The 72,089-nt window shown below is 34.6% G+C and overlaps 1 protein-coding gene and 1 long non-coding RNA gene across 3 annotated transcripts; one reads left to right on the top strand and one right to left on the bottom strand.

Annotated features, from left to right (window-relative positions):
• Positions 1 to 32,146: 32,146 nt before the first annotated feature.
• Positions 32,147 to 56,345, bottom strand: LOC128205295 (monocarboxylate transporter 3-like). Its single transcript, XM_052906827.1, has 7 exons — positions 56,206 to 56,345; positions 45,920 to 46,107; positions 45,463 to 45,606; positions 44,816 to 45,169; positions 44,008 to 44,149; positions 43,608 to 43,861; positions 32,147 to 32,496 (listed from the first exon to the last, which is right to left on the bottom strand). The coding sequence occupies exons 1-7, from the start codon at positions 56,292 to 56,294 to the stop codon at positions 32,321 to 32,323; spliced, it is 1,347 nt and encodes a 448-aa protein (XP_052762787.1). The 5' UTR covers positions 56,295 to 56,345; the 3' UTR covers positions 32,147 to 32,320.
• Positions 56,346 to 63,858: 7,513 nt separating this feature from the next.
• Positions 63,859 to 71,183, top strand: LOC128205298 (uncharacterized). Of its 2 annotated transcripts, none has more exons than XR_008256211.1 (3): positions 63,859 to 63,995; positions 69,696 to 69,898; positions 71,051 to 71,183. It is a non-coding gene; the product is annotated as an uncharacterized LOC128205298 (long non-coding RNA). The 2 variants fall into 2 exon arrangements; XR_008256212.1 differs by having other exon boundaries at positions 71,118 to 71,158.
• Positions 71,184 to 72,089: the final 906 nt, after the last annotated feature.

The following is a 72,089-nucleotide window of genomic DNA, read 5'->3' as shown; positions in this document are numbered from 1 at the left end:
TAATGTAACTATGTACGGTTATATACTTGGAAAATATAAAATTATAGTGTCAATAGAATTATTATCTTCGGATACTTAGTGACTGGTAAATTGAGCTAGAGCAGATATGTTGACACTTTTAAGGATTGTTATTATATGTTAGTAGTTTTTGAACTGGTTTAGCCTTTTAACTCAGCTATATCGGATACATATAATATGTAATCAGTTTTTTTAAAACTGTTTTTGACACCATTTGAATTGTTATTGTTGAACATAACAAATAAGGTTCCTTTTCCACTTTGTAGCTCAATCCAAATATGTTAAGATTACCAATATCTAGGTCACTTTTAGATACTCTGAATGATTCATTTTATTTTAGTCAAAGATGTCAGCGAAAATTGTCAATAGTGTTATAACTTTACATAAAAAATAAATTATTTTTTTCAGAACCCATGGTCATGCTGTAGATTTTGACTTAAATATATTAATTTCTTTAATACAATAACTTTGGATATAATAACCTTTCTGGTTTTTATTTCGTTTTTTTTCGGAAAACCATTTATACTCATAAATTAAGTATCCCTGATAAAAGAATTTGTTTTTATAAAGTTCTTTTTCTGTCATCTACTGATAGTTATTTGATATAATAGGTTTATTCAAGGGATATACGATTAGAATGCATACTGAGTCAGATATATATTGGTGAATTACAGCCATATATACACAATGCTTCGTATGATGGATTGTGTAATTTGATGTACGATAAATATGACCAGTCGAATAAGCCATACATTATTATAATGAGTACGATATCATTATAGTTACTTATTAAACAATTCAACCATGTGCGGTTATGTACTAGAAAAAAATAAAAATATAGTGTCAATAGATTATCTTAGGATACTCAGTGACTGGTAAATTGTGCTAGCATATATGTTGACACGTTAAAGGATTGTTATATTTCGGTAGTTATGGAAGAAGACTAAACTATACCTTAATATGTATAATATGAAAATGATTTATTTTAAATGGTTTGACGCTTTTTGTTCAATTTCATGGGCAAATGAAAATATTATTCAGATGGAATTACACGATTATTCAATTAATCTTACACTAGTTATTGTAAATTATATTTGTGTTCATTTGACGACTGCTGTATGTATTCATTATGTTTATTTCTTTGATTTTTCGAAAAATAATATGTTTTTACAAACGCGCTAAAACATAGCAGTATTGATACCATGTTATTATGCTGAATGTTGGTTAAATGATATTGCAATGATGATAATGCATAATTTCAAAAACATAAAACACATCACTTTGAAAATTATCTGTCTGTCACAAAAATTATCATTTACTCATAAGCTTGACAAAGCTATTTATTTCACTAGTTTTCTTCACTGGCAAATATAGATCAAATGCCACAATTATTTTTCAATCCTATGTTTTTGAGAGACAACTGGTCAATTCCTAAGAAAGTATTACACATTTTTTCAAACATCAAATAATGTATATCACGTTCTGTACTTTAAACACTAAAGGACTCGGCAATAAGCCGAAACGCCTACAAGTATTTAAATATCTAGAGTCGAAAAATTATGATATAATCTTTTTACAAGAAACCCATTCAACAATCTTGGAATAGAGAATGGACGGGTTTTTCATTTTTTAGTGGAAATACATCTAATAAGGAAGGCATTGCCTTCCTTGTAAATAAAGAATTCAATGTTAAATGCTTAAATTCTTATAAGTTAGTAGCTGGTCGGCTAATTACCTTAAACATACAAGTTAATAATAAAGATATTACTTTAGTTAATGTTTATGGACCAAATGATGACAAAACAACGCTATTCGACAGATTAGAAATGTTTGTCGCTGATAATAATGAACAAAATATAATAATTGGAGGTGACTTCAACACTGTGCTTAACCCTTCCACTGACAAAAAGAATGGTAGGACAGACACAAATAAAACATGTCAAGCAATACTTAACAAAATAACATCTAATTATAATTTGATTGATATTTGGCGCGAAAACAATCCAAATTTACACCAATATACTTGGCATTCTAATACAAAACCAGTCATATTCTCTCGTCTGGATTATTTTCTCATTTCTGATTACTTACGCAATACAATACCTAAACGTAGTATTAAACCAGGATTTAAAACAGACCATTCAACAGTAATACTAAATCTTAACACACATGAGAAATTAGAGGACCAGGCTACTTTAAAATCAACAACAGCATTATTAATGACACTGAATATCAACATCAGATAAAAAATGCAATAGGTGAAATTATAGTAATAAACAGTAACTGTAACCCAAATACGCTATGGGAACTAATTAAAGGGACTATAAGAAACACTTCAATCAAGTATTCAACTAATGCTAACAAAGAAAAAGTAAAAAAAGAAAACGATTTAATCGAAAGAATCAATAAACTACAAGAAAACACACAATTTAGTAATAATGACAATCAGATAGAAGAAATAAGTGTTCTTAAACAAGAATTAGATATAATGACTACAGAAAAAGTTAATGGAATGATATTAAGGTCAAAAGCACAACATGAAGAATATAATGGAAAAAAAGTAAATATTTTGCCAGTCTTGAAAAACGCCACTATGAACAAAAAACAATTACTAAGCTAAAATCAAACCAAACCATATTAACAAACATAAAAGATATCTTAAATGAGCAACGCAATTTTTATGAAATTTATACAAAAAACAAACACAAACTAATAGTGATATTAACTTTTTTGATGTTAAGCAAAATTAAGCAATGAAGATGAAAAAAATAAAATGTGAAGGTTTACTAACTGAATCCGAGTGTACAGATTCTCTTAAAGAAATTAAACTAAATAAAAGCCCAGGTTCAGATGGGTTAACAGTTGAATTTTATAATGTATTTTGGGATATCTTAAACAAGAGGCCCAAAAGGGCCTATGCTCTACTGGCATGGCTTTTGTGGTCATATCAATCCAGAGCATGTATGTATGGCTAAAAGGCAACCGACATATAGTTTATGTTTTGTGTTTGGGTTTCCTGAAAACGTAGCACGTTCAACATCTGAGCCCAGAAAGTATTGTAAGCAGATTAGCTGCATGAACAATTTTAATATGTGCAAAGTAAAAGCCATCCGACAAAAAGAAATGCTTTCAAAACTGTACTCATAGTAAAAATTTCTGTAGTTTTAAAAGTTAAAAAAATTTGGTCAAAGTCAAGGGCATCCTAGGACAACATTGATCAATTTGAACAAACATTCACAATCAGTTGTGCTGAGATGGATGCACGAACACACAAAAAGATTTTCAAACCTTTCCAGATTTATGTTTACCAAACCTGTGAACCCTGGGTGTGGCCAGTAATGACACCAGGTGCATAACTTAAAAAATTCACAACCAATTTTGTTAAGATGAATGCGCAAACTACAGAACTTAAAGCTAAAAAATGGCCTTTGGGCTTTCAACAAGAACAAGGCAGAGTAATTCACATAATCAACTGCAGAAGCAAAAAGCAAATTGTCTCTCAAAATCCTAGTCTTGCAAATTGGCTCCCTTAACTCTAGACTTGAATTTACATAAACATGTAAACTTGGCTAAAAATAGAGTTCGCTCATGCAGACCTTGCTAAAAATAGAAAGCATTTCTTTAAAACTTTCATGGCCCATAATCTAGGCGTTCATGGGCGGATCTTGCTGGCTTTCGAAAGGAACCGAGCTCTAATGGATATATCTAGATACTGTACAAGTTTCATCGAGATACAATCAAAAATGAAGACTTTATCGTGTTCACAAGCAATTGTTTACAGACGCACGAACGCACGACCGCACGACCGCACGGACGCACGGATGCACATACTACGTACACATTACCATCGCATAAGCTCTTCTGGCCTTTGCCCAGTAGAGCTAAAAAACATTTCGTTAAATCAATCAATTTCTCGTTCCAAAACCAATCTCTTACTGAATTACAAAACAAGGTCAAATTGGCGTCCAATTAGTCTACTTAACATAGATTATAAAATTGCAACTAAGGCAATTGCACTCAAACTCAAAACTCGTTTTATTTACTAATTCAGGTTACAATGTATGCAACATGAATAAGATATATATAAAAAACGCATGTTAAAATATTGGTAATCGGGTACAGGAATTCGAAATAACTGATTAATAGTACGAAATACAATAATCATATATACATGTATATATGTATAAAAGCTTAGAAGGGCCACTGTTGTTTTATCCAGTCTACAAAATGGGGTATAATCACACCGTGTCAACTACGTTGTTTAGACCGCGGTATAAAACACCAGGGGGTGTCTGGCTATATTTTCGTGAAAACATATCATTGGCAAGTCCAATGTTATACAGAGTGATAGTAGTATCAGATTTGCATGTTACACAAGTGAAGGTAATCATATATTTGGTAATATCAATCATACTACAGATATAGTCAATTTATACATATCATAACGACACTGAAATTCAATATGGAGACAAATACGTTTCAAGTATCAATTAATATTTAGTGTAATAGATATCTACTTGTATTGGCAAGACATTGCCGGGGGAGGTTGGGAGTGTGTTCTTGTTCATTATGGATAAGATATATACAACACTAGAAATTTGGGTTAAGAATGAGTTATACATAGCGGATAAGGTTACAGTTATAAATACTAAACGACAGATGAGTAAACAAAGCGTACCGCCAGTGTAGATGTATTTGTTCCTCATTTTCTGCGTGAGTTTAGTGCGGATGCATGAATGGGAATATTTTAGTGATTGAACGAATAATTTGGTTGTAAATTTGGCCATCGGCGACTGATGAAGCTAAGGATTTATTTGTAGGGTAAGTTGGGTTTTTTTCTATTTCTTTAAGTTAAGTGCTGTGTTATATATTTTATCCTTTTTTTTTTTTTTTTTAATTTTAATTTTATATGTTAGAATATGATGTGACGTATTGTTAAGTTCGGTTGCATGATTTAAATATAATTCGAATAAACCTACATATATTTTCAAGAGTGTCTATATCTGTACTTGTCATTAATAGCTTATATTTCACATTGTTAGGGCGGTTAAAAAATAATGGTGAGATGTATTTAATTCTTTGGTTTTTTTAATTTCTTACAGACTAGTAGCGTGTGGAATTCATCGCCAATGTCTAATGAGCAAAAATCACACTTTCTTTCGTTATAAGCCTTGGTTGTGCTTTGCCATCTACCTCTTTCAATAGCTAATTTGTGGTTTGCAGATCTGAACCTAAATAAAGTTAGAGCATCATTTCTGTATAAGATCTTTAGGTAGGGAGCTTGTTCAGTGTCTTCTTTTAATAGGTTAAAGTTTTTGCTTTTATTTGTAATATTGATGTTTGCATGCCAGGACTGTTTAAACTGGTCAGTTAGAATGTGTTTTACCAATTTGTCGAGCGACTTAAGGTTCATAGATGCTTGTTGGAACCAAACATTTGAAAGGCCTACATCGTTTAGTGTTTTTTGTATGTAAACTAACCATTTTAACTTTAATTGCGTATGTAGCATATAGTGATAACATGACGATGCCAGTTTAAGAGAGTTAGGATCTAGGATTTTTGACCAAAATTTTATCATTTTCGAGCGTATAATTATATTAAGGGGGATTCTTCCAAGTTCTGCGTAAAGTATATACATTGGTGTGCTTTTCCTGGTAGTGATTTTCCTCAGAAAGTCATTATGTACTTTCTCAATGACATCAATATTTTCAAACCCCCAAATTTCCGATCCGTATGTAAGTATTGGTAGAATAGTGCTGTCAAAAAGTTTTAATTGTAAGTCTATTGGAATCAAGATTATGTATTCTTAGTAATAGTAAGTGCATTGCTTTGTTTGCTTGGTTAGCTATATGTTGTCTTGCTGATTTAAAGCTTCCATTACTTGAAAAAAGAGTTCCGAGATATTTATAGCTTTTAACAATTTCAATATTAGCATTATCAATCCTAAAACGGAATTTATCTGTTTTTCTGGCACCAAAAATCATTATTTTAGTTTTACCTTTGTTAATGTTTAGTTTCCATTGATTGCAATAATTTTGGAACACATGAAGTGTATCTTGGAAATCTTTTTCATTGCGACCAAAAAATACTGTATCGTCAGCATAAAGTAAAATTAGCAGGTTGAAGAAATTTGTCATCGTTGCACTCTCGATCGTTATGCCTGTGTTTATGTTTGAACGTATATATGTTTCCAGATCATTTTAGTATAAGCCAAACAGCACTGGGCTTATTTGATCGCCTTGTTTGACTCCGCATGTACTTTTGAAATGACATGACTTTTTATTGTCTATCTTTACACATGTTTTGATGTTTTCATATATAGACTTTATGGCTCTGAAAAAATTCCCGTTAATCTGGTTAAATAGAAGTTTATGGTAGAGACCATCGTGCCAGACTGAGTCAAAGGCTTGAGAAAAATCAATAAATGCTATAAATAGCTTATCTTTAGAGAGTCTCATGTAGTCGAAAAGGAAATTAAGAGTGAATATGTGATCAATCGTAGAATATGATGATCTAAAACCTGCTTGATTTTCACGGAGTATTTTCTGGGTTTTGAGATATCTGTTAAGTCTTTCATTTAAAACTGACGAGAATAGTTTGCCGAGGCAGCTCAAGATACAGATTGGTCTATGGTTTGCCGGGTCCTCTGTTGACCCTTTATTTTTGTATATGGGTCTCATAATACCTTCCTGCCAAGATTGTGGGATAATTCCACTGTCGAAAACGGCGTTGAATAGACCTTCATAAATTGGTAGCATAGTGTCTTTAGTAGATTTAATGTACTCATTTTGAATAAGGTCGTTTGCATAAGCCTTCCCATTTTTTAATTTACTGATTGCCTTTTCAATTTCCTGTTTTTTGTAATTGGGGAGTTCAAAATAATATCGTCATTGTTAATGTCATTTTCTTTTAAAAGAGCGGGTTTCGGTCCACTGCTTTCATTATCGTTTGACCCAATTGTTTTAAAATGCTCGTACATGCAAACAGAATTAAGAAAATAATAACTACATTAATATCACCAAATCAAACTGGATTTATGAAGGGAAGGTATATTGGTGAAAATATAAGATTAATACAAGAAGTCATTGAACATCTGAATAAATCTAACAAGGCAGGGTTACTCGTATTCGTCGATTTTGAAAAATGCTTTTGATAGCATTGATCACAATTTCATAATTAAATGTTTAAATCATTTTAATTTTGGAGATGCACTTATTAAATGGATAAAGCTGTTTTATACTGATATTAAAGGAATCATTCTAAATAATGGTCACCTTTCTACCAGTTTTGCAATAGAACGAGGTGTACGACAAGGATGTCCATTGTTTTCCTTTATCTTTCTTGTATGTATCGAAATACTTTCAAATTATATTGACTCATGTCCTGAAATTGAAGGAATTAAAGTAAAAAAAAAAACTCAAATTAAACAAACACTATTTGCCAACGATGCTACATTTTTTAATAATGGAAGTGAATTATCATATAAAGAACTAATATATTCAATCCAGGAGTATGGTGCAACATCAGGCTTAAAAATCAATTACTCGAAAACGTTAGTTCTCCAAGTAAGTAGGCAGCTTAAAAGAAAAGAAAATAAATTTCAGTGAAAGAAGTCGATTCACATGGACATCCAGATCAGCGAAAACATTAGGAATTACGTTTTCAAATGATAATTCATCTTTTTTAACCAATTATATCATACCTAAAATACAGGAGTTCAAAAAATGTCTTAAACAGTGGCAACACAGAAAATTAACTTTGCTAGGAAAGGTCTCTGTAATTAAAACGTTCGCACTTCCAAAATTAGTGTTTCCATTTACTGTGCTACCAAATCCTCCAGGTCAACTAATAGAAGAAATAATAAAATGTATTTTTGCCTTCTTATGAGATAACAAACCGGATAAAATAAAGCGAGAACAATTATATCATACCCGAGAAAATGGTGGATTGAACCTTCCAAATTTAAAAATATTTCTACATGCCATAAAAGCAAGCTGGATAAAACAATTTATCGATGAAAATAATCATGGTAAATGGAAAACATTCTGTTCTAATATATTAGATAAAAACAAAGGGAACATTTTATTTGAATGTAGTCTGGATGAAAACGATATAAAGGGTATATGTGGTCATAACGAATTTATTCATGACATCCTTAAATCTTGAAACATACTTAAACCAAAACGAGAACAAGTTGATTTCAGAAAATTCATCATATGGAACAACTCAGAAATTAAATGCAATAATAAGACTATATATTATAAAGAATGGCATAAGAAGGGAATATTGTATATAAAACACATATTTGACTTTAGGGAAAAGAAATACTACTCATTTGATAATATGCAATTTTTATACCAAATTCCTAATTGTGATTATTTAATTTATCAGCAACTAATCCACAGTATACCACACTATATGAAATCAAATCTAAAGTCTTCAGATATCACGATTCCAGCTGCATATACATCGATCATTAAAAAAATAAAATCCCGAAAGGAAATATCTAAATTCCTTTATAATACACATACCAAAAATAACTTGTTGGAACTTAAGCACAAACAAAAGTGGGAAAGCTCTGTAAATAAGGTTTTAGTCTTGAAAGAAATTTACACAATGCCATACATTGCAACAAATGATACATGTATACGAGCTTTTCAATTTAAGCTAATAAACAGAATCATACCTACAAACGAATATTTACTCAAATGCAAATCTAACACTAGCTTATGCGACATGTGTTCCAGCAATATAGAAATTATTAATCACTTATTCTGGGAGTGCCATATCATACAAGACCTATGGAATAACTTAAAGACCTATCTCCAAACTAGAGGTATATTTATTGAACTCAACCTGGTTAACGTTCTGTTTGGAATAAATGTAAGTAGTAAATATAGCAGTATTAACTTCATTATTCTTCTCATGAAATATTACATATTTTGTTCAAAATACCGACAAGTGATTTCAAACTTTCCTAATTTAAAAAAATACTTGCACATACGCATTCAAATTGAACGTAAAATAGCTATCATGAAAAACAAACTTAATGTCCATATACATAAATGGGCATTTTTATCGTAAAACATCAAACTTAGAATACCAGCATGTCTCTCAAAAACGTCTTTTTAATTTGTCTTAGTATATTTCTTTATATATATATATATATATATATATATATATATATATATATATATATATATATATATATATATATATATATATATATATATATATATATATGTGTATATTTTTTTTTTTTTTCGCACACCCTCTTTTTAACAAAAAAGCATTACAATACAATATCGAACATAACTTTGTTGTTGCTTGTTACATTATAAACTCTACAACATGTTTTTGAAACTATCTAGTATATGATAACTATAGTTAGTTCTGTATTGATATTGTTTTGTTGATAAGTGAAAAAAAAAATCATTTACATGTAAGGTTATACCAACTCATTTAATAGTGAGACCATACCAAATCATTTACTTATAAGGGCATACCAAATCATTTACATTTAAGACCATACTAACTAATTTACTTGTCAGGTCAAACCATATAATTTACGTGTTAGACCATACCAACTCATTTACTTTTCAGGTCATACGAAATCCTTTACTTGTAAGACTATACCAAACCATTTAATTGTAAGGTCATACTTAATCATTTACTTGTATGGTCATAACAAATCATTTACTTGTATGGTCATAACAAATCATTTACTTGTAAAACCGTACCAAATCATTTACTTGAAAGGCCATACCAAACCATTTAGTTGTAATGTCATACTTAATCATTTACTTGTAAGGCCATACGAAATCATTTACTTGTAAGGTCATACCAAACCATTTCATTGTAAGGTCATACTTAAACATTTACTTGTAAACCATACCAAGTCATTTTGTTGTAAGACAATACTAAATCATTTACTTGTAATACTATTCAAAATTATTTACTTGTAAGACAATACTAAATCATTAATTGTAAGACTATTCAAAAGTATGTACTTGTAAACCATACAAAATCATTTTGTTGTAAGACTTTACCAAATCATTTTCTTGTACAAAATCATTTACTTGTTAGGTACCAAATCATTTACTGCTAAGACTAAACCAAATCATTTAATTGAAAGACTAAACCAAATCATTTACTTATAAGGTCATACCAAATCATATACGTGTTAGGCCATACCAATTCATTTAATTGTTAGACCATACCAAATTATTTGCTTGTAAGAGCATGCCAAATCCTTTACTTGTAAGACCATACCAAATTATTTACTTGTAAGACTATGCCAAATCATTTAATTGTAAGGTCATACCAAATGTTTTACGTGTAACGTCATACTAAATCATTTACTTGTCAGGTCATAACCAAATCATTTGCTTGTAAGAGCATGCCAAATCATTTGCTTGTAAGAGCATGCCAAATCATTTACTTGTCAGGTCATACCAAATCATTTACTTGTAAGAGCATGCCAAATCATTTACTTGTAAGAGCATGCCAAATCATTTACTTGTAAGAGCATGCCAAATCATTTGCTTGTAAGAGCATGCCAAATCATTTACTTGTAAGAGCATGCCAAATCATTTGCTTGTAAGAGCATGCCAAATCATTTGCTTGTAAGAGCATGCCAAATCATTTGCTTGTAAGAGCATGCCAAATCATTTACTTGTAAGGTCATACCAAATCATTTCTTGTCAGGTCATACCAAATCATTTACTTGTCAGGTCATACCAAATCATTTACTTGTAAAGTCATACCAAATCATTTACTTGTCAGGTCATAACCAAATCATTTACTTGTAAAGTCATACCAAATCATTTACTTGTAAGAGCATGCCAAATCATTTGCTTGTAAGAGCATGCCAAATCATTTGCTCGTCAGGTCATAACCAAATCATTTACTTGTAAAGTCATACCAAATCATTTACTTGTAAGAGCATGCCAAATCATTTGCTTGTAAGAGCATGCCAAATCATTTACTTGTCAGGTCATAACCAAATCATTTACTTGTAAAGTCATACCAAATCATTTACTTGTAAGAGCATGCCAAATCATTTGCTTGTAAGAGCATGCCAAATCATTTGCTTGTAAGAGCATGCCAAATCATTTGCTTGTAAGAGCATGCCAAATCATTTGCTTGTAAGAGCATGCCAAATCATTTGCTTGTAAGAGCATGCCAAATCATTTACTTGTAAGAGCATGCCAAATCATTTGCTTGTAAGAGCATGCCAAATCATTTACTTGTAAGAGCATGCCAAATCATTTACTTGTCAGGTCATACCAAATCATTTACTTGTAAGAGCATGCCAAATCATTTGCTTGTAAGAGCATGCCAAATCATTTGCTTGTTAGAGCATGCCAAATCATTTGCTTGCAAGAGCATGCCAAATCATTTACTTGTAAGAGCATGCCAAATCATTTACTTGTAAGAGCATGCCAAATCATTTACTTGTAAGAGCATGCCAAATCATTTGCTTGTAAGAGCATGCCAAATCATTTACTTGTAAGAGCATGCCAAATCATTTACTTGTAAGAGCATGCCAAATCATTTGCTTGTAAGAGCATGCCAAATCATTTACTTGTAAGGTCATACCAAATCATTTACTTGTCAGGTCATACCAAATCATTTACTTGTCAGGTCATACCAAATCATTTACTTGTAAGACCATACCAAATCATTTACTTGTAAAGTCATACCAAATCATTTACTTGTCAGGTCATAACCAAATCATTTACTTGTAAAGTCATACCAAATCATTTACTTGTCAGGTCATACCAAATCATTTACTTGTCAGGTCATACCAAATCATTTACTTGTCAGGTCATACCAAATCATTTACTTGTCAGGTCATACCAAATCATTTACTTGTCAGGTCATACCAAATCATTTACTTGTAAGACCATACCAAATCATTTACTTGTCAGGTCATAACCAAATCATTTACTTGTAAGACTATACCAAATCATTTACTTGTCAGGTCATACCAAATCATTTACTTGTAAGACCATACCAAATCATTTACTTGTCAGGTCATACCAAATCATTTACTTGTCAGGTCATACCAAATCATTTACTTGTAAAGTCATACCAAATCATTTACTTGTAAGGGCATACCAAATCATTTACTTGTAAGACCATACCAAATCATTTACTTGTAAGACCATACCAAATCATTTACTTGTAAAGTCATACCAAATCATTTACCTGTAAGACCATACCAAATCATTTACTTGTAAAGTCATACCAAATCATTTACTTGTAAGGTCATACCAAATCATTTACTTGTAAGACCATACCAAATCATTTACTTGTAAGGTCATACCAAATCATTTACTTGTCAGGTCATACCAAATCATTTACTTGTCAGGTCATACCAAATCATTTACTTGTAAAGTCATACCAAATCATTTACTTGTCAGGTCATACCAAATCATTTACTTGTCAGGTCATACCAAATTATTTACTTGTAAAGTCATACTAAATAATTTACTTGTCAGGTCATACCAAATCATTTACTTGTAAGACCATACCAAATCATTTACTTGTAAAGTCATACCAAATCATTTACTTGTCAGTTCATACCCAATCATTTACTTGTAAGACCATACCAAATCATTTACTTGTAAGGCCATACCAAATCATTTACTTGTAAGACCATACCAAATCATTTACTTGTAAAGTCATACCAAATCATTTACTTGTCAGGTCATACCAAATCATTTACTTGTCAGGTCATACCAAATCATTTACTTGTAAAGTCATACCAAATCATTTACTTGTAAGACCATACCAAATCATTTACTTGTAAGGTCATACCAAATCATTTACTTGTAAGACCATACCAAATCATTTACTTGTAAAGTCATACCAAATCATTTACTTGTCAGGTCATACCAAATCATTTACTTGTCAGGTCATACCAAATCATTTACTTGTAAAGTCATACCAAATCATTTACTTGTAAAGTCATACCAAATCATTTACTTGTCAGGTCATACCAAATCATTTACTTGTAAAGTCATACCAAATCATTTACTTGTCAGGTCATACCAAATCATTTACTTGTAAGGTCATACCAACTCATTTACTTGTAAGGTCATACCAAATCATTTACTTGTAAGACAATACCAACTCATTTACTTGTTAAGTCATACCAAATCATTTACTTGTAAGACCATACCAAATCATTTACTTGTAAGACCATACCAAATCATTTACTTGTAAGACCATACCAAATCATTTACTTGTAAGACCATACCAAATCATTTACTTGTATAGTCATACCAAATCATTTACTTGTAAGACCATACCAAATCATTTACTTGTAAAGTCATACCAAATCATTTACTTGTCAGGTCATACCAAATCATTTACTTGTAAGGTCATACCAAATCATTTACTTGTCAGGTCATACCAAATCATTTACTTTTAAGACCATACCAAATCATTTACTTGTAAGACCATACCAAATCATTTACTTGTAAAGTCATACCAAATCATTTACTTGTCAGGTCATAACCAAATCATTTACTTGTAAGGTCTTACCAAATCATTTACTTGTAAGACCATACCAAATCATTTACTTGTAAGGTCATACCAAATCATTTACTTGTAAGAGCATGCCAAATCATTTGCTTGTAAGAGCATGCCAAATCATTTACTTGTAAGAGCATGCCAAATCATTTACTTGTAAGAGCATGCCAAATCATTTGCTTGTAAGAGCATGCCAAATCATTTGCTTGTAAGAGCATGCCAAATCATTTGCTTGTAAGAGCATGCCAAATCATTTACTTGTAAGGTCATACCAAATCATTTACTTGTCAGGTCATACAAATCATTTACTTGTAAGAACATGCCAAATCATTTGCTTGTAAGAGCATGCCAAATCATTTGCTTGTAAGAGCATGCCAAATCATTTGCTTGTAAGAGCATGCCAAATCATTTACTTGTAAGGTCATACCAAATCATTTACTTGTCAGGTCATACCAAATCATTTACTTGTCAGGTCATACCAAATCATTTACTTGTAAGACCATACCAAATCATTTACTTGTAAAGTCATACCAAATCATTTACTTGTCAGGTCATAACCAAATCATTTACTTGTAAAGTCATACCAAATCATTTACTTGTCAGGTCATACCAAATCATTTACTTGTCAGGTCATACCAAATCATTTACTTGTCAGGTCATACCAAATCATTTACTTGTCAGGTCATACCAAATCATTTACTTGTCAGGTCATACCAAATCATTTACCTGTAAGACCATACCAAATCATTTACTTGTCAGGTCATAACCAAATCATTTACTTGTAAGACCATACCAAATCATTTACTTGTCAGGTCATACCAAATCATTTACTTGTAAGACCATACCAAATCATTTACTTGTCAGGTCATACCAAATCATTTACTTGTCAGGTCATACCAAATCATTTACTTGTAAAGTCATACCAAATCATTTACTTGTAAGGGCATACCAAATCATTTACTTGTAAGACCATACCAAATCATTTACTTGTAAGACCATACCAAATCATTTACTTGTAAAGTCATACCAAATCATTTACCTGTAAGACCATACCAAATCATTTACTTGTAAAGTCATACCAAATCATTTACTTGTAAGGTCATACCAAATCATTTACTTGTAAGACCATACCAAATCATTTACTTGTAAGGTCATACCAAATCATTTACTTGTCAGGTCATACCAAATCATTTTTTGTCAGGTCATACCAAATCATTTACTTGTAAAGTCATACCAAATCATTTACTTGTCAGGTCATACCAAATCATTTACTTGTCAGGTCATACCAAATTATTTACTTGTAAAGTCATACCAAATAATTTACTTGTCAGGTCATACCAAATCATTTACTTGTAAGACCATACCAAATCATTTACTTGTAAAGTCATACCAAATCATTTACTTGTCAGTTCATACCCAATCATTTACTTGTAAGACCATACCAAATCATTTACTTGTAAGGCCATACCAAATCATTTACTTGTAAGACCATACCAAATCATTTACTTGTAAAGTCATACCAAATCATTTACTTTTAAAGTCATACCAAATCATTTACTTGTCAGGTCATACCAAATCATTTACTTGTAAAGTCATACCAAATCATTTACTTGTAAGACCATACCAAATCATTTACTTGTAAGGTCATACCAAATCATTTACTTGTAAGACCATACCAAATCATTTACTTGTAAAGTCATACCAAATCATTTACTTGTCAGGTCATACCAAATCATTTACTTGTCAGGTCATACCAAATCATTTACTTGTAAAGTCATACCAAATCATTTACTTGTAAGGTCATACCAAATCATTTACTTGTCAGGTCATACCAAATCATTTACTTGTAAAGTCATACCAAATCATTTACTTGTCAGGTCATACCAAATCATTTACTTGTAAAGTCATACCAACTCATTTACTTGTAAGGTCATACCAAATCATTTACTTGTAAGACCATACCAACTCATTTACTTGTTAAGTCATACCAAATCATTTACTTGTCAGGTCATACCAAATCATTTACTTGTAAGGTCATACCAAATCATTTACTTGTAAGACCATACCAAATCATTTACTTGTAAGACCATACCAAATCATTTACTTGTAAGACCATACCAAATCATTTACTTGTAAGGTCATACCAAATCATTTACTTGTAAGACCATACCAAATCATTTACTTGTAAAGTCATACCAAATCATTTACTTGTCAGGTCATACCAAATCAATTACTTGTAAGGTCATACCAAATCATTTACTTGTCAGGTCATACCAAATCATTTACTTTTAAGACCATACCAAATCATTTACTTGTAAGACCATACCAAATCATTTACTTGTAAAGTCATACCAAATCATTTACTTGTCAGGTCATAAACAAATCATTTACTTGTAAGGTCATACCAAATCATTTACTTGTAAGGTCATACCAAATCATTTACTTGTAAGACCATACCAAATCATTTACTTGTCAGGTCATACCAAATCATTTACTTGTAAAGTCATACCAAATCATTTACTTGGAAGACCATACCAAATCATTTACTTGTAAGGTCATACCAAATCATTTACTTGTCAGGTCATAGCCAAATCATTTATTTGTAAGGTCATACCAAATCATTTACTTGTAAGACCATACCAAATCATTTACTTGTAAGGTCATACCAATTCATTTACTTGTCAGGTCATACCAAATCATTTACTTGTCAGGTCATACCAAATCATTTACTTTTAAGACCATACCAAATCATTTACTTGTAAGACCATACCAAATCATTTACTTGTAAAGTCATACCAAATCATTTACTTGTCAGGTCATAACCAAATCATTTACTTGTAATGTCATACCAAATCATTTACTTGTAAGTCCATACCAAATCATTTACTAGTAAGGTCATACCAAATCATTTACTTGTCAGGTCATAACCAAATCATTTACTTGTAAGGTCATACCAAATCATTTACTTGTAAGACCATACCAAATCATTTAATTGTCAGGTCATACCAAATCATTAACTTGTAAGACCATACCAAGTCATATACGTTACTGTAGTATCACTTTTAGCCATAAAACATTAATTTGCGAACGTAAAACTGAAAAACTGTATCTGATCTTTTGTAAGCACTCTTATACCACTGGTATCCAGACATTTACGCAAAAATTGGCTAATTCCAAAACAAAAAATAAAAACAGTTGTCAACACGGTCAATCTGTGAGAGTGCAGCTTTAAAACAAAAATAAGACAATGGGACTTTTCATTTTTGAAGTATAATTTAATGCTAATGACTTACATTTTGTTGTGTTTGAGTCAAGTATCATTGTGCATACATCTCATTTCATATCATATGTGCGTATTAATTACTATTTAATTATATAGACAAAAACATGTTGTAATATCATAAATTATTTTATTCGACATGAAATAATTTATAATCCATCCTGTTTCCAAATCATAGTCCATAGTGTCATAATATAGATGATTCATAATGTCCATAATAAGGTTCGCAATGTCCATGGTCCAAAGTATCCATAATTGGTTTAAATAGAGCCGAGTGATAGCGGAAATTTCCGAAAGACGTAAGGAGGAGTTAAGACATGGTTAAGGCGGATTTAAGACATGGTTAAGGCGGAGCTATTTATAAATAAAATTAAATTCATCTCGTAAACATGTTCAACTGCGAATAAAAAGTCACCACCATACAATGTACTTTGTAGAACTACGAACTGAAATATGTCTTCTACACACCGCAATGTAAAACTCGGCATGTGACTTGAATGACGTGTGTTTAACATACACAACTTTATAAACACGACTGAATTGTCTGTTGAATAGATGCAACGAGAATAAAACTCCAATCGGTACAATGAAAAATGAAAATGTGCAGTGTAAAATGTAAACATACAACCGATGAGTTGGCGGTTGTAAAATGTAAATTGGTAAATCATCAATGATACAAACCTAAAATACACACATACACGTCTGGACTTTTGGCAACGAATAGCCTCCATAGACATACGCAAAGCTTTGAGTGCGCGTTCACAAAAGGCCGCGCACCCCAACTGTCGCATATATTCAGCAAGCATAGTAACATCCAGTCAACACACCAGTTAAGAACATGCTAGCAAGTGTAGCTGCAGGAAGACGAAGACAGGATAGTTGTGATTTCATCATTATTTTTGCCATTTTTTGTAATGAACTTATACATTTGTAAATGTTAAATGCTGTATTTTAATCCGCGTTGAAATGACTAAAAAGTAACCCGATGTTATTTGAATGTAACTAGATTGACATTTTTCCAATAAAATTGACTCGCTCATGGTTTGTAAAATACACTTTTTTATTGTTATTAAACAAAGTGTGGCAAATCATAAGGAGTGTTGAAACAAATGTACCAAAAGCTGAAACCCGTCAGCAAATGTTGATATTTGCTCAAATATCGTCTTTGAAGACCACCATTTTCATTAGCGTTTATAACGCGATTGAAAATTAATTACGGTTGTGGTGTTGCGTGATTGGTTGATTGTGTCGCGTAATGCCACCGCTCACTTAACTTTCGTGATAATTCTTAAGTTCACAACCAACAACAGTTCCCGTGTTTTAAGTCTTTATTAATATTCTGTTCTTACTTAAATATCATATCGTCTATAAGTCTATTCCATGCCCAAAACCTTCTCCTCTTAACATTAAAACATGCGTTCATATATACTACTTTTGTCGTCTAGCTCGTGACAGGTGTGCATATTTAATTTCTTGTTATATACAAAAAGATGTATTCTACAGTCATGAACTGTCAAGCTAATTGGACTAATAGCCAACGGCTATCACGAACTGTTGACAAGTAAATCTATATTTGATCATCATGATGAAATATTTGCTTTTTGTTACAAATAAACTTCTACTATTGATTTTTGTTATTACTTTAAAGTGTTTCATACGTAACTTTTATGTTACGTGACACTTTAAAGTGTTTATACGTAACTACGTTACGTGACAATTGACACTATCACGTGTTGTTATCAATGTATCCTTAACAGGTCAACATATCCATAACCTTTGTAAAAGTCCCGGTGGCCGTGTGGACTAGCCGGCTGTTTTCTTATATTTTTTAGTCCAAAAAAATGAGCGAGTCACATGGGCTGGCTAATTAAATGAATGATAATAGCGTTTTTTTAGTAAGTTGACATAGTTAAAACCCTTGCTGGTCAAGTTGCATTAAATCGTTTACAACCGCAGTGCCTTTCATGGGGATCACCTCCAATATCCATCCTTGAAGATTGCGTTGAAAATTGCGTTGAAAATGATTGTGGACCAAAGACAAATACCTACGGCCAAGCAAAAACATTACGTAAAGAGGTACTTGGATTGGCCAGTAAAGCAGTTTGGTTGAAAACATTTTTCTTTTGCAAGCAAGGAAGTTGCAAAGAAGCTCCTTGAAGAGCGATATGGGGACCCTTTTGTCGCTGCGTCAGCCTTTCACGACAAACTGGAATCATGGTCTAGAATACACTCTAAGGATGTTCAAGCTTTGCTGAAGGTCGCAAACTTTCTGAAGCAGTGTCTTTCTGCTATGCAGTCCATTCCTTGTTTGGAGATTTCAATGATTGTCGGGAAAATCTTAAATTGCGAAAAAAGTTGCCCCGGATCCTGTGACATCTGTTCAGTCGCTTAAGGACAAGTATGTCTTGGAGTCTCGTGATGTCAGTGGTCCAAAACTTCAAAGGGGTCCTCAATATGGTTTTAAGCCCTTTAAATGCCGTTCGTTCTTGCCGGAAGCGAAAGGCGTGTAAGCATTGCGAGAAATTTCACCCAACCGCTTACCATGGGAAAATGGTACGTCATCAGTGACTGAAATGACGGTGGCTGCCCAAACCGTTCAGCTGATACTAACGTCAAGGCAGACCCAACAATTCTTGATGCTGCCGACGTTTGACCTCATTTAGGGAGTATTTAATGTAAGTTGTTTCCTATAATCTCTTGCGAAATCGGGTCTAAATCAACATTTGCTTTAATGCCCAGATCTTACACCAACGTTTTCTGCAGGTTTAAAAAGGAATAAGTTGCATTGATATGTGATATTGACCAGATGTTTTATCAGTTCAGGGTAACGTCAGGCAGGAAACACAACTTCAGGTTTTTGCGGCGGGATTCTGATGTTTACTCATTAGAACCAGTTGACCATCGCATGAAAGTTCAACTTTTTGGTGCGACTTCTTTGTCTGGATGTGCGAATTTTGGTCTTAGACAGCTTGCAAACGACAATGAGCATGAATTTGGAAGGGGTGTATCCAAGCTTATTCATCGTGACTTCTATGTTAATTACTGCTTACCTACTGTCAAATAAGCGGTATACTTGATATATCGAACCAATTCCATATACAGCAAAGCAAATTTAGGACTGCTCAAATTTTTCTCGAAATCGAAGGACGTTCATTAATTATGTTCCTCCAGCAAAGGATCTGATGAACATCGATATGGTGCGTGATAAGTTACCAGTTGAAAGAACTGTATGCATTTTATTGTGTAATGAGAGTCGGATATATTTCAGTTCAAGATCACATTGAATGATCGTATACTTACGAGGAGAGGAATTTTGTCCGCTGTCAGCTGTCTTTTGACCCCGTTTGTCTCATTGGACTGGTTGTTCTGTTAGGTAAGCACGTTTTATAGAAAATGTGCACAAACAGGATGCTCCCGTACCGGAATACTATGAAGGCTATGTGGCAACAGTGTTGCGGAAGTCTAAATAAGGTGTTGTCCCTGAAGATGTTTGAAGCCAGATGATGTTAGAGAAGTATCTGCTGTCGAGTAACATCACTTCTTTGATGCCAGCATGGTTGGATATGGCCAGTGCTCTAGTGGCTGTCTCATCAATCGTGTTCAAGGGGTCACTTCACGAATTCACTATTGTTCAGAGTAGAATCGAGCGAAAAGAGCACTAGCGCTCTGTTTGAGATTCAAAAGACTGTTGGGAGTACAGTCGAACCCAATTAGCTCGAAATCGCTTGGCTCGATATCCTTGTTGGCTCGAGGTGGCAAAGGGCCGAGTTCTTGTTACCGAATGTAAGTATTCCCGCTTGGCTCGAATTACACGAGGCTCGAAATCAAACATCCGATTGCGTCATTAGGATCCGTTTCTAGGTTCAAACGATTTTTGCGAGTCGGTGGTCGAATACAAGGTTCCAAGGAGCCGAAGGCATATGGAATCTGTAGAGCTGTTCTTCTTAAGACAGCAAATTCATTGGACACCGGTTCCTTTATCAACGCATTGCGTCATTTCTTAGCGATATCGGCAGTTCCGATCATAGCGTGGGAACAAATCTTGTGGAAGCTGACCATGAACTCGACAAAGCATTGAACGAGGATAATGATGACCTGATCCGGATTTTTTGTCAGATTGTGACTTTCCTCTCTTTCAAGATGAATGTCTCATGCGGCAGCCACCATGTCGTATGGTAGCGACAAATTCGTCCTGTTCGTAGTGGTTTTGTATATCTGTTGCTCAACCACGCCTCACAATATGAGAAAAAATGTCTTCCAACACTTTAGCATGAAAATGCTGCAAATGTCAATTGTAGGCATCTGACCGATAACTTGAACGATCCAATTTTTCCTTTTGCAGTGATGAAAATGTTTTTCAATCGTTCTGATGAACCATGTTTTGCGAAAAAAAATGTGCAAATAAGTATTTTTTTTCGAACAATTTAATTGTTTTGATTCATCTTACTTGTTTTGTATCTATTTTTGTTTCGTACGCAATAAAAAATAACAATAATAAAATGATATAATCGCCAATAATTAGTGTGCAATTCTCAAGTCAGATTGTGTTAAGAAGCAGTGACATTGAATGGGTCCTTTTGTAAGTGTTTTTTTTTCAGTTTCGACGTTCATGAATATGCGAAGTTGTAACTTATACTTTTATTTCGTAATTGTCTAGAACAAAAGAGCTTCACAGGCAAGATTAAACGATTAAATGTTCAGTCTGAAACTTTGGTTTCCTTTTCTTTCGTCCCTCTGCGCCTTTACGACAAAGCGCAAAGTCGCAAACATTAGTATATTGGACAGATTGATACGGTATATTAAGTATATTTCACATTTTAAACGGTATGATGTACGTCTATTCTAATGATTAATACGGTATCAAATACGGTTATTCCAATGTTTAAAACGATATCACAGTCTCATAGTTCCCATCCCAGCGCTGTCTTGTCTCCTCCTCCTTCCTCCTCCTCCAGATAATCAGCGTGGCCACAAGGCTGCTGAAAGTCATATACAGCGCTGTGCAGACAGAGATGTAAAAAGCTAGGTCATATTCACCAAGCTCATCCCTTATGATTCCTGAAACAATGAGCTTGAAATGTTGTCTTTCGATGAAATTTAGGATCATACAAAAAATGCATTCAAAATATTATCTTTGATATCAAAAGGGACTATTTAATTAAAAAATGTACAGCAGAATATTATAATATTAAGAACTTCAGTGTCAATAAAATTAAAGGTACTCGCTAATGTTTTGGACCAAAAATAAGTTTCCACGGTATGGCATCTAAAAACACTTATTTCGTCATAATTTTACTCTATGATATCGAAATTACAAAAAAGCAATTATAGCATAAAAAAGTACTTTGGTGTAGTGGGGTGTATACCGAAGTCAGAAGTCAATGAAAAAAGTAGAAAACCGACGCCTTCACAATTAGGCAACTTTATATATATATATATGGTATTGAAACACAGATGTGTCCTTCAAGTATGAAATATGCAACATGTAAAACACAGTTTCATAACATATACAGATACTAATAAAAAACCTGAGAAATAGCAAAATTAAAGTCTTAAATGAATAGTTTGAAATGGGATAAATGGATGTTAACATATATACAAGCACAACACAGTGAAGCAGTCTTTAGAAGAGTCCAATACAAAAGGCAGGATTGTTTTTGAGAAATAAAGATTAAAGTACATTCGTTTTTAAGATGAAGACCATACCAAATCATTTACTTGTAAGGTCATACCAAATCATTTACTTGTAAGACCATACCAAATCATTTACTTGTAAAGTCATACCAAATCATTTACTTGTCAGGTCATACCAAATCATTTACTTGTCAGGTCATACCAAATCATTTACTTGTAAAGTCATACCAAATCATTTACTTGTAAGGTCATACCAAATCATTTACTTGTCAGGTCATACCAAATCATTTACTTGTAAAGTCATACCAAATCATTTACTTGTCAGGTCATACCAAATCATTTACTTGTAAGGTCATACCAAATCATTTACTTGTAATGTCATACCAAATCATTTACTTGTAAGACCATACCAAATCATTTACTTGTTAAGTCATACCAAATCATTTACTTGTCAGGTCATACCAAATCATTTACTTGTAAGGTCATACCAAATCATTTACTTGTAAGACCATACCAAATCATTTACTTGTAAGACCATACCAAATCATTTACTTGTATAGTCATACCAAATCATTTACTTGTAAGACCATACCAAATCATTTACTTGTAAAGTCTTACCAAATCATTTACTTGTCAGGTCATACCAAATCATTTACTTGTAAGGTCATACCAAATCATTTACTTGTCAGGTCATACCAAATCATTTACTTTTAAGACCATACCAAATCATTTACTTGTAAGACCATACCAAATCATTTACTTGTAAAGTCATACCAAATCATTTACTTGTCAGGTCATAACCAAATCATTTACTTGTAAGGTCATACCAAATCATTTACTTGTAAGACCATACCAAATCATTTACTTGTAAGGTCATACCAAATCATTTACTTGTAAGGTCATACCAAATCATTTACTTGTAAGACCATACCAAATCATTTACTTGTCAGGTCATACCAAATCATTTACTTGTAAAGTCATACCAAATCATTTACTTGTCAGGTCATAACCAAATCATTTACTTGTAAGATCATACCAAATCATTTACTTGGAAGACCATACCAAATCATTTACTTGTAAGGTCATACCAAATCATTTACTTGTCAGGTCATAACCAAATCATTTACTTGTAAGGTCATCCAAAATCATTTACTTGTAAGACCATACCAAATCATTTACTTGTAAGGTCATACCAAATCATTTACTTGTCAGGTCATACCAAATCATTTACTTGTCAGGTCATACCAAATCATTTACTTTTAAGACCATACCAAATCATTTACTTGTAAGACCATACCAAATCACTTTAAAGTGTTTCATACGTAACTTTTATGTTACGTGACACTTTAAAGTGTTTATACGTAACTACGTTACGTGACAATTGACACTATCACGTGTTGTTATCAATGTATCCTTAACAGGTCAACATATCCATAACCTTTGTAAAAGTCCCGGTGGCCGTGTGGACTAGCCGGCTGTTTTCTTATATTTTTTAGTCCAAAAAAATGAGCGAGTCACATGGGCTGGCTAATTAAATGAATGATAATAGCGTTTTTTTAGTAAGTTGACATAGTTAAAACCCTTGCTGGTCAAGTTGCATTAAATCGTTTACAACCGCAGTGCCTTTCATGGGGATCACCTCCAATATCCATCCTTGAAGATTGCGTTGAAAATTGCGTTGAAAATGATTGTGGACCAAAGACAAATACCTACGGCCAAGCAAAAACATTACGTAAAGAGGTACTTGGATTGGCCAGTAAAGCAGTTTGGTTGAAAACATTTTTCTTTTGCAAGCAAGGAAGTTGCAAAGAAGCTCCTTGAAGAGCGATATGGGGACCCTTTTGTCGCTGCGTCAGCCTTTCACGACAAACTGGAATCATGGTCTAGAATACACTCTAAGGATGTTCAAGCTTTGCTGAAGGTCGCAAACTTTCTGAAGCAGTGTCTTTCTGCTATGCAGTCCATTCCTTGTTTGGAGATTTCAATGATTGTCGGGAAAATCTTAAATTGCGAAAAAAGTTGCCCCGGATCCTGTGACATCTGTTCAGTCGCTTAAGGACAAGTATGTCTTGGAGTCTCGTGATGTCAGTGGTCCAAAACTTCAAAGGGGTCCTCAATATGGTTTTAAGCCCTTTAAATGCCGTTCGTTCTTGCCGGAAGCGAAAGGCGTGTAAGCATTGCGAGAAATTTCACCCAACCGCTTACCATGGGAAAATGGTACGTCATCAGTGACTGAAATGACGGTGGCTGCCCAAACCGTTCAGCTGATACTAACGTCAAGGCAGACCCAACAATTCTTGATGCTGCCGACGTTTGACCTCATTTAGGGAGTATTTAATGTAAGTTGTTTCCTATAATCTCTTGCGAAATCGGGTCTAAATCAACATTTGCTTTAATGCCCAGATCTTACACCAACATTTTCTGCAGGTTTAAAAAGGAATAAGTTGCATTGATATGTGATATTGACCAGATGTTTTATCAGTTCAGGGCAACGTCAGGCAGGAAACACAACTTCAGGTTTTTGCGGCGGGATTCTGATGTTTACTCATTAGAACCAGTTGACCATCGCATGAAAGTTCAACTTTTTGGTGCGACTTCTTTGTCTGGATGTGCGAATTTTGGTCTTAGACAGCTTGCAAACGACAATGAGCGTGAATTTGGAAGGGGTGTATCCAAGCTTATTCATCGTGACTTCTATGTTAATTACTGCTTACCTACTGTCAAATAAGCGGTATACTTGATATATCGAACCAATTCCATATACAGCAAAGCAAATTTAGGACTGCTCAAATTTTTCTCGAAATCGAAGGACGTTCATTAATTATGTTCCTCCAGCAAAGGATCTGATGAACATCGATATGGTGCGTGATAAGTTACCAGTTGAAAGAACTGTAGGCATTTTATTGTGTAATGAGAGTCGGATATATTTCAGTTCAAGATCACATTGAATGATCGTATACTTACGAGGAGAGGAATTTTGTCCGCTGTCAGCTGTCTTTTGACCCCGTTTGTCTCATTGGACTGGTTGTTCTGTTAGGTAAGCACGTTTTATAGAAAATGTGCACAAACAGGATGCTCCCGTACCGGAATACTATGAAGGCTATGTGGCAACAGTGTTGCGGAAGTCTAAATAAGGTGTTGTCCCTGAAGATGTTTGAAGCCAGATGATGTTAGAGAAGTATCTGCTGTCGAGTAACATCACTTCTTTGATGCCAGCATGGTTGGATATGGCCAGTGCTCTAGTGGCTGTCTCATCAATCGTGTTCAAGGGGTCACTTCACGAATTCACTATTGTTCAGAGTAGAATCGAGCGAAAAGAGCACTAGCGCTCTGTTTGAGATTCAAAAGACTGTTGGGAGTACAGTCGAACCCAATTAGCTCGAAATCGCTTGGCTCGATATCCTTGTTGGCTCGAGGTGGCAAAGGGCCGAGTTCTTGTTACCGAATGTAAGTATTCCCGCTTGGCTCGAATTACACGAGGCTCGAAATCAAACATCCGATTGCGTCATTAGGATCCGTTTCTAGGTTCAAACGATTTTTGCGAGTCGGTGGTCGAATACAAGGTTCCAAGGAGCCGAAGGCATATGGAATCTGTAGAGCTGTTCTTCTTAAGACAGCAAATTCATTGGACACCGGTTCCTTTATCAACGCATTGCGTCATTTCTTAGCGATATCGACAGTTCCGATCATAGCGTGGGAACAAATCTTGTGGAAGCTGACCATGAACTCGACAAAACATTGAACGAGGATAATGATGACCTGATCCGGATTTTTTGTCAGATTGTGACTTTCCTCTCTTTCAAGATGAATGTCTCATGCGGCAGCCACCATGTCGTATGGTAGCGACAAATTCGTCCTGTTTGTAGTGGTTTTGTATATCTGTTGCTCAACCACGCCTCACAATATGAGAAAAAATGTCTTCCAACACTTTAGCATGAAAATGCTGCAAATGTCAATTGTAGGCATCTGACCGATAACTTGAACGATCCAATTTTTCCTTTTGCAGTGATGAAAATGTTTTTCAATCGTTCTGATGAACCATGTTTTGCGAAAAAAAATGTGCAAATAAGTATTTTTTTTTCGAACAATTTAATTGTTTTGATGCATCTTACTTGTTTTGTATCTATTTTTGTTTCGTACGCAATAAAAAATAACAATAATAAAATGATATAATCGCCAATAATTAGTGTGCAATTCTCAAGTCAGATTGTGTTAAGAAGCAGTAATATTGAATGGGTCCTTTTGTAAGTGTTTTTTTTTCAGTTTCGACGTTCATGAATATGCGAAGTTGTAACTTATACTTTTATTTCGTAATTGTCTAAAACAAAAGAGCTTCACAGGCAAGATTAAACGATTAAATGTTCAGTCTGAAACTTTGGTTTCCTTTTCTTTCGTCCCTCTGCGCCTTTACGACAAAGCGCAAAGTCGCAAACACTAGTATATTGGACAGATTGATACGGTATATTAAGTATATTTCACTTTTTAAACGGTATGATGTACGTCTATTCTAATGATTAATACGGTATCAAATACGGTTATTCCAATGTTTAAAACGATATCACAGTCTCATAGTTCCCATCCCAGCGCTGTCTTGTCTCCTCCTCCTTCCTCCTCCTCCAGATAATCAGCGTGGCCACAAGGCTGCTGAAAGTCATATACAGCGCTGTGCAGACAGAGATGTAAAAAGCTAGGTCATATTCACCAAGCTCATCCCTTATGATTCCTGAAACAATGAGCTTGAAATGTTGTCTTTCGATGAAATTTAGGATCATACAAAAAATGCATTCAAAATATTATCTTTGATATCAAAAGGGACTATTTAATTAAAAAATGTACAGCAGAATATTATAATATTAAGAACTTCAGTGTCAATAAAATTAAAGATACTCGCTAATGTTTTGGACCAAAAATAAGTTTCCACGGTATGGCATCTAAAAACACTTATTTCGTCATAATTTTACTCTATGATATCGAAATTACAAAAAAGCAATTATAGCATAAAAAAGTACTTTGGTGTAGTGGGGTGTATACCGAAGTCAGAAGTCAATGAAAAAAGTAGAAAACCGACGCCTTCACAATTAGGCAACTTTATATATATATATATGGTATTGAAACACAGATGTGTCCTTCAAGTATGAAATATGCAACATGTAAAACACAGTTTCATAACATATACAGATACTAATAAAAAACCTGAGAAATAGCAAAATTAAAGTCTTAAATGAATAGTTTGAAATGGGATAAATGGATGTTAACATATATACAAGCACAACACAGTGAAGCAGTCTTTAGAAGAGTCCAATACAAAAGGCAGGATTGTTTTTGAGAAATAAAGATTAAAGTACATTCGTTTTTAAGATGAAGACCATACCAAATCATTTACTTGTAAGGTCATACCAAATCATTTACTTGTAAGACCATACCAAATCATTTACTTGTAAAGTCATACCAAATCATTTACTTGTCAGGTCATACCAAATCATTTACTTGTCAGGTCATACCAAATCATTTACTTGTAAAGTCATACCAAATCATTTACTTGTAAGGTCATACCAAATCATTTACTTGTCAGGTCATACCAAATCATTTACTTGTAAAGTCATACCAAATCATTTACTTGTCAGGTCATACCAAATCATTTACTTGTAAGGTCATACCAAATCATTTACTTGTAATGTCATACCAAATCATTTACTTGTAAGACCATACCAAATCATTTACTTGTTAAGTCATACCAAATCATTTACTTGTCAGGTCATACCAAATCATTTACTTGTAAGGTCATACCAAATCATTTACTTGTAAGACCATACCAAATCATTTACTTGTAAGACCATACCAAATCATTTACTTGTATAGTCATACCAAATCATTTACTTGTAAGACCATACCAAATCATTTACTTGTAAAGTCTTACCAAATCATTTACTTGTCAGGTCATACCAAATCATTTACTTGTAAGGTCATACCAAATCATTTACTTGTCAGGTCATACCAAATCATTTACTTTTAAGACCATACCAAATCATTTACTTGTAAGACCATACCAAATCATTTACTTGTAAAGTCATACCAAATCATTTACTTGTCAGGTCATAACCAAATCATTTACTTGTAAGGTCATACCAAATCATTTACTTGTAAGACCATACCAAATCATTTACTTGTAAGGTCATACCAAATCATTTACTTGTAAGGTCATACCAAATCATTTACTTGTAAGACCATACCAAATCATTTACTTGTCAGGTCATACCAAATCATTTACTTGTAAAGTCATACCAAATCATTTACTTGTCAGGTCATAACCAAATCATTTACTTGTAAGATCATACCAAATCATTTACTTGGAAGACCATACCAAATCATTTACTTGTAAGGTCATACCAAATCATTTACTTGTCAGGTCATAACCAAATCATTTACTTGTAAGGTCATCCAAAATCATTTACTTGTAAGACCATACCAAATCATTTACTTGTAAGGTCATACCAAATCATTTACTTGTCAGGTCATACCAAATCATTTACTTGTCAGGTCATACCAAATCATTTACTTTTAAGACCATACCAAATCATTTACTTGTAAGACCATACCAAATCACTTTAAAGTGTTTCATACGTAACTTTTATGTTACGTGACACTTTAAAGTGTTTATACGTAACTACGTTACGTGACAATTGACACTATCACGTGTTGTTATCAATGTATCCTTAACAGGTCAACATATCCATAACCTTTGTAAAAGTCCCGGTGGCCGTGTGGACTAGCCGGCTGTTTTCTTATATTTTTTAGTCCAAAAAAATGAGCGAGTCACATGGGCTGGCTAATTAAATGAATGATAATAGCGTTTTTTTAGTAAGTTGACATAGTTAAAACCCTTGCTGGTCAAGTTGCATTAAATCGTTTACAACCGCAGTGCCTTTCATGGGGATCACCTCCAATATCCATCCTTGAAGATTGCGTTGAAAATTGCGTTGAAAATGATTGTGGACCAAAGACAAATACCTACGGCCAAGCAAAAACATTACGTAAAGAGGTACTTGGATTGGCCAGTAAAGCAGTTTGGTTGAAAACATTTTTCTTTTGCAAGCAAGGAAGTTGCAAAGAAGCTCCTTGAAGAGCGATATGGGGACCCTTTTGTCGCTGCGTCAGCCTTTCACGACAAACTGGAATCATGGTCTAGAATACACTCTAAGGATGTTCAAGCTTTGCTGAAGGTCGCAAACTTTCTGAAGCAGTGTCTTTCTGCTATGCAGTCCATTCCTTGTTTGGAGATTTCAATGATTGTCGGGAAAATCTTAAATTGCGAAAAAAGTTGCCCCGGATCCTGTGACATCTGTTCAGTCGCTTAAGGACAAGTATGTCTTGGAGTCTCGTGATGTCAGTGGTCCAAAACTTCAAAGGGGTCCTCAATATGGTTTTAAGCCCTTTAAATGCCGTTCGTTCTTGCCGGAAGCGAAAGGCGTGTAAGCATTGCGAGAAATTTCACCCAACCGCTTACCATGGGAAAATGGTACGTCATCAGTGACTGAAATGACGGTGGCTGCCCAAACCGTTCAGCTGATACTAACGTCAAGGCAGACCCAACAATTCTTGATGCTGCCGACGTTTGACCTCATTTAGGGAGTATTTAATGTAAGTTGTTTCCTATAATCTCTTGCGAAATCGGGTCTAAATCAACATTTGCTTTAATGCCCAGATCTTACACCAACATTTTCTGCAGGTTTAAAAAGGAATAAGTTGCATTGATATGTGATATTGACCAGATGTTTTATCAGTTCAGGGCAACGTCAGGCAGGAAACACAACTTCAGGTTTTTGCGGCGGGATTCTGATGTTTACTCATTAGAACCAGTTGACCATCGCATGAAAGTTCAACTTTTTGGTGCGACTTCTTTGTCTGGATGTGCGAATTTTGGTCTTAGACAGCTTGCAAACGACAATGAGCGTGAATTTGGAAGGGGTGTATCCAAGCTTATTCATCGTGACTTCTATGTTAATTACTGCTTACCTACTGTCAAATAAGCGGTATACTTGATATATCGAACCAATTCCATATACAGCAAAGCAAATTTAGGACTGCTCAAATTTTTCTCGAAATCGAAGGACGTTCATTAATTATGTTCCTCCAGCAAAGGATCTGATGAACATCGATATGGTGCGTGATAAGTTACCAGTTGAAAGAACTGTAGGCATTTTATTGTGTAATGAGAGTCGGATATATTTCAGTTCAAGATCACATTGAATGATCGTATACTTACGAGGAGAGGAATTTTGTCCGCTGTCAGCTGTCTTTTGACCCCCTTTGTCTCATTGGACTGGTTGTTCTGTTAGGTAAGCACGTTTTATAGAAAATGTGCACAAACAGGATGCTCCCGTACCGGAATACTATGAAGGCTATGTGGCAACAGTGTTGCGGAAGTCTAAATAAGGTGTTGTCCCTGAAGATGTTTGAAGCCAGATGATGTTAGAGAAATATCTGCTGTCGAGTAACATCACTTCTTTGATGCCAGCATGGTTGGATATGGCCAGTGCTCTAGTGGCTGTCTCATCAATCGTGTTCAAGGGGTCGCTTCACGAATTCACTATTGTTCAGAGTAGAATCGAGCGAAAAGAGCACTAGCGCTCTGTTTGAGATTCAAAAGACTGTTGGGAGTACAGTCGAACCCAATTAGCTCGAAATCGCTTGGCTCGATATCCTTGTTGGCTCGAGGTGGCAAAGGGCCGAGTTCTTGTTACCGAATGTAAGTATTCCCGCTTGGCTCGAATTACACGAGGCTCGAAATCAAACATCCGATTGCGTCATTAGGATCCGTTTCTAGGTTCAAACGATTTTTGCGAGTCGGTGGTCGAATACAAGGTTCCAAGGAGCCGAAGGCATATGGAATCTGTAGAGCTGTTCTTCTTAAGACAGCAAATTCATTGGACACCGGTTCCTTTATCAACGCATTGCGTCATTTCTTAGCGATATCGACAGTTCCGATCATAGCGTGGGAACAAATCTTGTGGAAGCTGACCATGAACTCGACAAAGCATTGAACGAGGATAATGATGACCTGATCCGGATTTTTTGTCAGATTGTGACTTTCCTCTCTTTCAAGATGAATGTCTCATGCGGCAGCCACCATGTCGTATGGTAGCGACAAATTCGTCCTGTTTGTAGTGGTTTTGTATATCTGTTGCTCAACCACGCCTCACAATATGAGAAAAAATGTCTTCCAACACTTTAGCATGAAAATGCTGCAAATGTCAATTGTAGGCATCTGACCGATAACTTGAACGATCCAATTTTTCCTTTTGCAGTGATGAAAATGTTTTTCAATCGTTCTGATGAACCATGTTTTGCGAAAAAAAATGTGCAAATAAGTATTTTTTTTTCGAACAATTTAATTGTTTTGATGCATCTTACTTGTTTTGTATCTATTTTTGTTTCGTACGCAATAAAAAATAACAATAATAAAATGATATAATCGCCAATAATTAGTGTGCAATTCTCAAGTCAGATTGTGTTAAGAAGCAGTAATATTGAATGGGTCCTTTTGTAAGTGTTTTTTTTTCAGTTTCGACGTTCATGAATATGCGAAGTTGTAACTTATACTTTTATTTCGTAATTGTCTAAAACAAAAGAGCTTCACAGGCAAGATTAAACGATTAAATGTTCAGTCTGAAACTTTGGTTTCCTTTTCTTTCGTCCCTCTGCGCCTTTACGACAAAGCGCAAAGTCGCAAACACTAGTATATTGGACAGATTGATACGGTATATTAAGTATATTTCACTTTTTAAACGGTATGATGTACGTCTATTCTAATGATTAATACGGTATCAAATACGGTTATTCCAATGTTTAAAACGATATCACAGTCTCATAGTTCCCATCCCAGCGCTGTCTTGTCTCCTCCTCCTTCCTCCTCCTCCAGATAATCAGCGTGGCCACAAGGCTGCTGAAAGTCATATACAGCGCTGTGCAGACAGAGATGTAAAAAGCTAGGTCATATTCACCAAGCTCATCCCTTATGATTCCTGAAACAATGAGCTTGAAATGTTGTCTTTCGATGAAATTTAGGATCATACAAAAAATGCATTCAAAATATTATCTTTGATATCAAAAGGGACTATTTAATTAAAAAATGTACAGCAGAATATTATAATATTAAGAACTTCAGTGTCAATAAAATTAAAGATACTCGCTAATGTTTTGGACCAAAAATAAGTTTCCACGGTATGGCATCTAAAAACACTTATTTCGTCATAATTTTACTCTATGATATCGAAATTACAAAAAAGCAATTATAGCATAAAAAAGTACTTTGGTACATTCGTTTTTAAAATGAAGAATTTCAACAACAGCATACAAATAGATGATTTCAAAATTTTAAAAAGAAATGCAAAACAAATGTTGGTATTTTTTTTAATATGAATAACATTAACATACAAATCAATGCTTTCAAAGGGTAAAGAAGCAGAACAATTTGTAGGAACAGTTTTATGAAATGAACGTACATTTGTTGCAAATGTGCAAGGTATTTACATTTAATTCTAGTAGTTCGATGATAACAAATGGGAATGATAATGTCAGAATTTTAAAAGCAATGGGAAAGGATTATTGAAAAGTTTTATAAATGAAAATTTAGTTGTTTCCACAAAAGTTCAATGGAAAGGTTGGTATACAATAGAGTGACATTATGAGCATTCATTAAGAGAACAAAAAAGCAACTTTATACGCAGTTCTATACATTGGCAAATAGTTATTGAAAACGAAGAAAATGTTTACAATGTACATGTAAGAAAATGAATGTATGAAATGATCATACACGAAGAAACATGCAACAGCTATTACAGTAAAACATTTATCTGTAAATCAAACTGTGGCCTTCAACCGTCAGAGATTATACAACAGTTTGGCCAAAGTGCTGTTGGAGATCAATACTGAAGAGTAGTTAACAACAGCATGTAAATCAAACTGCCGCCTTCAACCGTCAGACATCATACAACAGTTTGGCCAAATTACTGTAAGAGATCAATACTGAAGAGTAGTTATCAATAGTATGGTAATCAAACTGCGGCCATCAACCGTCAGACGTTATACAACAGTTTGGCCAAATTACTGTAAGAGATCAATACTGAAGAGTAGTTAACAATAGTATGTTAATCAAACTGCGGCTTTCAACCGTCAGACATTATACACCAGTTTGTCCATTTTACTGTGGGAGATCAATACTGAGGAGTAGTTAACAATAGCATGTAAATCAAACTGCGGCCTTCAACCGTCAGACATTATACAACAGTTTAGCCAAATTACTGTTGGAGATCAATACTGAAGAGTAGATAACAACAGCATGTTAATCAAACTGCGGCCTTCAACCGTCAGACATTATACAACAGTTTGGCCAAATTACTGTGGGAGATCAATACTGAAGAGTAATTAACAATAGCATGTAAATCAAACTACGGCCTTCAACGGTCAGAGACTGGACAACAATTTGACAAAATTTTACTGGTGATCAATAGTAAGAAATCAGCAACAATAGCATGTAAATCAAATTAACATTTCAAATGATCTTAATAATGATAATGCATTTTTACAAAAAGAAATGAAACATAGGTGTACTTAGTTAGCTACATATTTACTGATTGTGTTAAGATTCACACATACAAAGTTAAAATAATGTCCATAAAATAACATATTTAAAAGCAATCTGTCTATTAATGTGCACATCGTGTTAATATTGGTGTCAAATTCAGAAAGTTCAAATAAGAGGTGTGCAAAAGTTGTTGTGTCAATGGTTAATAAAATAGATTAAAATGCACCTGTTCAAGGTTTTTTCAACATGTTCGAAAGTAAAAATACTTAAATGAGCAAAAGTTGGTGTGTCAAAAAGTCATTATTTAAAGAGTGATTAGCACATGTCCAAAGTATTTGTAAGCGAAAATCGAAAGTTCAAATACAAAGTTGTGCAAAAAGTGGTTGTGACAATAGCCATTATGAGTGATTTGCACAGTCCAACTCAGTTACTCCAAAATGTGCTCAAAATGAGCTGTTGCTTATCAGCATAGCTAATCATAGTTCACAGTTCTGTGGTCATAAATCGTACTCCCCTGCTGGGCTGCTCAAAGTAAACACAACAGCTTGTTTCTCTCTCCCAAGTCTCTTGTACAAATTGAAGCACCTAAACAATTAATGGCCATTTATTCAGGATTCTAGAAAGTGAACAATCAAATTTAGAATGTAAATGTGATTTTATTTTCGTTTTGGAAACAGGATAAAAAGGTATGTAATCATTGTTTTATTTAATTATGTATATTACAATACATGTTATATCATAATAAAATACATGTAATATCAACTAGTACTTTTAAAGCTGCACTCTCACAGATTTACCGTTTTGACAACTTTTTTTTTTATTTTTCTTCAAACGAGCCAATTTTTGCGGGAATCCATGGAATCCAGTTATATAAGACTGCTTACAAAATATTAGATCTTAGATTTTTATAATCAAGCTAAAAAATGATATTTTATGCATTTTTCTAAAACCGTTAGTAACGGTTTAAGCCATAAAACATTAATTTTCGAACGGAAATATGAAAATCAATCTCATTTTTTTGTCAGCGAACTTAAATCACTGGTTTGCAGATATTTATGCAAACATTTGCCCTTTCCAAGACAAAAAATAACAAGAGATGTTTGTTAAACATACCCCCCCCCCCATATGAAATATGCATGGACCTCCAAGTTTAAAGGCAGTATCAAGTTATCACATAGACAAGCTTTTTGTGTTCAAGGTCACTGTGACCTTGACCTTTGACCTGATGACCCCTTAAATTAAAAGGGGTCATCTGCAGGTCAGGCCCGACCCCCTAGCCAACTTTGATTATCATAGGTCCAGGTTTTGTTGAGATATCATTGGGAGAAGCTTTGTTAACTTTTTTGTATAAAGGGTCACTGTTACCTTACCCTTTGACCTGATGAAACCCAAAATCAAGAGGGGTCATCTACTGGTCAGGCCCAACCTTCATGTAAAATTTGATGACCATAGTTCCGACATGTGCAAAGCAATATACCCTTCTTCGAAAGTGGGCATAAAAAGTTGTAAAAATGGTATATCTGTGACGGTGCAGCTTTAAGACCACTTTTAAATAAAATTGTAAATGTGTGCCCTTATAGAATTTAATTTAAGGAATCATCATCATCATCATCATCATCATCATCATCATCAAATGGTGGGCTATATTAAATTTTATTTTATGTTTATGTTTATTGTTCTTTCAGATCTAAAAACAACATATGTCAAGATGATATTCAATAGCCCTATTTTAAAAGATCTCTCAATTGTCATTGATGAAAATGGGACGGGATTTATTCTTTTTTTTTAAAAGTATGGTGCACAGGAAGGATTGTGCAACGTTTCTAAAACAGACATAACCGATTTAAGTGATGTTGAAGGGCCAAAACTGCTGTTGCAAAAAGTTAAGTCAACAAAGGAAGTCACAATAAAACGAATGTCTGCAAAACTTGCAAATGAGACTAAAACAGAACGGAAAAAAAGAGAAGAATATCGAAAGAAGACAGTAAAACAACAACTCTAACGCCTTGATTTCTCGAGTTCAGAAATGAATGAAACTGAAAGTTTTAAAATCTAAAAAGTTGACACCGAAAGACTTAACATAATTATGATGGAATTAGGCAGTTGTCGATTCTGCCATTGAATGCAAAGTCGTTTGAGGATTACAGAAACCCACAGCTTTGGATGCCACCAATACGTGCCATTGAAAACATGTCTAAGAATGTCCAATGTCTCTTAGATTACTATTTGACTACTGGTGGCCATTCAATACAAATGCCAAATTTTCTACTTTCTGGCATTCTTGTTGAAACCGATACAGGAGTCACAGAATTTGATTTGGGTCCAGACACGCACGTGAACAGTATCGATGAATGCATGGTGACAGACCCTGAAGAGCTAGCACTTAGACTGAAGAAAGGTGGCAAAAGGAGACAGGATGAAACACCACAGAGAGGAAGTAGGCGAAAACTCAGACCACCAGCTTCTTCAACGCCTAGGTATTCAGTTTTAAAATCATAATAATAATGCCTTTATAACATGTATATGCAAAGAAAATTAGGCAGTTTGCCTTTCGAACTACCTCAAGATTGCTTAGCTGAATTCATTTCATTAACATAGTAAATTGGCATTCACGTGAACTTTTTATTCAGACTTTGAGAACCATGAGCAGCAGACATATATGTATAAACATTTATTAAACAACCATCGACAACGAATTGCCGATTAAAATTACATAAAATCTACCAAAATGTACGTTGGATATAGGTTTAGAAATATAAATATGTGATAAACAATCATTCCCTGCAATTCTTACTACACATTACATGCATATAATATTCATTTTAATTTCCGTTGATTTGAATATTTTCACCAAGGTAGCTGCAGTGGTTTGCCTCGGCATGGCTACGGGCCTGTACATATGTATACGTAAGAAGATCAATATTTCTTAACCATGAAGTGATGTGCTAATCATTTTTATACTTATAATACTTTTTTCTATTTTCAGAAAAAATGACATCCCGAAGAGGGAAAATGGACGGCCATGCTGCTGACAATATCGTGATATGAGACTTAACATGCTAACATGACACTGAATTTTATACACTAGTTTGTAGCATTTAAAAGTACCATAATGTATTTACAGTAGTTTCATCATCTACATATTACAATGATGCAAATATATATTCTTTTTAACAAACTTCAGGCTTGAAAAAGATGTATCTTATTGAAAATCTATCCCTTGTAAAAGTGAATTTGGAAAAATATTGGCCTCGTGATTGAAACAGCGCATGTTTCAGCTTAGTGAGTTAAAATATGTACAGTAAAACAATTTAACGAACTGTTTTGCAATACGATTTACAAAATTTAATAAAAATGTGTCTGCTGGACTGATTAAGGTCTGTTCTTACAAGTAAATCAAATAACTTAAAACTAATGCAGAAAGTTAGATTTTTTGAGTGAGTCTCTTTTATAATAAAATGTATCATGAAAGAATGTATGCATGCTGATGTTTTTTCTTTCAATATTACCATGCATGTTCAATTAAATGTTGCTCATTATACCCAAGAAACTAATTCATGGGATGTTGATCTGTTTATTGCTGTAAATTGTGTTCATACATTTAACATTTACACTAATTAAAAAGACATCAAATAGTTATGTGATTTTTGTAGACCCTGTTTGCCTTTCTAATTTAACTCTTAAACTCTGAAATGTAAAGTGGACATGCATTCATGTATCAGCATTCCTTATCTCAGAGAGGCCAATTTAACCCATAGATTTATGGCCTCCAAGGGTGAACATTTCTTCACATTGACCTAATAATATATCTTAACCGTTAGCCAACTAGCCTCAGATCTGAGGGGAAATTCTGTGAATTGGAGTAACTGGGCAGGACTGTGTTAGCAAAAATCGAAATTTCAAATACAAAGTTGTGCAAAAGTGGTTGTGTCAATAGCCATTATGAGGGATTTGCACTTGTGCAAAGTATTTGTTCGCAAAAATCGAAAGTTCAAATACTAAGGTGTGCAAAAGTTGCGATGTCAATATCTGTAAGGAGTGACTTGCACCTGTGGGAAGTATTTGTAATCGAAGATGGAAAGTTCAAATACTAAGGTTGGCAAAATTAAATTATTTGCAATGTCAATAGCTGTCAAGAGTGATTTGCACCTGTGTGAAGTATTTGTTTACAAAAGTCGCAAGTTCAAATACTAAGGCTAGCAAAAGTTACATTGCCAATAGCCATTATGAGTGTTTTGCACCTGTGTGAAGTATTTGTTAGCAAAAATCGAAAGTTCAAATACTAGGGTGTGCAAAAGTTGCAATGTCAATAGCTGTAATGAGTGATTTGCACCTGTGAGAAGTATTTGTAAACAAAAAGCGAAAGTTCAAATACTTAGGTGTGCAAAAGTTGCAATTTCAATAGATTATGAGTGATTTGCACCTGTGGGAAGTATTTGTAAACAAAAAGCGAAAGTTAAAATACTAAGGTTTGCAAAAGTTGGAATGTCAATAGCCGTAAGAAGTGATTTGCACCTGTGGGAAGCATTTGTAAACAAAAAGCAAAAGTGTCAAATACTAAGGTTGCAAAAGTTGCAATGTCAATAGCCGTATGAAGTAATTTGCACCTGTGGGAAGTATTTGTGAGCAAAAGGCAAAAGTTCAAATACTAGGGTTTGCAAAAGTTGCAATTTCAATAGCCGTAAGAAGTTATTTCCACCTGTGGGAAGTATTTGTAAACAAAAAGCAAAATCTCAAGTAATTAGGTTTGCAAAAGTTGCAATGTCAATAGCCGTAAGGAGTGATTTGCACCTGTGGGAAGTATTTGTGAGCAAAAATCGAAAGTTCAAGTACTAAGGTTTGCAAAAGTTGCAATGTCAATAGCCGTAAGGAGTGATTTGCAACTGTTAAAGGTATTTTTTTTTTAAATCAAAAGTGCAAATACTAATTTTGTTTCATAATGGAAGAAAATTTTAACTGTAGTTTACATAATAAATGTTCTGTCAGGAATGATAAATAGCAAGTGATTTTTTATTTAAGGTAACAAATATGAGCTGAAAAATCTGAAAAGTTAATAATTGTATTAATAAGTTATATGGTTTTTTTTAAATATTAAATAATTTGACATTGTTTTAAGCAATAACAGGAATGAATAAAAGACAGATGTGCATATGGATTTACCATTATGTCTATTTTTTTAGGTTGCATATTAAGAATGTGTACATGCAGCGATTGACAAAAATTGTGAATGCAAAGGCAATGCAAGTGATGACAGATAATTGTTCAATATCTTAAAAATATGGCAAGCAGAAATGTCAAAAATACAGTTGCAAATATAGCACACAGATGCAAATGTTACAAAAGTTATGAGATAGCAAATTATGGAATCTGTGAGAATGATCAGTAAATGTAAAAAATCTTTTTAAAAAAATAAGAATAAGGTTTGAAAATGTTTGATATTCCTTATTTCAAATTGACATTCATAAAAGAATTCAGTCAAATTTTGAAATAGCTTGAACATTTACGAGTGAAGTTTATGAGGCATGGGAATGGTATCAAATTTTAAACTTTAATTTTTTTTAAATTATTCACTGTATCAAAAAAACCCAAATAGCAGTAGCAAAAAGGTTATGCATCAATTCTGCATTTTACAGAGAGGACTTCCACACATGTGTTGGTAAAGCAACCAACGTCTGGCAGTGACAGGTACTTGCGTTTTCAATTGTTGTAAAAGCTTATTGGAATCTGTTATGTCATCCACCTTGAACAGTTTCTTCAGGTTGTCCATGAAGCGCGCCTGTGAAAAGCGGTCTTTTTTCTTCAGGATGACCATGGCAGAACCATTATGTTGTTCGGTGTCTGGCATCTTGTTGCAGGGTGGACATTTGCCATCTGCGATTTTCTCGTTTCTACAGGTTGAAATTGATAAAAACTAAAACTTCAGAGATAAAGGAAGTGTAGATTTTTTTTATTTTATACGGGCATTGTGAAATTACACTTTGTTTATCAACAATTTCTTACATTGATGACTTGTCGTGAATTAATTGCTATAAACAGTATTAATGAAAAAAGAAAAGATGCAACAATGGCAAAAAAGGAAACGAGTGCAGAAATTAATCTTTGTGTAATAAATGCATATGTAAACTTGAATAATTATGATATGTTAGAGTACATGCGATTATTTTAGAGCGTTATAAAAAAACAACTTTTATTTATCTATGAAGTACCTGGTCTATCGCAGCACTGGTAGCTGATAAGCAGTAATCAGACTGGACTGCCATCACCTGGAAATCTTCAGTGCTGTCCACATCCGATAAGAAGTCTGGATCTGTACTGGAGTATGCCAGACACATCTACAGTGATGGGGTCTTTTGGAAGGAACTGTGGAAGAGAAATGTACTACTCTTTAGGAATACCAAGTTTCAAAGGAAATAGACATACACATGTTTAACAACATGTACTTTTGATGAGAATGAAATTTGATTCAATAATGAATAACTTCCAAGTGCAGAAACAAATAATGTGAGAAATGCATGATGTTCATAAAAGAAATCTTCCCTTCTGTTTTCATATGTCTTTACTTAAAAGTGTGCATAATGTTTTAAAGTTCTGTTAACAGTGACACTCATTCTAATTTAGCAATTAGTGTTTATTGAAAGCAGTATTCACACAATGAATGATGAGATACTACAACTATACTCAAAACAATCAATTTATTGAATGAACAGCATTCTTTTGAATGTATGATTTGATGTTATTTGCTATAAACATTATAGAATGATTACACTACAAATTGAATACTATTGATTCGAGTCCTTACTGCTGGCCAGCCTTTTTCGAACTTTGCTGACCAGGAACTTAGATTATGTTTAATTCGTAATTGAAATGTTTTCAAAGTCTGTTTAATGCTTATATTTTACAATAGATGGATACATTTGATCATTTGTGAAACTTAAAGACATAGTGTAATTAGAATCAACATGTATTTCTCATCGCTCACCAACCTGGTCAGCCTTATTCGAGTCCTTACTGCTAGTCAACCTTTTTTCAAATTTGCTGACTAGGAACTTTGATGATGAAATTTCATTATTTCTCTGAATAACTTTCTTATTTGAGAAGATATCATCAAGATCTCTCAAAACTTTGTTGAATAGGTAGTCTTGGGCATTTTGACATAAAAACTAACAATATGTACTTATGTCGTCAAACTTTTTCTTAATAATGTGAATGCTTTTTGATCCAAATCTTTTTTTGTAAAAAATTGTTACCCGAAACCAAGAATAAATGTTTCACTCCCCAAAAAAGATCGTTCCTCAAAGCTAAATAAAACATGTATTTTTTAAACGTTTTAGTTTTTGATCTTCCCCACCCACTTTTGCGTCGCTGCCGGCCCTTAAAGCTGTACTCTCACAGATTGAACGTTTCGACTACTTTTTTATTTTTTGTCTTGGAACGAGCCATTTTTTTGCGAAAATCCGTGGAAACCAGTTATATAAGACTGCTGACAAAAACGGAAATATGCAAATATGCGATCTGATCTTTTGTCAGCAATCTTTTATCATTGGTTTCCAGAAATTTACTAAAAAATTTGCTCTTTCCACGATAAATTTAAAAAAAGGTTGTAAAAATGGTATATCTGTGAGAGTGCAGCTTTAATTCGGAAATAAAATGTTTTCAAAGTTTCAACGTTCAGTACTCATATGCCGTCAGTTTACAACAAATAGACGAAATAACTCAATCCGTAAAAGAAAACATTAATTACATACCCGTCTTTGTTTCAGCTTCTTCAATCAGAATGTAAAATAGCTGCTGAGAAATGCGTCAAAACGTGCTCTTGTTTACAAACAAACGCGCAAACTTACATCGACGTCTCGCAATGCGCATGCGTAGAATTGCTTTGCGCATGCTCAAAAATTGAAAGGAGTTATTGACCTCCGGGCCTTCGTTTTTACCCCTCGAAATCAACAAATTACATTATTTTGTTACACTTTTTGCCAATTATCTAAAAGAAAAACATTTTCACAAAAGATAAATCGAAATCACTCTAACAGTAGTCAAAATAGTATCATTCTCTAATTCTAAATTTTCAACAACACTTTTCTGTGCATACACTTACAATCGAAAGGCTAAAATCAACCATTTCCGTCTCCAGTACGATCTCACAAACCAATTACGGAACAAGAGAGTCGTTATTAAGTGGCCATACGCGCGATTATCGCTTATCAAAATTGTGGTGTTCAAAGACGATTTTTGACCAAATATCAACATTTGGTGAAGGTTTTCAGAATTTGGTATCTTAGTTTTAACACTCTTAATGATATGCCACACATTTTGTTCGTCATACAAAAAGGTGCATTTTACAAATACATGAGTGAGTCCCTTAAATGGTTGATTTAAATGTTACGTTCAAATTAAGCTTTGTCTCACAAGGCAATGTATCTCTTGCCCAATCTTAAGAAATAAATATTAATACTACTCAGGGCTATTTGTAAAAGCCACCGTATGTTACATAGGGAATACTATGATAGGACGCTTTTTCTGGTGACCAGTATCACGTCGAGTTCGGTGTGTTTACACGTATCCGTCGGGACTGCAGGTTGAGACGGAGACGTGTTAACTCACTGAACGAAACGTTATGCAATTCACCGGAAAGCGTCCTATCGTAATATTCCATTTATTATATACCTAACTATTTATTCCTTTTTATATTTCGGTTTCAATTTGATTATATTTACCGCTATCTGTCAAATGTCCTAGTATGAAGTGGCTTGCGCGAATGAATAAAGGAATATATATGTTACGTACTGCATTGTAGTCAATGGAGGCTACTCGCGCGAAACAAGTCAGAAGTCACAGAATTCACTTTATTTAGCAAATAAAAAATCTTATAACTCAGCAAAAGAAATAAATTGCTAATACGAAAATAATTATGAAATGTCGCAGCATAAAAAAACATAACATAAAGGGTACTAATTTTATGAACATAAACAAATCGTCATTTCCTGAGGAAGTAACGCGGCCATTTTAAGTCAAGTGAATGTTTGGTGGACTTTTTGACGATCATTATTATGAAGAAGTGAGGGAAGTTTGTGAGTCAATCGCTGATACTATCGATGACGTGAATTCGCCTTCTTAGTTGTATTGGCGAGTTGCTAATGTTTATGATAATTTTATATTCTATAATCTTTGAATTGGCTGGGACCAATATCAAATCCTCCTCCCAGAAATTGGCAAACACCTATTTGTCTAGATAGATCGGCAGTGTTCTCTGCCGCGTGCGTATTCTCATGTTTCTTTGAATACCATTTCTGAATATTTACATGCTACTGGTGGCGTGAATAAAATAAGGTAATGTTATGTATCCAAAATTTGACAGGTTTAATCAGTCATTTTGGTCATGCTATTCTAGAGACGCGAAAGTAGTTCCTATAGTATACAGTACTAGAATGATACGGAATCAGAAAACGACAGTATGGTGATACAGATTTTTTTCAATACGGCGTGCTGTATTTTCACTCTTGGATATGGAAAAGGAAATTGAAAGGCATATAATATATAGACCATATTTACCTCCCAAAACATTGCTTAGCAGATTACCAAAACCATACATAAGGTTAACAAGAGACATGGCCTGGGGGTAACGGTTGTGGCCCGCGGCCTCGTACATCAGGGCCGGTGTTTGGGAGTTAGTGACCCCGAAAAAAGCGCCTTGTAATATACAGGCGCCCATGATGGCGTAATAGTCTTCTAAGCTGATCACCAAAGCATGGGCCAAGGCAATAAACGGGCAAATATAAACCCAGTGAGCTATCGTTGGTGTTCTCCTAAATTCACAAAATAATTATATGAATATATGTACTATTAATTGACTGAAATACAAGTATCTACTCCTAGAAAACGATGACATTTCAAGATTGTACAATTGTGATGTATATTTTATAATAAAGCATGTTAAATGTTAAGATCTTACGTGAATTTAAATTTTATAAATGTTCCACTGACTCTACCAAGAAAGTTTGCTGCTCCAATAATAGACACCAAGAGTGATCCTGCTTGGCGGGAAAAACCACGTGACATCAAAATGTCAACAATAAACCAGGCTTCCACGTTTCCTGAAATAAGTACTTCAAGAATAGCAGGCGTATTTAAATTCAAGCATTATATACGGCTATATTTTCTTGCTATGGCTAATGTTTTAAAATTTGATTATCAATGTTCTAAGATATCCGATGTATAAGTATGTGCACTTTGGATGTCTTGTTACCCATACTATCGTAGTACCATCCACCCAATCGCACGCTCGAAAAAAAACCCTGGTTAAACAAAAGCAGTCCACGCCAAATACAGTATCACCTTCGCATTTTGACAGAGGATAGGAATTTACGAACACAGACAAAAAGTTAAGTTGTTTTTTCTTGCATACAGTGTAAACAATTATAAATTCAATTATTTCTATTAGGGAAGTTTGTCTTTAAACTGTATACAGCAATAAAATATGGGTATGATGTGCACTTCTCTTAAATATCTGCGAGACCTTGGGAATAATGCTCCTGACCATGGAGTATAGGGTATAAATACGTAAAGAAATACTGCAGCTAGAGTTATGGTTCCTAGGATCTGCTCTTCTCCTTAATATGATCTATCTGGGTTTAAAGTTTGAATTCAAAAACATGTTAAGAGGTATGCTCCGGACAATAAAGAAGTATTACCTATTGTAGCCACGCACACGAACACAAGCCTACAAAGTACATATCCCCTTCAAAATGATTCGAACGTACCTGTTAAAGCTACTAAAAGACAATTAACCAATAAAATCCACACCAAAACATCTGTCAAAAGACTTGTTTCACAGACTGATTTCCTTTTCGACGCCTTTTTCCCTGTTACAAAGTACTCCTGTGCACCATACATTATAAGCCCGAATGGTATACACTGAAGTGATATGCCAGACACCAGTATAAACGCTCCAGACCAGGCATATTTTTCGATACATATTTCGTAGAGGTAGGGTATAACAAATTGACCGAGACTGGACCCCATCGTCAAACATACAAGCGGAACGCCAGGGTCCTTGTGAAATACCCAACTGACGGTTATGAACGCCGAAAGGTAACAGGTGCACATCCCCATACCTAACAAGAAAAGGAAGGAAAATTGAAATCGTATGTTACTATTTTACCCGAGTATCTATAAACGTATAATAAATATCAAATGTTGAATAACCATGACATCGGACATTAAACACGGTTTTGTATCTATATAAATGCGTTCGATAAAAAAACACACAAAAAGAAACTGTTTTATAAGAGATATATGATTGGTTTGAGTGCTTAATGATAAACAATAAGTTGAAGGGCTTCACTGAAGATTATCATCATATTACATACTTTTTAAGCTATATTTTCCCCTTTAGAGAAACGCATACCTGCGATGACTCCCGTGCATAATATTATAGTCCATAGTTCCTCTGCAAAGGAGCTCGCTAACAGTCCCACACATGTCACTAATGACCCGACCAAAACACTCTTCCCGGGCCCGTACTTTTGAATCAGTGGCGCCCAAAGTATACCTATTGAAATAAAGAAGGAGGTGTTTAAATACCATTACATTGTATCGACAAGCATCAAAAGCATGATGATGAATCCATGTGAACAGAAACATACAAATACACATCTCCACCACCACCACCGCCGCCAAAATAATCATCATCATCAGCAACAGCAGCAGCAGAGCAGCAGCAACAGCAGCAGCAGCAACAATAACAACAGCAGCTGCAGCTACAGCATAAAAGTGATGTTGGTTATGATGGTGACGGTGGTGATCATGGTCATGATGGTGGTATGATGTAGCAGTTGGTGAAGAGCATTATATAAAGAGAGTACCTCCTCCGGTAGAAAGCCCCATGTAAAGTCCCTGTATGAGTGCCGCGTTGGACCGCCGAGAGTTGAAGATATTGATAAGTTCCGGGTACATGACGCTCAAGCCAAACCCAAGACCAACACTGACAAACTGCTGCACAAGACCGCAAGCAATAATCGCAGCCTTACGCCATTTTGGAGCGTCTGGTGGACTGGAATTTAGTTTAAACAACGATTGGTTTTGATTAATTAAATTTAGGAATATTTCTGTTGGCGAAAGCACATTATCCTGTCCTAAGTTTAATGAAAATACTGCATGATAGCCTAGAAGAATCAGGCGTACGTGACGTTTTCTGACCGGCTTCAGTTAAAAGAACGCACAATTTTCTTATTATAGCGGATATTTTATCGTCAAAAGTATATCCCTTACGACATAATTAACTGGAGTAGTTAAATCAAAGTTGTACTGCCCACCGCCTAATATTTAAATGCATGTAGGGACCACAGAAGTTTGATTAAAATGAACAACTTTGGAGTCATATGACCACGAACCTATAAACCATCCGTAATATGACCTTAAGTTACATATACCCTAAAATATTAAGATTTTTCCTCAGGTTCATCAAAGGACTGTGAGTACGAACACATGCTAAAAATACTAAATCGAACAGATGCAACAAAAACCTGCAGCCTACATGCAGATAACGATCCAATCTTATAATGAAAACAAGAATTCTCACCGTCAAAAGTCACCATTAAGGTGAGAGATATAAATATTAGCTCTAAGCCATCTCCTCAATCCTTCATTATTATGTTTGTAAATCATGTATTTGGTAATTGTACTAATATAGAATAAATACTGTATAAACCAAAAGTCACCATTCTGTCTAGTACTATCTTCCCGTTGGAATATTCGCGAAGACATATGGGTAAAATGCTGAAATACGTGAAAGTTCTTTACATTAACAACTTTTGACTACAGAACAAAGTATAATCTAAACCCTCAACAACCAACTGGTTGGATGTTTGATATTCACGAATAACTGGAAACGGTCGAATAACCAACCGGCGAATGTAAGAATAATAGTTATTTTAAACTTTGTTTGTGACGAGGATACATATGTGTACATAAACAAAAATACAGCAACTGTTTGAATTTTTAACATGTGAACCTTCTAAACATTAAACAATATGAAATCTTAATCTCCAACTACCAACTGGTTGGTCGGGAGATATTCGCGAATAACCAACTGGCAATGTTTAAATAACCAACTGGCGTATGCAATAAAACAAGTAATCAAAACAGTGTCTTGTGACGTTGAGTGTCTCTCGTTTCTTGTCTTGTGACGTTACGTGTCTCACGTTTGTTGTCATGTGACGTTATGTGTCTCTCGTTTCTTGTTTTGTGACATTTTGTGTATCTCGTTTCTTGTCTTGTGACGTTGTGTGTCTCTCGTTTCTTGTCTTGTAACGTTACGTGTCTCTCGTTGTTGTTTTGTGACAATACGTGTCTCTCGTTGTTGTCCTGTGACGTTTTGTGTCTCTCGTTTGTTGTCTTGTGACGTTACGTGTCTTTCGTTGTTGTCTGGTGACGTCACGTGTCTCTCGTTGTTGCCTTGTGTCGCTACGTGTCTCTCGGTTCTTGTCTTGTGAAGTTACTTGTCTCTAGTTGTTGTCTTTTGACGTTACTTGTCTCTAGTTGTTGTGTTGTGACGTTGTGTGTCCCTCGTTTGTTGTCATGTGACGTTGTGTGTCTCTCGTTTGTTGTCTTGTGACGTTGTGTGTTTCTCGTTCGTCGTGATGTGACGTTGTGTGTCTCTTGTTCGTCGTCATGTGACGTTGTGTGTCTCTCGTTTGTTGTCTTGTGACGTTGTGTGTCTCTCGTTCGTCGTCATGTGACGTTGTGTGTCTCTCGATTGTTGTCTTGTGACGTTGTGTGACTCTCGTTTGTTGTCTTGTGACGTTTTGTGTCTCCCGTTTGTTATCTTGTGACGCTGTGTGTCTCTCGTTTCTTGTCTTGTAACGTAACGTGTCTCTTGTTTCTTGTCTTGTGACGTTACGTGTCTCTCGTTTCTTGTCTTGTGACATTTTGTGTATCTCGTTTCTTGTCTTGTGACGCTGTGTGTCTCTCGTTTCTTGTCTTGTGACATTTTGTGCATCTCGTTTCTTGTCTTGTAACGTTGTGTGTCTCTCGTTTTTTGTCTTGTGACGTTAGGTTTCTCTCATTGTTGTTTTTTTGCGGTTACGTGTCTCTCGTTTCTTGTCTTGTGACGTTGTGTGTCTCCCGTTGTTATCTTGTGACGTTACGTGTCTCTTGTTGTTGTCTTTTGACGTTACGTGTCTCTCATTGTTGTCTTGTGACGTTACATGTTTCTCGTTTCTTGTCCTGTGACGTTACGTGTCTCTCGTTGTTGTCTTGTGACGTAACGTGTCTCTCGTTGTTGTCTTATGACGTTACGTGTCTCTCGTTTCTTGTCTTGTGACGTTGTGTGTCTCTCGTTTCTTGTCTTGTGACGTTGTGTATTTCTAGTTCGTCGTCATATGACGTTGTTTGTTTCTCGTTCGTCGTCATGTGACGTTCTTTGTCTTTCGCTTATTGTCTTGTGACGTTGTGTGCATCTCGTTTGTTTTCTTGTGACGTTGTGTGTCTCTCGTTTTTTTGTCATGTGATATTACGTGTCTTTCGTTAGTTGTATTGAGACGTTCTATGTCTCTCGTTTGTGGTCTTGTGGCGTTGTGTGTCTCTCGTTTCTTGTCTTGTGACGTTACGTGTCTCTTGTTTGTTCTCGTGTGACGTGGTGTGTCTCTTGTTTGTTTTATTGTGAAGTATCGTGTCTCTCGTTTGTTGTCATGTGACATTGTGTGTCTTTTGTATGTTTTGTTGTGACGTTGTGTGTCTCTCGTTTGTAGTCTTGTCACGTTACGTGTCTCTCGTTGTTGTCTTGTGATGTTACGTGTCTCTCGTTTGTTTTCTTGTGACGTGTTGTGTCTCTCGTTAGTTTTTTTGTGACGTTACGTGTCTCTCGTTTGTTTTCTTGTGACGTTACGTGTCTCTCGTTTGTTATCTTGTGACGTTGTGTGTCTTTTGTGTGTTGTCTTGTGACGTTACGTGTCTCTCGTTGTTGTCATGTGACGTTGTCTGTCTCTCTTTTGCTGTATTGTGACGTTGTGTATCTTTCGTCTGTTGTCTGGAGTCGTTCTATGTATCTCGCTTGTTGTCTTGTGACGTTGTGTGTCTCTCGTTTGTTGCCTTATTACTTTGTGTGTCTCTCGCTTGTTGTCTTGTGTGTGTATTTCGTTTGTTGTCTAATGACTTGTGTGACTCCTGTGTTGTATTGTGACGTGTTGTGTCTCTCATTTGTTTTCTTGTGACGTTACGTGTCTCTCGTTTGTTTTCTTGTGACGTTACGTGTCTCTCGTTTGTTATCTTGTGACGTTGTGTGTCTTTCGTTTGTTGTCTTGTGACGTGGGTTTTTCGCTTGTTTTCTTGTGACGTTACGTGTCTCTGGTTTGTTGTCTTGTGACGTTGTGTCTCTCGTTCGTGGTCATGTGACATTACGTGTCTCTCGTTAGTTGTATTGAGACGTTCTATGTCTTTTGCTTGTTGTCTTGTGACGTTGTGTGTCTCTCGTTTGTTGTCATGTGACTTTACGTGTCTCTCGTTAGTTTTATTGAGACGATCTATGTCTCTCGTTTGTTGTCTTGTGGTGTTGCGTGTCTCTTGCTTGCTGTCTTGTGACGTAACGTGTCTCTCGTTTGTTGTCTTGTGACGTTGTGTGTCTCTTAAATGTTGTATTGTGACGTTGTGTATCTCTCGTTTGTTGTCTTGCGACGTTGTGTATTTCGTCTATTGTCTGGAGTCGTTCTATGTATATCGCTTGTTGTTTTGTGAGGTTGTGTGTGTCTCGTTTGTTGTCTTGTGACGTTGTGTGTTTTTGTTTGCTGTCTTGTGACGTTACGTGTCTCTCGTTTGTTGTCTTATGACGTTGTGTGTATCTCAATTGTTGTCAGGTGACGTTGTGTGTCTCTCGTCTTGTTACGTTGTGTGTCTCTCCTGTGTTTTCTTGTAACGTTACCTGTCTCTCGTTGTTGTCTTGTGACGTTGTGTGTCTTTCGTTTGTTGTCTTGTGACGTTACGTGTCTCTCGTTGTTTTCTTGTGACGTTATGTGTCCCTCGTTTCTTGGATTGTGACGTTATGTGTCTTTCGTTTGTTGTCTGGTGACGTTACGTGTCTCTCGTTTTTATTTTGTTACGTTGTGTGTCTCTCGTTTGTTGTCTTGTGACGTTGTGTGTCTCTCGTTCGTCGTCATGTGACGTTGTGTGTCTCTCGATTGTTGTCTTGTGACGTTGTGTGACTCTCGTTTGTTGTCTTGTGACGTTTTGTGTCTCCCGTTTGTTATCTTGTGACGCTGTGTGTCTCTCGTTTCTTGTCTTGTAACGTTACGTGTCTCTTGTTTCTTGTCTTGTGACGTTACGTGTCTCTCGTTTCTTGTCTTGTGACATTTTGTGTATCTCGTTTCTTGTCTTGTGACGCTGTGTGTCTCTCGTTTCTTGTCTTGTGACATTTTGTGCATCTCGTTTCTTGTCTTGTAACGTTGTGTGTCTCTCGTTTTTTGTCTTGTGACGTTAGGTTTCTCTCATTGTTGTTTTTTTTGCGGTTACGTGTCTCTCGTTTCTTGTCTTGTGACGTTGTGTGTCTCCCGTTGTTGTCTTGTGACGTTACGTGTCTCTTGTTGTTGTCTTTTGACGTTACGTGTCTCTCATTGTTGTCTTGTGACGTTACATGTTTCTCGTTTCTTGTCCTGTGACGTTACGTGTCTCTCGTTGTTGTCTTGTGACGTAACGTGTCTCTCGTTGATGTCTTATGACGTTACGTGTCTCTCGTTTCTTGTCTTGTGACGTTGTGTGTCTCTCGTTTCTTGTCTTGTGACGTTGTGTGTTTCTAGTTCGTCGTCATGTGACGTTGTTTGTTTCTCGTTCGTCGTCATGTGACGTTCTTTGTCTTTCGCTTATTGTCTTGTGACGTTGTGTGCATCTCGTTTGTTTTCTTGTGACGTTGTGTGTCTCTCGTTTTTTGTCATGTGATATTACGTGTCTTTCGTTAGTTGTATTGAGACGTTCTATGTCTCTCGTTTGTGGTCTTGTGGCGTTGTGTGTCTCTCGTTTCTTGTCTTGTGACGTTACGTGTCTCTTGTTTGTTCTCGTGACGTGGTGTGTCTCTTGTTTGTTTTATTGTGAAGTATCGTGTCTCTCGTTTGTTGTCATGTGACATTGTGTGTCTCTTGTATGTTTTGTTGTGACGTTGTGTGTCTCTCGTTTGTAGTATTGTCACGTTACGTGTCTCTCGTTGTTGTCTTGTGATGTTACGTGTCTCTCGTTTGTTTTCTTGTGACGTGTTGTGTCTCTCGTTAGTTTTCTTGTGACGTTACGTGTCTCTCGTTTGTTTTCTTGTGACGTTACGTGTCTCTCGTTTGTTATCTTGTGACGTTGTGTGTCTTTTGTGTGTTGTCTTGTGACGTTACGTGTCTCTCGTTGTTGTCATGTGACGTTGTCTGTCTCTCTTTTGCTGTATTGTGACGTTGTGTATCTTTCGTCTGTTGTCTGGAGTCGTTCTATGTATCTCGCTTGTTGTCTTGTGACGTTGTGTGTTTCTCGTTTGTTGCCTTATTACTTTGTGTGTCTCTCGCTTGTTGCCTTATTACGTTGTGTGTCTCTCGCTTGTTGTCTTGTGTGTGTATTTCGTTTGTTGTCTTTTGACTTGTGTGACTCCTGTGTTGTATTGTGACGTGTTGTGTCTCTCATTTGTTTTCTTGTGACGTTACGTGTCTCTCGTTTGTTTTCTTGTGACGTTACGTGTCTCTCGTTTGTTATCTTGTGACGTTGTGTGTCTCTCGTTAGTTGTATTGAGACGTTCTATGTCTTTTGCTTGTTGTCTTGTGACGTTGTGTGTCTCTTGTTCGATGTCATGTGACAGTACGTGTCTCTCGTTAGTTTTATTGAGACGATCTATGTCTCTCGCTTGTTGTCTCGTGACTTTGTGTGTATCTCGTTTGTTGTCTTGTGACGTTGTGTGTCTCTCGTTTGTTGTCATGTGACTTTACGTGTCTCTCGTTAGTTGTATTGAGACGATCTATGTCTCTCGTTTGTTGTCTTGTGGTGTTGCGTGTCTCTTGTTTGCTGTCTTGTGACGTAACGTGTCTCTCGTTTGTTGTCTTGTGACGTTGTGTGTCTCTTGAATGTTGTATTGCGACGTTGTGTATCTCTCGTTTGTTGTCTTGCGACGTTGTGTATTTCGTCTATTGTCTGGAGTCGTTCTATGTATATCGCTTGTTGTTTTGTGAGGTTGTGTGTGTCTCGTTTGTTGTCTTGTGACGTTGTGTGTTTTTGTTTGCTGTCTTGTGACGTTACGTGTCTCTCGTTTGTTGTCTTATGACGTTGTGTGTATCTCAATTGTTGTCAGGTGACGTTGTGTGTCTCTCGTCTTGTTACGTTGTGTGTCTCTCCTGTGTTTTCTTGTAACGTTACCTGTCTCTCGTTGTTGTCTTGTGACGTTGTGTGTCTTTCGTTTGTTGTCTTGTGACGTTTCGTGTCTCTCGCTTGTTGTCCTGTGACGTTTTGTGTCTCTCGTTTGTTTTCTTGTGACGTTACGTGTCTCTTGTTTTTTCTCTGATGACATTACGTGTCTCTCGTTTGTTTTCTTATGACGTTACATGTCTCTCGTTTGTTCTCTTGTGACATTACGTGTCTCTCGTTTGTTTTTTGAGACGTTACGTGTCTCTTGTTGTTGTCTTGTGACGTTACGTGTCTCTCGTTTGTTGTCTTGTGATGTTACGTGTCTCTCGTTTGTTTTATTGTGACGTTGTGTGTCTCTCGTGTGTTGTCTTGTGACGTTACGTGTCTCTCGTTGTTGTCTTGTGACGTTACGTGTCTCTCGTTTGTTTTCTTATGACGTTACGTGTCTCTTGTTTGTTTTGTTGTGACGTTGTGTGTCTTTTGTTTGTTTTCTTGTGACGTACGTGTCTCTCGTTTGTTGTATTGTGACGTTGTGTGTCTCTCGTTTGTTGTCTTGTGACAATATGTGTCACTCGTTTGTTGTATTGTGACGTTGGGTGTCTCTCGTTTGTTGTCTTGTGACAATATGTGTCTCGCGTTTGTTGTCTTGTGACGTAGTGTGTTTCCTGCTTGTTGTCTTGTGACGTTGTGTGTCTACCGTTCGGTCGTCTTGTGACGCTGCGTGACCCTCGTTCGTCGTCTTGTGACGCTGCGTGTCTCTCGTTCGTCGTCTTGTGACGCTGTGTGTCTCTCGTTTGTTGTCTTGGAAATATAACTCGGCCTTCCTGATTCTGCTAAAAAAAGAATTACAAACAGAGCGCCATGTCCCCAAAAGGCGCCATAAATAAACTCTTGCCAAGGGAACAAGCTGTTAAACATGTTGATCAAAATATTTTTCTGTGATCTTTCAGCGTAGATAGGAATTATAAAAATATTTATTATATTAACAATATTTCAGTATTTTGACTGTGTTTAAAAACATGACATCATTAATTTCTTAAAAAACACGATGTACGCCTAATTACATGAACTTGGCCTTCCTGGCCCCAATATCACTTAAGTCAAATCTCAAACTCAGTCTCAACACATAGCATTAAAATTTATTAAAAATCACATATGTTTTTTAACAGTTTTATAAGCGGATTCTATCACAGAATATGCTGATAAAAGCCTTTGGTCGAATTCCAAAGTAAATATATTCTACAGCCAAAAAATGTAATTGAGTACAATTCTGTATATTTTATAAAATACTCAAGTATAATTTTTGTTCTGGAATTAGTTTTCTTCGAAAAATTGACAAAATATTGTTATCAACACATTCTATAAGGAAATACGTTTTCAATAAGTATACAACTTGCAAGATTTTGAAGATTATTACGCTTTTTTTATGGTGAAATGAATTGAGACTGAGTTTGAGATTGACTTAAGTATTTTGTGATATTGGGGCCTGATGCAGCTTGAAACCGGCATTACATACAAATCGCCTCGCCCACACAAGGCGCCAAAAAAACGAAAAGAACTACAGCAGGGCGTATTAATAATGCGCGGTACTTTGATTCATACAATCCTTCAAAGGGATTCTGACAAAGTCTGCGCTATTTGCACGGTCTCTTTGATCTGCATTAGTAAAAAACACACTGATATCCTTATCTTTATTTATATTCATATTTTATAAACATAAAAACATTAACAGACAAACTCAACATGGGAGTTGCTTTGGGATTTTCATTCCAAACAAACTTGTAAAAAAAACAGGTTTCGGAATCGAACTAAGGTATGACAAAATTGCCGACTGCATGACACTCTAATGCACCAGTCAAGTGTAACCAGCACCCACCCCCAGGTCCGGGGAATAGCGGGGACTTTGACTTTCGGTCCGGCAAACCCCGGGTAAAATCCCCGCCCTGCGGAGACAAACCGATGGTGAAATCCCCGCTAAATGCCATGTAACGCCACATAGCAGCATCGCCGCATAAACGTGTGTTTGTTTCGTTAATGCGGTGATTTTCAACGCATAAATAGTGCGACCACGTTTATGCAGTGATCCTCAACGCAAAAAGCAGAAATTGCTTATATGGGGCGCAACTGTGCCTTTTTGCCACATAAAGGGGATTAACTTAATTAGTTCTAATATTTCAACAAAAACGTAGTAATGACGATGATGATGATGATGATGATGATGATGATGATGATGATGATGATGATGATGATGATGATGGTTGTGGGGATAATGATGGTGGTGGAGATGATGATGGTGGTGGTGGTTGTGATTGTGGTGATGATGATGCTGGTTGTGATGATGTTGTTGATAATGATGATGATTAAGGCGTAACATATTACTGTCATTTTGAAAAAAAATACGGGAAAAGCAGGCAGGCAAATTGGTCAAATTTAAGGAAATATTCTAAAGTTGAGCCAAAATTTTCTTGGTTACAAATGATTAGTCCATAACATCACAATCAAAGAAAGAAAGACGCCCATGATGACCCTATATCAGTCTTCTGAGTCCTCTTGTTCAAGTGCCCAAAACTAATGTTGTGTTAATTTTTTTTGGAAACAATATAATCTTCAGTGGTTTTCCTTTCGTTGCCCTGGTAACCAGAGATATACGCTGATGACCTAGACGTGATTAAATTTCACAATCACACAATTACCTGTGGTTCTTGACAAGGAAATAATTCTTAGCTCATTTGAGCACAAAGAGCACATGTGGAGCTGTGAGGATTGTTGGATTTCTGTTATTTGTCCGTCGTTAACAATTGACTTTTCTTGAAAAGTTTGAAATGACGTTGAAAGTGCGCATTGTCAAGGGTACATGACAGTCAGTCTAACAAAAAGGCGAGAATATATGTTACGTCCTACGACGATTTTTCTGATTGTCCCAAATGACGGTGTTGTGCGTTGTCGTGACATATATTCCGCCTTTAGTCGGGCCAAACGTCATTTCAAACGTTTTCGCAGAAAGATCAATTGGTTTGGTTTACTAAATCTTTGTCAGAATTTACGTCTCTAAAAGTCTAGTTCAACGCTCGGTTAAGTGGACACAAAAACTAAGTCTGATCTTGATGAAACTTTATCAATCAATATTGTACTCATATGTGTTTTAATTGTTTTTTTATGCGGCGAAAATGTGCCTTTTTGCCACATAAAAAAGTCCTGTTTATGCTTTGAAAATCACCGCATAAACGTGGTCGATTTCGTTTATGCGGCGATGCTGTTATGCGGCGTTACAATGCCCCCGCTCCCAGGGACCCTAGGTAAGGCCCATTCCCCGCTATATTTTGCGCGAAGACAAAACCACCGCATTCACCCAGGACTGCGGGGCCACCTGAAAGGTAAAAACACGGCCCATTTCCGCGGCTATCACCGGTATACCCCCGGACCTGCAGGGGGGGGGGGCGTGGTTACAATTGACTGGTGCATAACCGATACACTATATTCTTGATTACAAACAAATGCGTTATAAATAATATTGTTCCCTAAAAAGTGGACTCGGGTGATTTTTGATCTATCAAAACATAATTTAGAAGAACTTGTTTAGTTGTTCAAACACGGGCACCCAACATTTTTCCATGTTACTTTTATTTTTTCTAGCCTTTTGTACACTACTCAAAGAAATAACACCTTGATTGCCTCGAATCTTTCAAATACATTTCTTTTTAAAATATCGATTTAACAAGAGCACGTATAGCTTTTAAAATCGTTGGCAGTTTGAGTGTTTGTTAAATATTATAACTGCGAAGTGGATTTCACTTACCTGTTCGAACTGTTGTCACTCAACAGAGGTGTGCTTTCTGTGACCTCCAATCTCACATTTGGTAAAACGTCAGACACGTTTGTGTCCATGGTTGCTCTTATTCTCTATAAATACGATTCCTCACACAAAAAACAAACAGATTATACTTAATAATTTGTGTCCAACTATATTAATCTGCAACACGAAATTCATCTTGAAAACCCGAAACACGCATTTGAAATATGCAAGTAGGTAAAATGTCAATATTATTAAAGTTATCTGGTATACTCAGATGTAAGATGTAAGAAAAATGATGCACTTATCACCTCGGCACGTATAATTATAAATACAAGACATTAGAAATGAAGAATGTATGCATGGTCAGCGCCTCAAAACGTGCCGTTAAGCACACATATTCTACTGTTACTATTAATAATACAGAGTGAGGAATCGCGTGACTTCAGCGGGGATCTCATATGGGTCATCACGGTTCAAAACAGATGTAAACAAGTAAGAGTGTGACATTAATTTCTAAATAACTTTTTTGAGAGAAAAGATATGAATATATTTCTTAGTTTATGAAAGATTGTGCTATGTTCTGCTCCTTCACGGATAAAATGTTTAAGATATGATTGTATGTATTTTAACGACCCAATCATTGGCCAAAATTTCAACATGACGGAATATTGTAGAACGATGCAACGCTGTTTGCGCCGTGAGTCTTTGTTTTGTACACAGTTCTTGGTAATTAGTAATACTTGAGATGTCAAACATGCGTTAAAAAAGTAACATTTGTTCATTAATTTCATTAAACAAATTGTTCGTAAAATGCCTTTTAGTTCTTTCAATAAATATTGAATTTTCAAGAAATGCTTTTGTAAACGTGAATTTTATATATGTTATTGTCAACGTGAACTTCTTCATACCTAAATAAAACTAACTATGTTTAATCTGTATGCTTTACACACGTATGAAATCAAGCTTATTTTATTCTTCTTTATTATTCTATTCTTCGTAGTGATTCATAATATCATAATACTAGTAGTTAATTCGGTCTTTAAATACATGTATGTCTGAGGAGAGTGTAGCATTGCTTCTTGAATGCAGCATGAAAACAATTTTGAGTGTCATTTGAAGCAAGAATTGATTTATTTGGATTTCTAATACTGACATAAGACAATGTTTCCATGGTGCTTCAGACGACAGTCTTCATGGGAGGCAATTGCGTAATGACAATAGAAAAGTAGTTCAATACGGTTATTTTTTTATATTTAGCCATGAACAAGATAAGGATGTTTAGCATGGCCAATTGTTTCGATCTACTTATCTGAGGTGGGAGATCGATAGCTCTCACATCATAGAGTAAATTATCGCCAATCTGACACCGAATATGGAATCACAAATCATGAGTTGTGATGATACAGTTTCATAGTTTATTCAAATGCATAAAGGCCATAGGCCCGTGAGCTCACATCAATGGAATTCATAATATACATAATTAAATGCATTTCTATCAATCGATCGTTGGTCATAATATATATGAATATATGTATACTTATTTATGCTAACAAGGTACTAACGAAACACAAATTGAACATAGACCGTACGCATAGAATATAATATAATCATAGTGAGGAAACAGTGGTTACGAATATAATTCAAATGTGTTATATAACATCATCATAAATAGAACGTGGAATTTCTTAAATAAAGTTCAAAAGCCTTGTGGATAAACATTGCTAATTTCCTTTCAAAAGTCTAATTTGTTTTTGTAAAAAAATCAACAAATTTGGGTATATTTGGTATATTCCCATAGTATTTACCTATGTATTGTCTTAAAAATCACTATATAAAGTACATTCAAACCAGAAATGAATTTTCTAGTTTATGGCTTACATTTCCTTTCATTAACATATATTGGAATAATTTGTGCCATCTACCGGTCTCAATTTCTAACCTGTGAGACGAAAGTCTAAGTCCAGTCAATGCGTTCCTAAATTTAACTATACTAACATCACACAAATATGGTTGTAACTTAAAGTCTGCGAACAATACATACGTTTTTGCTCTAGATGATTTTTCATGAAGTTTTTCAAACCATATATATATATATATATATATATATATATATATATATATATATATATATATATATATATATATATATATATATATATATATATATATATATACTATATTTTAGTCTGTTTCAGTTCACATATAAATATATTAAAATCATCAACACTTTGAAAGAACCATACATCATAAATTCCTAGTGATTGTTATATAAATCTAATACTTTTTGCACATGACTTACAATTTGACAATCTTTCCAAATCTCTATACTATAATCTATAAACCGCTTTAACATATTTAATATCTTCACATAGTCAAATACTTAACCAATACTTTATCACATTTACAATTCTTGTCTACCAAGTACCCCATTAACATAATTATTCTGAGTTTGGGTTCTTACACCAAGTCTTTACAGAACTTCAAATGAACTATTTCTAACTTAATGCAATTTTGTAGACCCCATAATTCACAACCATAGTTTAAAAATGGATGTATTCGTTTTATCAAACAAAGATAAATAATGGCTGGTTGATATACAAAGAAATTTGACTAGATTTGAATAAAGTTTGTCCAAAGCCTTCATATCTTGTTCTGACAAAGAGACAACTGTTGTGCTAAATGAACCACCAGTTGTAAAGACTATTCCAAGTTAATTAAGTCACAATTTCCAACCGATGCCCTTGATACAAAAATATTAAATGTCGCCTAATGTTCCCACCTTTTAAAAATTATTTACATTTATACTAAGTTTCTTCTAACAACAACAGGCCTTTTTTGTAACTCAGGTTCAGATTCTGATCAAATAACATATAGACTGCCCTAAAATACATTTCCGGTTTGAAAACAACAACACTCGAAATGATCTTTACTTAATGCACGCTTAAAACACTAAAAGAAAAACAAAACAATATTTACTTTGTACAATACAGAAATTGCATGGTTACAAAAGTCGCAAAAATGTTTATTTTGTAAAACACAAATATAGTATGGTACGAAAAGACAAAACAAACAACTTTGTACAACACAGAAATTGGATGCAGTAAATTTATGACGGAAAAACTTCTAAAACAGGGCTTCAGATATCATAAATTAAGGAAAACTTTCTCAAAATTTGTTAATGGTCATTATGATATTATATCAATGTACAATAGTAATCTTAAATTGCTGATTGCTAATGGTATTGCTCATCCCGATTTTTATGGTGATGTTTTAAAAACAATTCGTAAAATTAAAACATATCCAGCAGGGAGTTGGGCAGACAGACTCAATAAATTGCATGGATTTTATTTAAATCGTGGATATACTTGCAATACTTTAAGAGTACTTGCCTTTAAGTTTTTGAAGATGAATTCCTCAAACAAAATATAAGGTTGAATATAGCGTCCTTACATAATTAAAACTTCAGTCCTTTGATTTCATGAACATTTTGCAGATTCAAGTCATCTTTAAAAACCGTCTTTGGCTGGCTCGAAATGTTCCGGCATGTGACGTCTCTTTTTTCAAATAGTTCACATAAACATGTAGCTAATTGTTCGGAAGAAAAGTTGAGCTAATACATGTCGCTTTTATATTTAATAAAGTGTTCTCTATTTGTTCCCAGATTTAGTACAATGATGCTTTTTATCATGAAAATCTATTATCACACAGTCGTATACCTTTTATTTTCTAAGGCAGATTGTGTGTGGTGCTCATAGTTTCAAACAATAACTGCATCGTATCTTTGAAAAGTTTTTGCATTAGGTACTCTGAATTGTATACCTTCGTCTGCATACAGAGTTGGAATCCCTTAGCATTGAAGTACTGGGGGATTTACCTATTAGTTTGTAATTATTTATATAGTGTATATTTTTCCGCTTAGCCTTCGCTATGTTTTATAAAAATTGATATGAAAATAACAAACTTAACAGCGATAATTCTTTCCGAATCGAGCTGTCGTACGCTTCATGTTATAACCAACTGTGACGTCACAAATCACGTCGTATTTCCTCATATTTACGTGTTTACTTTATTCGGATTATTGGGATAAGAATGCGGTTGTGCACACAAACTGGTTTAAACCCCGAGTAAATTTACATTTTACTGACCGTTCCAAGGCGGTACCTAACAAGCCTAGTTACCTAGTGTTTTTTTTTATAAAATATATCGCTGTGTTTTTTGTGGAGTTCTGTGCTGTTGTTTTATGTTTCTTGTTTGTGATTATTTCTATTTGTATTTTATATCTTTGGCGTTTAGCCTGTGCCATTAAACAGGGTTTTTGTTTAAACTTTTTGCTACTGAGTTTGTTTCTGCAGTTTTCATATAAATATTGTTACAAAAACAAAAATGACTGTGTACAGCAAATACATTATGTAGTCACCGGGGATGAGCAAAAAAGTCACGTGACCACAAATGCAAACGCCAGTAGTATTTTGGCTCGATTGATCGTCAATCAAGGTAAGTTTCTTATCGATATTTTTGTTATACGCGAGTTCAAATGACATAGCGCAAAAAAGAATGCATTGTTTTGTCTTTCGATCGGTGTATTGGTCACCATTCATGTCTGCATAGTTTTCGAGAACACTTCGATACAAATTGTGTCCATGAATGCAAACGCACGTAGGTAGTGTTAAAATGTCAAATATTAAGATAAATTGCCACATTTTTTCAATTGTTTTGACTTTCAGTTGTTCAACAATGGTTTTTATTTGTTTTATGAATATTCTGTGCGATGCAATTTGCACAAACAAATGCATTTTCTGAAGAATTTAAATTTGGCAAACGCACGTTGGCATTTTCATAAGCTTTTAAAACTTTTTATTCATTTTATATCCATAACTATTGCTGTAAGATTTTTGAATCTATATTTAATTATTATTATGATCATAATGCTTGCGGTCATATGCATAAGGGAAAGTGAAACGCTTTATGTCGTTTTACTTAGCTAGATAGGCCATCATTTAAAATTTTAATAAGCGTTTGTTTGCGCGAGACGTACTTTTATGAAAATGCTTTTACCGATGATATTCTTTTAACAAACTACAATTTGTGTAATATATTTTGCGAAGTAAATCAAGTGGCGCTTAATTAATGAATGACAGTGTCTGTTTCAGTGATGTCATTTGTTTGCCACGTTTGTGGGAATGCGTTGAAAACGACATGGGGGCTGAAATTGCATGAGCGCCGCAATGACGGTGTAAAAGCATTTACACGCTGTTAGAAACAGTTATACACATCGGAGAGCTTGACGCGCCATACGTAAGTGTATTTTAGTATTAAAAATGCTTATATTATTCTTGTTTTATTCTATATTATTCTATAATTAAGCAATTATCTACCAGTCACAAGCTCAGGCGTTTTTATTAAAGGTTACCAAAATATTGCAATTAAAGTATTTTAATTGCATACCTTTAAAGGCATACATGTATTTATACAGGTGCACCACACATGGATCCAATAAGCAGTTTCTGTGCCCGAAATGCATGCAGGAGGTCACCACACATACCTGAACAGGCATTGGCGAGGAGAAGATGGCACGACATGTTATACGTGCGACATGTGTGGGATTTCAATGGAGGAGAAATAGACCTGAAGGCTCATATGGACGGCCATACTGGCGAGAAATCATACCAGTGCGCTGAATGTGGGAAATGTTATCGGCATAGAAGTAGATTGTGCAAGCAAAAGTTATTAAACACACCAAATAAAACATCAAATTTTAGACAAGAAAAAGGTTGATGCATAGCATCAAGTCAGCGCAATGAAATTAGAAGAAAAACGTGCATGCAGATAACCAAAAATGGTTATTATTTCAATGATAATATTTTGTTTTGTGTTGGGTGTACATATGCTCGAAGGACATTATGGTTATTTTTTCCCCAAGCTAATCCTCCGGTTAAAACTGAATAATAACAAAAATATATATACGTTTTTTCGGATTAAATAGAGTCAATGGTCTAATACATAGATTTCAATGGCATGAAATTCACCTTTTCTTTGTACCGGCATGTTCTGTGAATTCCTTGCTTTATATTTTGTACAAGTTTATGTAACACATTTCACTCATATGAATATATAGAAATGGGGTAAAAATACTATATATCAAAGGGGAATTATCTGGAGTTCATTCTTTCGAATGGTATTTTCAAAACAAACAAATAAGCTCAAGGTTAATTTTTCAAAACTCGGAATTTTTGCTGTCACCAAGGGAGATTACTGCGTAGGAGGTTTACAGACATAAAGGATATTTTAATAGTACCGTGTAACCTTCATCTATATCAATCGGAACACCTCGGCCTGTATCTATCTCGGAGATGGCCGAGTTGTTATGATTGAGTTGGTATTTAAAATCAAAACGATAAGCAGGGCTATTATAATTCAAGGTTTCATGATCAATTAAAGTGTAAAGTTTTATAAAACAAACTAAACTCATATTTTATCATGCAACGTGGAAACTATTGAAAGCATTGTTCTGCAATTTATGAACTAGTCCCTAAGTTGGAATATTTCTAAAGTAATATCAAATATAGTCGGCGCCCTTCTGGGCGCCGACTTATAATAAGTATCTTTCATGGCCGAGAGTGCAAGGTTCATCCCAATCCGAACATAGAGTGTATTGCGGAAGCGGGGTTTACCGTGTTTCCGCAAAACACCCTGCGAGAGGGGTGGGATGAGCCTATCTTACACGAGCGGCGATGATCCTGGAAAAACCTGGAAATCTTTTGTGCGTAGAGAATATAATGCGCGTATAGATTTGTAATAATTCGTGGTTGTTATGGATATGCGTGCAGTGATTCGGATTATGTTTATGTTATGATTAAATATTTATAGTTCTTAAAAGAGGACAGCGTTATTTCTTGAATGGAGCGCGAAAACTTTTCTATTGCTCCATTTGAAGCGAGAAATAATCAATTTTGATTTTTAGACTGTCGGCTGCAAGCCGACAGTCTTTAGAGAGCGGTATTTCAGAAACGCGACTAGTCGCCTGACACGACATATTGAACATGAATATATTAATACACACCACCTGCGTAGCAACCGAACTACTTACGTGAATGTGGGGCGTCAAGTACCTGCTTATGTGTATTTAACGCGTTATTGCCTTTTTTATGACAAACATTGCGTGTTACTCTTAGTATAGTTGTACCGTTGCAATTTGGTGAGTTTTATTGAACAAAATAATGAAAAATAATGAAAGTATAGCATTTACATACGAAGTCATTTTACCCTACATCCAATAGTAAGCTACACCACATGTTTGCACCCCGTGTGACGTCACACATATCCCGGCATTCAAGACTGACCCGGCAAACCCCGGCAAAGAACTTATTTTATCAATGAAAGCTATTAAGAAATAAATCATACGCGGTTAAAGAGTTCATGTCATGTAATATTTTGTGAAATAGCTTTTATGTTTCAAATGATTTTTTTCAGCAGCAATCGAACTATTGTATTTGTTTGAGTAAATTATTTGGATTATACCTATCACAGTGTGTCAACGTTATGCCTATTGTTATTTTGGACTATAGGGTGTAGGTTTTAAAGACATACACAATATGGCGGCGATTATGCGGAAATGAAATTGTATGTTACTTCGAACACGTTCTTCTATAGAATAACCGACCTGTATTTAGTGCTATTGCTTTAACATCAATCGAAGCAAAAATGGCATCAATGTATGCGTCTAAAAATGTTAAATTTAGATGGAGACAATCCAGAAATGAGCTGCCAGGAAGTGATCGATTTCGGACACGAAGGTACATGTACATTAGTCTGAAATAATAGACGTGTTATACGGGATTCTTCCAATCCCTAACGTCTAAACGGGTTTGTGCAACAAGCGGGGCTGTTTGAAAAATATTGAAATTGTATTAAGTGAAGTATTTTATGGTTGAAATGGATAATAAAGTAAAGATTTATATTCATATTTTACCATTCGCCTTATTCCAGAAGCCCATAATGCTTTGCGACAAAGGTGACTTCCGGTTTATTTCCGCATTCAATTTCCTAGTTATCGATACGAGTGAAAGGAAGAGCATAATTGGCAAAATAGATCGATAGGTGAGTAAAACATGTTAGGAACATCAGGTTATACATTCTTCTATAAATTTCTACCGTTTTTTGTAAATGTCAATGAAGTTTTCGACGTTTATACCCAACTTCAGTACACATTTAAGTGGGTGGGGTAAAATAACAACTATAATGGTAAAGACTTTCATAGTAGTTCTCAAAGCCTTCAAATACATATTGGTTGTTATGAAGTATGCATTCAATTGTGGTTTGTTGAGTTTGTTATTAAATTAAATGAATGATATGTTGCAATTAGTGTGAAATTGTTAAAATCTGCAACTTCAAAACAGTCAAGTAAATGAAGCTTAAATGTGATTAAGAAGGGCATTTAAATACTGACTGCTGTGCTCTATGTAAACAAATATGCAGGTCTTAAAATAACAGCTTATTAATATTGTACTAGTAAATTGTAACTATTTAAATATCTGACTGATATTAAAGCTGCACTCTCACAGATTAAACATTTTGACAACTGTTTGTTTGTTTTTTGTCTTCGACTGGCAATTTATGCAAACCGTTAACGTGCAAGAAAACCAGTGATATAAGACTGCTGACAAAACATTGGATCGCAGATTTTCATTTTTAAGTAAATAAAATAATTTTTAATGCATTTTTCTTAAACCGTTAGTAACGCTTTTAAAATTAGCCATAAAATAATCATTTTTAAATGGAGATATGAAAATCGGTGATCTGATTTTTTTTGTCAGCAGGCTTATATCACTGGTTTGCAGATATTAACGCAGAAATTGCCTCTTTCCAAGACAACAAATAAAAAAAGTTGTCAAAACGGTATATCTGTGAGAGTGCAGCTTTAACAGTTAAGAGACTTTTATATTTTTATTTTTTCTGGCTAAGTTGGATGATGATAACACTATTTATTTTATTTCAGAGATGTCCATTCTGGATGTTTGATTCCACCAAGTTGATGCTCAACAGGAGTAGGCAGTTTATACCATTGATCTGATAGCACCTGCTATATCAGTGGTTTTACAATAAAAATTTGTGCAAAACACAAGAGACGGAATCGGTTCAAGAACAGAGATAAAATAAAATGAAGTGTGTCAATATGAATGAAAACTTTCCTTGACTGCAAGGACTAAAGAAATGCACACAAGTGACATAAATTTAAATGTTTGGTACAAAAAGTAGACATTTAGAACTTAAAATTATGACACAGGATGTGAAACAACACTTTATAGCCGATAACAGACCAACAAGAGATTTTTCAAAAAGAAGCAAGATGTGGTTTTTTAACCCTTGGCAAATGAACCTTTAAAGGGATTATTGCATACCAAGGACAATTTATTGTTTTTGAATTAAATCATGTTTAATGTTATTATTAAATTGTAAAAAATACCGTTGTTATTAATATGATTGTCTATGATCTTTTTATTCCAATGATTGTGTAAAACTCCCATGGTTAATATTAAAAAGACATAGAATCGAGTTAACGTTTGTGGGCAATAACTAGCCACCCGGTTAACTTAGTTTGTAGGAGCACCATGCTTTTTCTGGCAGCCCTTGGTTCGAGCTTTTTCCTATCATGTTACTTTAGTATTGTTATAGTCAATAAGCCTAGGTGTCGTTAGCGCAGTACTGTAGGCCGAATATTTTCTTGGCCCAAATTCAAACAGCCTTGAGATTTAAATGAAACTTGGTACACATGCAAATTTCCAGAAACAATAGGCTCATGTCCAGCAAGATCATACATAATATTTCAAGACTTGAATGATTCAATACATCTGCTCCTATGTATTATAATTTTCATAACTAAAATTGCTCATCATTGTAAATACAGTGCTCAAGTTTTAAGCTGCATTCTCAGACTGACCATTTTGACAAAAAATGTCTGAAAACCAGTGATCTAAGATTGCTGATGGAAGATCAGAAAACATTTTTACAGAATTATCTTGACCGTTTTGACAAAAAAAATGTCTGAAAACCAGTGATAAAAGATTGCTGATAGAAGATCAGATAACATTTGTACGTATCTTTGTTTGAAAATGGATATATTTATGGTTAAAAAGCGCTTCTAACGCTTTAAGAAAATGGAGTCTTTTGACAGTGTTTCAAACAACTGAGATCTGTTATTTTGTGAATCATCTTATATGACTGACTGACTTGAAGGCAATGATATCAAAATCAGTTAATCTGTAAGATTGCAGTTTTAAAGGTGCATGTCACTAAAGGTCAATTGGCAGGAGATCTCATCAAATTTAATGAAGAATCATACATTTAATGATGCAATTTAACTATTCATTTTGATGAGAATCAGCATTTAAAGAAGTTACCATAACTCTGATTTTTTTGCTGTGCTTTTTTTATGACAAATTTATCATTTCTGTAGAAAATGTCTGACACTATCATACAAATTGTAGCAAAAGAAACAAAAAATGGTTGTACAGAATTAATGTTTATTTAAATATCTATAAAAAGAGTTGTTCATATTATAAAACATTATGATGCACATTGTAAATAAAGTACAAGGACATAAAAAAATATTTAATTTTATATATTTATATGATTTTTGAATAATAATATTTCTTATGATAACAATAATAATAATAATAATAAGTGTTGAATACTAAGCACTTAACATATTATACATGTATGAATATCAATAATAACAGTCAAAAAACAACAGTTCAACCAACAAAAGAGATCCAACAAGTTAACTAGCAATGGGAATCAAACCAATATGACCCAACAGTGATTCAAATAACACTAGTTGTCTATCACACATTCTGTCCAACAAGCAGTTCAAACAACACTTGGTGGTCCAACCAACACTTCCAGTCCAACCATTTATAATTGTTCAACCAACACGTATGGTCCATCCAATATAGCGGCCCAGTAAGCAATAGATGCCAAACCAACAATAGCATGTCAGGTACTAGCTGTCCATCACGTTACTACCAATCTAGCAGCCCAACCAATTGTAGTGATGTTCTTCATTGAAAGTAATGATCTCAGAAGGTAACATCAGCATATTTGAATCATATCTGTAAAGAAAGGAATGGAACATAAAAAGCATATTTTTATAAAAAAGTAAGTTACTCTCAGACTTATTTATGAATGGGTTTTAAGACAATCTGGAACCCTATTTAATTCCAGGCCTGGGGGTATGCGACTAGTCCGGTGGCCATCATAATATTTGAAAATAACAAATCATTCAGAAGACTACACAGGTGACAGCATGACATAATTACTCTAAGTAAAATGTTTATTACATAGTAATAAAATACACACAGCAGTATAAATATCATAATTTTTATTGATGATGATTTATTTATGTTCATTCATAAGACTATTAGTTATACCTGGTAATGTACATACAGATTCCTCATTAGATTATGACTCTCAGATAGTAAAACAGACTAATGTATTATTTGTGTTAATTTTCAAAACAAATGTTTTAGAATAGATGAGAATTTGTTGTTTATAATACTCCAATAAGAATAGTAACTGCAGTCTTTTCTGAACCATCTACCCCACCCACCAGAACTAACTGTCCAAGTAAACAGTCAAGCGATTTATAGCTCATGACATTCAAATAATATCACAATAATGTAATATAAACTCATTAAAATGACAAATCTAATAAAAATAAATAAATTATAACAAACCTGGAATGATAATTTGTCCGTATTTATCGCTGTTATTGTACTTCGTCATAACCCGGAAATAAACCGGAAGTCACCATGCCGCAAAGGATTATGGTCTATTGGAAAGTCGAGAATGGAAGTGCAAAGCTATTTTGCAAAAAAACAAGCATTTAATGCATTAAAACACATTATTCACCTTTTCATTAAAAGGAAAGTTGACTGACACAGACAACAATTATGCCAAGTGGAACAACTTGACCCAATCGTAATAATTCGGCCACCTCCGACAAGCTTTGAGATAATACAATCGTAACAACTCGGCCTTGGCCGAACAATCTGAACACCTCAGCCAGTATCCAACAGGGATTGACTATCTCGAAGCTTACCGAAGATGGCGAGTTGTTACAATTGATGGCCGAAATGTTCCGATTGTTGTAAAATTGTGAACTGCAGCCTTGCAGGTGCCCTTCATGTATATTTTGTTATGTTTTGACAGAATGAAATGAAGAAAAAAAACATCAAACTCATAATTATTTGCTTGATATTACTTTTTGGTTACGGAATTTATATAAAATAACATTATCTGGTAATATTTCTTGTTTTTATGATATGTCATAGATGCAATATGCTTTAACCCGGAATCCCTATCGGAATAACTACCCAGTTTTCGTACAAAACAATTTGTACGAGAAGGATTTGCTGTATCAAAAATCGTAAAAAAATCTGTCAACGTACAATTATTACGACTAGAAGTTACATCTACCTGATCTACATCTCTTAGTCTAAATATTTGTACGTTGACGGACTCTTTTTACGATTAAAAAAAAAATATATATATATATGGCAAATCCTACACTACAACATCTTCATGTTACTTTCAATTCAGAGTTGATTATTCACTAAAATTATTTCGCATTTTTAATTGTTGTTTAACCTGAAACGTCTCAACCATCAAAAAAGAACATATATGCTTCAATAGTCTAAAAAAAGTAGACGTGTTATATGGGATTCTTCCAATCCCTTACGTCTAATCGGGTTTGTGCAAAACAGGGTGGGGGTTGAAAGATATTGAAATCGTAGTTAGATAAGTATTATATGTTTGAAATAGATATTAAAGGTTTTATATTCGTATTTTAGTTATTACCATGTAAGTGCAAAGATTTGTTTCACAAAACAAGCATTTAATGCATTTAAACACAACCATTTTACATCTATGTAAATCTATGCACCACAGTCTTGCAGGTGATCTTACAGTCTTGCAGGTGATCTTCATGTATAACAGTTTATATCATTATGTTTTGACAGTATGAAATGAAGAAAAACACTCATCAAACTCATAATAATTCGTCAGCTTTTATTTTTTGTGTACATTACTCATATTTTAGATATATATAATTATCTGACCCAGAATCCCAATCGGAATAGCTACTCACTTTTGGTACAAAAAAATTGTATGTGAAGGATATGCCATTTCAAAATTTGTAAAAAGATCAGTTAAGTTACTATTATTTGGACTAGTGCTTCAAGTGTTTGATTTATTTTCTCTATAATGTATTATGCACCTGTCAATTGTAGAGCCAAGCTGGGAGCTGCCTAAAAATCAGTTACCCAGTTAGCTCAGTTTGACAGATCTCCATGCAAGTGTTCACATGGTCGTGGGTTCAAGCACCATACCAGTAGCATCTTTTCTCAAAGGTTTACTTTAGAACCCATCATCCAGGAGTAAACAATTATGATTTTTTTATTAAATATTACAGGCTATGTTCTTTTGTAAACTTTCAGATTGAGAAGTGCCTGGATACAAGGCTAGTATTGTTAACATCATCTGATACAATCAACTGGAACAAAGCTGAAATGGCTGCCTGACCTGACTTAAAAATTGGATGGCAGTACATCAGACTAGAAGATTACAAGTATTGAGGTGGACAAAATGAAACCTGAGCCTACCAAAGCTGACAGATTGCACAAGAAACACATAAATGCAGGTATTTACTGAGATATTGTAATTATTTTTTGAAACTTCTCATTCATTTAGGAAGTTCAGTTGAAACAGAGTTGGCAAAAAAAATGAACAAAGGTATATACATTTTGAATTCTAATTCAAATGAGAACTTTACTGGCCAGCACAGACTGGTAAAATGCTAGTCTACCAATATAAATGTGCCTGGTTCGAATCAGTAAAGCTGATGAATGTACTGGTTGTGTAGCCAGGATGTGAGTAGGTCTGCACTTGGCTGATAATGCATATCATATGTTTAAGCTGCACTCTCACAGATTGTCTGTTTTACCAACTCTTTTTTTTATTTCTTGGTCTTGTAATGAATTATTTTATGCGAATTTCTGAACACTGGACATAACAGACAAGTGGAAAAAGGGGATCGCTGCTTTCTTATATTAATTCAGTCAAAAAAGACAACTGAAAATATTGGAACGCTGTTTTCTTATTTTAATACGTTCAAAAGATGATGTTCAAAAATCTCATTATTAGTAAAGCGTTAGTAATGCTTTTAACCATAAAACCAATAGTTACAAATGTAAATATAAAAAACATGATCTTATCTTTTGTCAGCAGTCTGATTTCATCAGTTTTCATACTGCTTTTCATTAGCTTATTCCAAGCCAAAAAGTAAAAGAAGTTGTCAAAACCTTCAGTGACTGAGAGTGCAGCACTCTTACAGATTGAATGTTTTGACTACTTTATTTATTTTTTGTCTTGGAACGGGCCAATTTATGTGAAAATGCATGTTAACCATTCATATAAGATTGCTGACAATAAATTTGTCAGAAAATGTTTATATTTATGTTTTATGCATTTTTCTTAAACCGTTAGTAACGCTTAAAGCCATAAAACCTTTGTTTTCGACCTGAAATATGGAAGTCTGCAATCTAATATTTTGTCAGTAGTCTTATATCACTGGTTTGCAGATATTTTAGCAAAAAAATAGGTCATTCCAAGACAAAAAATACAAAAGTTGTAAAAACAGTAAATCTGTGAGAGTGCAGCTTTAAATGACTAAATGTTTTGATTTGGCTCAATTTTCACCTAAAATCTTATAGTTTTGTGGGATCTAAATGGTTTGTTTTTAACAACATTACATGTGCATATGTATATATTTGTTCTTAAATTTGTAATTTAGATTGGAAGATTCATTCTCTGGAAAGTAGAAAAGGGCATGTTACATACTGTTATCACTGCCATGACAGAAACCATATTGAGGAGCTGGTCCACCTGTAGGAAGAATTGCGCTATTGGTTGGAGCAGCACTATTATTTACTGTCATTTACTTATTCCCTGCTGCTAAGAGGATACATGTTTATCAGCAAATATCAGCCATCATCTGAATATGAGTGAAAACTGTACCAACTACCCTCATACTTTGAATAGCATAATCTTAAAACTGCCTCAAAGGCATCTTTTTTCAATGAAAAACCAGCTGTCATTTCGGTCCATGCATATTTCATTCAATTGTCCAGATATTCTTGACAACATGGCGCTAATTAATGCTGCAGATTTGAAATTTAAGACATTAGTTTTTTTTCTTCAGCACCATGCAGATTTATTAACACTTTTATAATAAAAACAAACTAGAAAACAAATTTTAAAGATATTAGTTTTTTTTCATGGTATGATGCTACAGCACCATGCTGATTTGTTTTCACTTTAATATCAAAGAAAGTAACTCGAGCACAAATTTTGTAGATATGTGGACTCTGTTGATAGAAGTTCTGGGAGGCATTTTTAGGCTTGAAATAGCATCATTTTAAAGTTATATTTTTATTATGTCCCTTGAATCTTGGGTATAGTTTGTATTGTATTTGCATTTTAAAGACATTGGCTTCAACAGACCATAATGAAATGAAGGAATGTAATTGCTTACTGAAACTGTTATAAGCGACGTCATAAATTGAAGCAATTTTAACATAATGAATATGCATTTAACTAATTTAAAGCGGTTCAAAATTAGGAAATTTGAATTAAGAATCTTGTAGGCCATTGGATACATGATTAAGTAGGGCCAATATATTTGTGCTTATTATAATCACATTTATCCTTCTTCATCTACCTTAAAAAGTGTTCATCATTTGTATGAAATCATTTTCATTTGAAAGAACTTTGCGGTAGTGTTTGCTTGCTTCAGTTACGTCACCGACAGTCTTGCAGCGCTTTCAGCGCTT

This window comes from Mya arenaria, chromosome 10 (assembly GCF_026914265.1).
Source record: "Mya arenaria isolate MELC-2E11 chromosome 10, ASM2691426v1".
Lineage (NCBI taxonomy): Eukaryota > Metazoa > Mollusca > Bivalvia > Myida > Myidae > Mya > Mya arenaria.
Note: the sequence above shows the minus strand (reverse complement) of the source record. Positions and strands in the feature narration are given on the sequence as shown.

Coding starts and splice junctions, on each gene's coding strand:
- LOC128205295 (XM_052906827.1), bottom strand. CDS start 56,294: ATGGACACAAACGTGTCTGACGTTTTACCAAATGTGAGATTGGAGGTC. Junction 45,607..45,919: donor GGGGCTTTCTACCGGAGGAG/GTACTCTCTTTA, acceptor TTATTTCAATAG/GTATACTTTGGGCGCCACTG. Junction 32,497..43,607: donor GCTAAGCAATGTTTTGGGAG/GTAAATATGGTC, acceptor TCATTGTTTCAG/GAATCATAAGGGATGAGCTT.